Source organism: Pristiophorus japonicus, chromosome X, assembly GCF_044704955.1.
Source record: "Pristiophorus japonicus isolate sPriJap1 chromosome X, sPriJap1.hap1, whole genome shotgun sequence".
In the NCBI taxonomy this organism is placed as follows: domain Eukaryota; kingdom Metazoa; phylum Chordata; class Chondrichthyes; family Pristiophoridae; genus Pristiophorus; species Pristiophorus japonicus.
The window spans coordinates 5,094,391-5,166,479 of NC_092010.1; positions in this window are offsets into that span (position 1 = coordinate 5,094,391).

A 72,089-nucleotide genomic window follows, 5' to 3' on the forward strand; every position below is an offset into this window, starting at 1 on the left:
CTAACCCGGGAATGTACATGAGGATTTTAACCGGGGAATGTACATGGGGATGCTAACCCAGGAACGTACATGGGGGTTCGAACCCTGGGAATGTATATGGGGATTGTAACCCTGTGAATGTACATGGGGATACTAACCCGGGAATGTACATGGGGATTCTAACCCAGGAATGTACATCGGGATTCTAACCCTGGGAAAGTACATAGGGATTCTAACACGGGAATGTACCTGGGGATTCTAACCCGGGAATGTACTTGGTGATTCTAACCCGGCATTGTACATGTGGATTCTAACTCAGGAATGTACATGGGGATTCTAAACATGGAATGTAAAAGGGGATTCTAACCCGGGAATGTACATGGGGATTCTAACCCGGGAATGTAAATGGGGATTTTAGCCCGGGAATGTCCATGGGGATTCTAACCCTGGGAATATACATGGGGATTCTAACCCTGGGAATGTATATGGGGATTCCAACACTGGAATGTACATGGGGATTCTAACCCGGGAATGTACATGGGGATTCTAACCCAGGAACGTACATGGGGATTCTAACCCGGGAATGTACATGGGGATTCTAACCCGGGAATGTACATTGGGATTCAAACCCGGGAATGTACATGGGGATACTAACCCTGGGAATGTACATGGGGATTCTAACCCTGGGAATGTACATGGGGATTTTAACCCTGGGAATGTACATGGGGATACTAACCCGGGAAAGTACACGGGGATTCTAACCCGGGAATGTACATGGGGATTCCAATCTGGGAATGTAAATAGGGATTCTATCCCGTGAATGAACATGGGAATTCTAACTTGGGAATGTTCATGTTTATACTAACCCGGGAATAATAATGGGGATTCTAACCCGGGCATGTACATGGGGATTCTAATCCGGCAATGGACATGGGGATTCTAACCCGGTGATGTTCATGGGGATTCTAACCCGGGAATGTTCATGGGTATACTAACCCGGGAATGTACATGGGGATTCTAACCTGGGAATGTTCATGGGCATACTAACCCGGGAATGTACATGGGGATTCTAACCCGGGATTGTACATGGTGATTCTAACTCAGGAATGTACATGGGGATTCTAAACATGAAATGTAAAAGGGGATTCTAACCCGGGAATGTACATGGGGATTCTAACCCGGGAATGTACATGGGGATTCTAACCCGGGAATGTCCATGCGGATTCTAACCCTGGGAATATACATGGGGATTCTAACCCTGGGAATGTATATGCGGATTCTAACACTGGAATGTACATGGGGATTCTAACCCGGGAATGTACATGGGGATGCTAACCCAGGAACGTACATGGGGATTCTAACCCGGGAATGTACATGGGGATTCTAACCCGGGAATGTACATTGGGATTCAAACCCGGGAATGTACATGGGGATGCTAACCCTGGGAAAGTACATGGGGATTCTAACCCTGGGAATGTACATGGGGATTTTAACCCTGGGAATGTACATGGGGATACTAACCCGGGAAAGTACATGGGGATTCTAACCTGGGAATGTTCATGTGTATACTAACACGGGAATGATAATGGGGATTCTAACCCGGGAATGTACATGGGGATTCTAACCCGGGAATGTTCATGGGTGTACTAACCCGGGAATGTACATGGGGATTCTACCCCTGGGAATGTACATGGGGATTCTAAACCGGGAATGTATATGGGGATTCTAACCCGGGCATGTACATGGGGATTCTAACCCGGGAATGTGCATGGGGATTCTAACCCGGGATGTACAGGGGGATTCTAACCCGGGATTGTACATGGGGATTTTAACCGGGGAATGTACATGGGGATTCTAACACAGGAACGGACATGGGGGTTCGAACCCTGGGAATGTGCATATGGATTCTAACACGGGAATGTACATGGGGATTCTAACCCGGGAATGTTCATGGGTATACTAACCCGGGAATGTACATGGGGATTCTAACCCTGGGAATATACATGGTGATTCTAACCCTGGGAATGTATATGGGGATTCTAACACTGGAATGTACATGGGGATTCTGACCCGGGAACGTACATGGGGATTCTAACCCGGGAATGTACATGGGGATTCTAACCCGGGAATGTTCATGGGTATACTAACCCGGGAATGTACATGGGGATTCTACCCCTGGGAATGTACATGGGGATTCTAAACCGGGAATGTATATGGGGATTCTAACCCGGGCATGTACATGGGGATTCTAACCCGGGAATGTGCATGGGGATTCTAACCCGGGATGTAATGGGGGATTCTAACCCGGGAATGTACATGGGGATTCCAATCTGGGAATGTAAATAGGGATTCTATCCCGTGAATGAACATGGGAATTCTAACTTGGGAATGTTCATGTTTATACTAACCCGGGAATAATAATGGGGATTCTAACCCGGGAATGTAAATGGGGATTTTAACCGGGGAATGTACATGGGGATGCTAACCCAGGAACGTACATGGGGGTTCGAACCCTGGGAATGTATATGGGGATTGTAACCCTGTGAATGTACATGGGGATACTAACCCGGGAATGTACATGGGGATTCTAACCCAGGAATGTACATCGGGATTCTAACCCTGGGAAAGTACATAGGGATTCTAACACGGGAATGTACCTGGGGATTCTAACCCGGGAATGTACATGGTGATTCTAACCTGGCATTGTACATGTGGATTCTAACTCAGGAATGTACATGGGGATTCTAAACATGGAATGTAAAAGGGGATTCTAACCCGGGAATGTACATGGGGATTCTAACCCGGGAATGTAAATGGGGATTCTAGCCCGGGAATGTCCATGGGGATTCTAACCCTGGGAATATACATGGGGATTCTAACCCTGGGAATGTATATGGGGATTCTAACACTGGAATGTACATGGGGATTCTAACCCGGGAATGTACATGGGGATTCTAACTCAGGAACGTACATGGGGTTACTAACCCGGGAAAGTACACGGGGATTCTAACCCGGGAATGTACATGGGGATTCCAATCTGGGAATGTAAATAGGGATTCTATCCCGTGAATGAACATGGGAATTCTAACTTGGGAATGTTCATGTTTATACTAACCCGGGAATAATAATGGGGATTCTAACCCGGGCATGTACATGGGGATTCTAATCCGGCAATGGACATGGGGATTCTAACCCGGTAATGTTCATGGGGATTCTAACCCGGGAATGTTCATGGGTATACTAACCCGGGAATGTACATGGGGATTCTAACCTGGGAATGTTCATGGGCATACTAACCCGGGAATGTACATGGGGATTCTAACCCGGGATTGTACATGGTGATTCTAACTCAGGAATGTACATGGGGATTCTAAACATGAAATGTAAAAGGGGATTCTAACCCGGGAATGTGCATGGGGATTCTAACCCGGGAATGTACATGGGGATTCTAACCCGGGAATGTCCATGCGGATTCTAACCCTGGGAATATACATGGGGATTCTAACCCTGGGAATGTATATGCGGATTCTAACACTGGAATGTACATGGGGATTCTAACCCGGGAATGTACATGGGGATGCTAACCCAGGAACGTACATGGGGATTCTAACCCAGGAATGTACATGGGGATTCTAACCCGGGAATGTACATTGGGATTCAAACCCGGGAATGTACATGGGGATGCTAACCCTGGGAAAGTACATGGGGATTCTAACCCTGGGAATGTACATGGGGATTTTAACCCTGGGAATGTACATGGGGATACTAACCCGGGAAAGTACATGGGGATTCTAACCCGGGAATGTACATGGGGATTCCAATCTGGGAATGTACATGGGGATTCTATCCCGGGAATGAACATGGGAATTCTAACCTGGGAATGTTCATGTGTATACTAACACGGGAATGATAATGGGGATTCTAACCCGGGAATGTACATGGGGATTCTAACCCGGGAATGTTCATGGGTATACTAACCCGGGAATGTACATGGGGATTCTACCCCTGGGAATGTACATGGGGATTCTAAACCGGGAATGTATATGGGGATTCTAACCCGGGCATGTACATGGGGATTCTAACCCGGGAATGTGCATGGGGATTCTAACCCGGGATGTACAGGGGGATTCTAACCCGGGATTGTACATGGGGATTTTAACCGGGGAATGTACATGGGGATTCTAACACAGGAACGTACATGGGGGTTCGAACCCTGGGAATGTGCATATGGATTCTAACACGGGAATGTACATGGGGATTCTAACCCGGGAATGTTCATGGGTATACTAACCCGGGAATGTACATGGGGATTCCAACCCTGGGAATATACATGGTGATTCTAACCCTGGGAATGTATATGGGGATTCTAACACTGGAATGTACATGGGGATTCTAACCCGGGAATGTACATGGGGATTCTAACCCAGGAACGTACATGGGGATTCTAACCCGGGAATGTACATGGGGATTCTGACCCGGGAATGTTCATGGGTATACTAACCCGGGAATGTACATGGGGATTCTACCCCTGGTAATGTACAAGGGGATTCTAAACCGGGAATGTATATGGGGATTCTAACCCGGGCATGTACATGGGGATTCTAACCCGGGAATGTGCATGGGGATTCTAACCCGGGATGTACAGGGGGATTCTAACCCGGGAATGTACATGGGGATTTTAACCGGGGAATGTACATGGGGATGCTAACCCAGGAATGCACATGGGGGTTCGAACCCTGGGAATGTATATGGGGATTGTAACCCTGTGAATGTACATGGGGATACTAACCCGCGAATGTACATGGGGATTCTAACCCAGGAATGTACATCGGGATTCTAACCCTGGGAAAGTACATAGGGATTCTAACACGGGAATGTACCTGGGGATTCTAACCCGGGAATGTACATGGGGATTCTATCCGGTGAATGTACATGGGGATTCTAACCCGGGAATGTACATGCGGATTCTAACCCGGGATGTACATGGGGATTCTAACCCGGGAATGTACATGGGGAATCTAACCCTGGGAATGTACATGGGGATTCTAACCCTGGGAATGTACATGGGGATTCTAACCGGGGAATGTATATGGGGATTCTAACCCGGGCATGTACATGGGGATTAAAACCCGGGAATGTACATGGATATACTAACATTGGAATGTACATGGGTATACTAACCATGGAATGTACATGGGGATTCAAACCCGGGAATGTACATGGGGATTCTAACCCGGGAATGTACATGGGGATTCTAACCTGGGAATGTACATGAGGATTCTAACCCGGGAATGTACATGGGGATTCTAACCCAGGAACGTACATGGGGGTTCTAACCCTGGGAATGTATATGGGGATTCTAACCCTGGGTATGTACATGGGGATACTAACCCGAGAATGGACATGGAGATTCTAATCCAGGAATGTGCATGGGGATTCTAACCTAGGATTGTACATGGGGATTCTAAACCTCGGAATGTATATGGGGATTCTAACGCTGGAAATGTGCATGGGGATACTCAACCGGGAATGTACATGGGGATTCTAACGAGGGAATGTACATGGGGATTCTAAACCGGGAATGTACATGGGGATTCTAACCCGGGTATGTACATGGGGATTCTAACCCAGAAATGTGCATGGAGGTTCTAACCCTGTGAATGTACATTGGGATTGTAACCCGGGTATGTACATGGGGATTCTAACCCGGGCATGTACATGGGGATTCTAACCCGGGAATGTGCATGGGGATTCTAACCCGGGATGTACAGGGGGATTCTAACCCGGGAATGTACATGGGGATTTTAACCGGGGAATGTACATGGGGATGCTAACCCAGGAACGTACATGGGGGTTCGAACCCTGGGAATGTATATCGGGATTGTAACCCTGTGAATGTACATGGGGATACTAACCCGGGAATGTACATGGGGATTCTAACCCAGGAATGTACATCGGGATTCTAACCCTGGGAAAGTACATAGGGATTCTAACACGGGAATGTACCTGGGGATTCTAACCCGGGAATGTACATGGGGATTCTATCCGGTGAATGTACATGGGGATTCTAACCCGGGAATGTACATGTGGATTCTAACCCGGGATGTACATGGGGATTCTAACCCGGGAATGTACATGGGGAATCTAACCCTGGGAATGTACATGGGGATTCTAACCCTGGGAATGTACATGGGGATTCTAACCGGGGAATGTATATGGGGATTCTAACCCGGGCATGTACATGGGGATTAAAACCCGGGAATGTACATGGATATACTAACATTGGAATGTACATGGGTATACTAACCATGGAATGTACATGGGGATTCAAACCCGGGAATGTACATGGGGATTCTAACCCGGGAATGTACATGGGGATTCTAACCTGGGAATGTACATGAGGATTCTAACCCGGGAATGTACATGGGGATTCTAACCCAGGAACGTACATGGGGGTTCTAACCCTGGGAATGTATATGGGGATTCTAGCCCTGGGTATGTACATGGGGATACTAACCCAAGAATGGACATGGAGATTCTAATCCAGGAATGTGCATGGGGATTCTAACCTAGGATTGTACATGGGGATTCTAAACCTCGGAATGTATATGGGGATTCTAACGCTGGAAATGTGCATGGGGATACTCAACCGGGAATGTACATGGGGATTCTAACGAGGGAATGTACATGGGGATTCTAAACCGGGAATGTACATGGGGATTCTTACCCAGGAATGTGCATGGAGGTTCTAACCCTGTGAATGTACATTGGGATTTTAACCCGGGTATGTGCATGGGGATTGTAACCCGGGTATGTACATGGGGATTCTAACCTGGGGAATATACATGGGGATTCTAAACCTGGGAATGTACATTGTGATTCTAACCCGGGAATGCACCTGGGGACTCTAACCCGGGAATGTACATGGGGATTCTAACCGGGGAATGTACCTGGGGATTCGAACCCGGGAATGTACATGGGGATTCTAACCCGGGAATGTTCATGGGGATTCTAACCCGGGAATGTTCATGGTTATACTAACCCGGGAATGTACATGGGGATTCTAACCCGGGAATGATCATGGGTATACTAACCCGGGAATGTACATGGGGATTCTAACCCGGGATTGTACATGTGGATTCTAACTCAGGAATGTACATGGGGATTTTAAACATGGAATGTAAAAGGGGATTCTAACCCGGGAATGTACATGGGGATTCTAACCCGGGAATGTACATGGGGATTCTAACCCGGGAATGTCCATGGGGATTCTAACCCTGGGAATATACATGGGGATTCTAACCCTGGGAATGTATATGGGGATTCTAACACTGGAATGTACATGGGGATTCTAACCCGGGAATGTACATGGGGATTCTAACCCAGGAACGTACATGGGGATTCTAACCCGGGAATGTACATGGGGATTCTAACACGGGAATGTACATTGGGATTCAAACCCGGGAATGTACATGGGGATACTAACCCTGGGAATGTACATGGGGATTCTAACCCTGGGAATGTACATGGGGATTTTAACCCTGGGAATGTACATGGGGATACTAACCCGGGAAAGTACATGGGGATTCTAACCCGGGAATGTACATGGGGATTCCAATCTGGGAATGTACATGGGGATTTTATCCCGGGAATGAACATGGGAATTCTAACTTGGGAATGTTCATGGGTATACTAACCCGGGAATGATAATGGGGATTCTAACCCGGGCATGTATATGGGGATTCTAATCCGGCAATGGACATGGGGATTCTAACCCGGGAATGTTCATAGGCATTCTAACCCCGGAATGTTCATGGGTATACTAACCCGGGAATGTACATGGGGATTCTAACCTGGGAATGTTCACGGGTATATTAACCCGGGAATGTACATGGGGATTCTAACCCGGGATTGTACATGGTGATTCTAACTCAGGAATGTACATGGGGATTCTAAACATGAAATGTAAAAGAGGATTCTAACCCGGGAATGTACATGGGGATTCTAACCCGGGAATGTACATGGGGATTCTAACCCGGGAATGTCCATGGGGATTCTAACCCGGGAATGTACATGGGGATTCTAACCCAGGAACGTACATGAGGATTCTAACCCGGGAATGTACATGGGGATTCTAACCCGGGAATGTACATTGGGATTCAAACCCGGGAATGTACATGGGGATACTAACCCTGGGAATGTACATGGGGATTCTAACCCTGGGAATGCACATGGGGATTTTAACCCTGGGAATGTACATGGGGATACTAACCCGGGAAAGTACATGGGGATTCTAACCCGGGAATGTACATGGGGATTCCAATCTGGGAATGTACATGGGGATTCTATCCCGGGAATGAACATGGGGATTCTAACCAGGGAATGTACATGGGGATTCTAACCCAGGAACGTACATGGGGATTCTAACCCGGGAATGTCCATGGGGATTCTAACCCGGGAATGTTCATGGGTATATTAACCTGGGAATGTACATGGGGATTCTACCCCTGGGAATGTACATGGGGATTCTAAACCGGGAATGTATATGGGAATTCTAACCCGGGCATGTACATGGGGATTCTAACCCGGTAATGTGCATGGGGATTCTAACCCGGGATGCACAGGTGGATTCTAACCCGGGAATGTACATGGGGATTTTAACCGGGGAATGTACATGGGGAAACTAACCCGGGAATGTACATGGGGATTCTAACCCGGGAATGTACATCGGGATTCTAACCCGGGAATGTTCATGGGGATTCGAACCCGGAAATGTTCATGGGTATACTAACCCGGGAATGTACATGGGGATTCTAACCTGGGAATGTTCATGGGTATACTAACTCGGGAATGTACATGGGGATTCTAACCCGGGATTGTACATGGTGATTCTAACTCAGGAATGTACATGGGGATTCTAAACATGAAATGTAAAAGGGGATTCTAACCCGGGAATGTACATGGGGATTCTAACCCGGGAATGTCCATGGGGATTCTAACACTGGGAATATACATGGGGATTCTAACCCGGGAACGTACATGGGGATTATAACCCGGGATATACATGGGGATTCTAACCCGGGAATGTACAAGGGGATTATAACCCGGGAATGTACATGGGGATTCTAACCCAGGAACGTACATGGGAGTTCTAATCCTGGGAATGTATATGGGGATTCTAACCCTGGGAATGTACATGGGGATACTAACCCGGGAATGTACATGGGGATTCTAACCCAGGAAAGTACATGGGGATTCTAACCCGGGATTGTACATGGGGATTCTAAAACCTGGGAATGTATATGGGGATTCTAACGCTGGAAATGTACATGGGGATACTAACCCGGGAATGCACATGGGGTTTCTAACCAGGGAATGTACATGGGGATTCTAACCCGGGAATGTGCATGGGGATTCTAACCCGGGAATGTACATGGGGTTTCTAACCCAGGAATGTACATGGGGATTGTAACCCGGGTATGTACATGGGGATTCTAACCCTGGGAATGTACATGGTGATTCTAACCCTGGGAATGTACATGGGGATTCTTACTCTGGGAATGTCTATGGGGATTCTAACCCGGGAATATACATGGGGATTAAAACCCGGGAATGTACATGGGTATACTAACCATGGAATGTACATGGGTAAAGTAACCATGGAATGTACATGGGGATTCAAACCCGGGAATGTACATGGGGATTCTAACCCAGGAATGTACATGGGGATTCTAACCTGGGAATGTACATGGGGATTCTAACCCGGGAATGTACATGTGGATACTAACCCGGGAATGTACATGGGGATTCTAACCCAGGAATGGAAATGGGGATTCTAACCCGGGTTTGTGCATGGGAATTCTAAACCTGGGAATGTTTATGGGGATTCTAACGCTGGAAATGTACATGGGGATATTAACACGGGAATGTACATGGGGATTCTAACCCAGGAATGTACGTGGGGATTCTAACCCGGGAATGTACATGGGGATTCTAACCCGGGAATGTACATGGGGATTTTAACCCAGGAATATAATGGAGATTCTAACCCTGGGAATGTACATGGGATTGTAACCCATGAATGTACCTGGGGATTCGAACCCGGGAATGTCCATGGGGATTCGAATCCGGGCATGTACATGCGGATTCTAACCCGGCAATGGACTTGGGGATTCTAACCCGGGAATGTTCATGCGTATACTAACCCGGGAATGTACATGGGGACTCTAACCCGGGAATGTTCATGGGTATACGAACCCGGGAATGTGCATGGGGATTCTAACCCGGGAAAGTACATGGGGATTCTAACTCAGGAATGTACATGGGGATTCTAAACATGGAATGTAAAAGGGAATTCTAACCCGGGAATGTACATGGGGATTCTAACTCAGGAATGTTCATGGGGATTCTAACCCGGGAATGTTCATGGTTATACTAACCCGGGAATGTACATGGGGATTCTAACCCGGGAATGATCATGGGTATACTAACCCGGGAATGTACATGGGGATTCTAACCCGGGATTGTACATGTGGATTCTAACTCAGGAATGTACATGGGGATTCTAAACATGGAATGTAAAAGGGGATTCTAACCCTGGAATGTACATGGGGATTCCAATCTGGGAATGTAAATAGGGATTCTATCCCGTGAATGAACATGGGAATTCTAACTTGGGAATGTTCATGTTTATACTAACCCGGGAATAATAATGGGGATTCTAACCCGGGCATGTACATGGGGATTCTAATCCGGCAATGGACATGGGGATTCTAACCCGGTAATGTTCATGGGTATACTAACCCGGGAATGTACATGGGGATTCTAACCTGGGAATGTTCATGGGCATACTAACCCGGGAATGTACATGGGGATTCGAACCCAGGATTGTACATGGTGATTCTAACTCAGGAATGTACATGGGGATTCTAAACATGAAATGTAAAAGGGGATTCTAACCCGGGAATGTACATGGGGATTCTAACCCGGGAATGTACATGGGGATTCTAACCCGGGAATGTCCATGCGGATTCTAACCCTGGGAATATACATGGGGATTCTAACCCTGGGAATGTATATGCGGATTCTAACACTGGAATGTACATGGGGATTCTAACCCGGGAATGTACATGAGGATGCTAACCCAGGAACGTACATGGGGATTCTAACCCGGGAATGTACATGGGGATTCTAACCCGGGAATGTCCATTGGGATTTAAACCCGGGAATGTACATGGGGGTGCTAACCCTGGGAAAGTACATGGAGATTCTAACCCTGGGAATGTACATGGGGATTTTAACCCTGGGAATGTACATGGGGATACTAACCCGGGAAAGTACATGGGGATTCTAACCCGGGAATGTACATGGGGATTCCAATCTGGGAATGTACATGGGGATTCTATCCCGGGAATGAACATGGGAATTCTAACCTGGGAATGTTCATGTGTATACTAACACGGGAATGAGAATGGGGATTCTAACCCGGGAATGAACATGGGGATTCTAACCCGGGAATGTTCATGGGTATACTAACCCGGGAATGTACATGGGGATTGTACCCCTGGGAATGTACATGGGGATTCTAAACCGGGAATGTATATGGGGATTCTAACCCGGGCATGTACATGGGGATTCTAACCCGGGAATGTGCATGGGGATTCTAACCCGGGATGTACAGGGGGATTCTAACCCGGGATTGTACATGGGGATTTTAACCGGGGAATGTACATGGGGATTCTAACACAGGAACGTACATGGGGGTTCTAACCCTGGGAATGTGCATAGGGATTCTAACACGGGAATGTACCTGGGGATTCTAACCCGGGAATGTACATGGGGATTCTATCCGGTGAATGTACATGGGGATTCTAACCCGGGAATGTACATGCGGATTCTAACCCGGGATGTACATGGGGATTCTAACCCGGGAATGTACATGGGGAATCTAACCCTGGGAATGTACATGGGGATTCTAACCCTGGGAATATACATGGTGATTCTAACCCTGGGAATGTATATGGGGATTCTAACACTGGAATGTACATGGGGATTCTAACCCGGGAATGTACATGGGGATTCTAACCCAGGAACGTACATGGTGATTCTAACCCGGGAATGTACATGGGGATTCTAACCCGGGAATGTTCATGGGTATACTAACCCGGGAATGTACATGGGGATTCTACCCCTGGGAATGTACATGGGGATTCTAAACCGGGAATGTATATGGCGATTCTAACCCGGGCATGTACATGGGGATTCTAACCCGGGAATGTGCATGGGGATTCTAACCCGGGATGTACAGGGGGATTCTAACCCGGGAATGTACATGGGGATTTTAACCGGGGAATGTACATGGGGATGCTAACCCAGGAACGTACATGGGGGTTCGAACCCTGGGAATGTATATGGGGATTGTAACCCTGTGAATGTACATGGGGATACTAACCCGGGAATGTACATGGGGATTCTAACCCAGGAATGTACATCGGGATTCTAACCCTGGGAAAGTACATAGGGATTCTAACCCGGGAATGTACCTGGGGATTCTAACCCGGGAATGTACATGGTGATTCTAACCAGGCATTGTACATGTGGATTCTAACTCAGGAATGTACATGGGGATTCTAAACATGGAATGTAAAAGGGGATTCTAACCCGGGAATGTACATGGGGATTCTAACCCGGGAATGTAAATGGGGATTCTAGCCCGGGAATGTCCATGGGGATTCTAACCCTGGGAATATACATGGGGATTCTAACCCTGGGAATGTATATGGGGATTCTAACACTGGAATGTACATGGGAATTCTAACCCGGGAATGTACATAGGGATTCTAACCCAGGAACGTACATGGGGATTCTAACCCGGGAATGTACATGGGGATTCTAACCCGGGAATGTACATTGGGATTCAAACCCGGGAATGTACATGGGGATACTAACCCTGGGAATGTACATGGGGATTCTAACCCTGGGAATGTACATGGGGATTTTAGCCCTGGGAATGTACATGGGGATACTAACCCGGGAAAGTACACGGGGATTCTAACCCGGGAATGTACATGGGGATTCCAATCTGGGAATGTAAATAGGGATTCTATCCCGTGAATGAACATGGGAATTCTAACTTGGGAATGTTCATGTTTATAATAACCCGGGAATAATAATGGGGATTCTAACCCGGGCATGTACATGGGGATTCTAATCCGGCAATGGACATGGGGATTCTAACCCGGTAATGTTCATGGGGATTCTAACCCGGGAATGTTCATGGGTATACTAACCCGGGAATGTACATGGGGATTCTAACCTGGGAATGTTCATGGACATACTAACCCGGGAATGTACATGGGGATTCTAACCCGGGATTGTACATGGTGATTCTAACTCAGGAATGTACATGGGGATTCTAAACATGAAATGTAAAAGGGGATTCTAACCCGGGAATGTACATGGGGATTCTAACCCGGGAATGTACATGGGGATTCTAACCCGGGAATGTCCATGCGGATTCTAACCCTGGGAATATACATGGGGATTCTAACCCTGGGAATGTATATGCGGATTCTAACACTGGAATGTACATGGGGATTCTAACCCGGGAATGTACATGGGGATGCTAACCCAGGAACGTACATGGGGATTCTAACCCGGGAATGTACATGGGGATTCTAACCCGGGAATGTACATTGGGATTCAAACCCGGGAATGTACATGGGGATGCTAACCCTGGGAAAGTACATGGGGATTCTAACCCTGGGAATGTACATGGGGATTTTAACCCTGGGAATGTACATGGGGATACTAACCCGGGAAAGTACATGGGGATTCTAACCTGGGAATGTTCATGTGTATACTAACACGGGAATGATAATGGGGATTCTAACCCGGGAATGTACATGGGGATTCTAACCCGGGAATGTTCATGGGTGTACTAACCCGGGAATGTACATGGGGATTCTACCCCTGGGAATGTACATGGGGATTCTAAACCGGGAATGTATATGGGGATTCTAACCCGGGCATGTACATGGGGATTCTAACCCGGGAATGTGCATGGGGATTCTAACCCGGGCATGTACATGGGGATTCTAACCCGGGAATGTGCATGGGGATTCTAACCCGGGATGTACAGGGGGATTCTAACCCGGGATTGTACATGGGGATTTTAACCGGGGAATGTACATGGGGATTCTAACACAGGAACGTACATGGGGAATCTAACCCTGGGAATGTACATGGGGATTCTAACCCTGGGAATATACATGGTGATTCTAACCCTGGGAATGTATATGGGGATTCTAACACTGGAATGTACATGGGGATTCTAACCCGGGAATGTACATGGGGATTCTAACCCAGGAACGTACATGGGGATTCTAACCCGGGAATGTACATGGGGATTCTAACCCGGGAATGTTCATGGGTATACTAACCCGGGAATGTACATGGGGATTCTACCCCTGGGAATGTACATGGGGATTCTAAACCGGGAATGTATATGGGGATTCTAACCCGGGCATGTACATGGGGATTCTAACCCGGGAATGTGCATGGGGATTCTAACCCGGGATGTAATGGGGGATTCTAACCCGGGAATGTACATGGGGATTTTAACCGGGGAATGTACATGGGGATGCTAACCCAGGAATGTACATGGGGGTTCGAACCCTGGGAATGTATATGGGGATTGTAACCCTGTGAATGTACATGGGGATACTAACCCGGGAATGTACATGGGAATTCTAACCCAGGAATGTACATCGGGATTCTAACCCTGGGAAAGTACATAGGGATTCTAACACGGGAATGTACCTGGGGATTCTAACCCGGGAATGTACATGGTGATTCTAACCCGGCATTGTACATGTGGATTCTAACTCAGGAATGTACATGGGGATTCTACCCCTGGGAATGTACATGGGGATTCTAAACCGGGAATGTATATGGGGATTCTAACCCGGGCATGTACATGGGGATTCTAACCCGGGAATGTGCATGGGGATTCTAACCCGGGAATGTACATGGGGATTCTAACCCGGGAATGTTCATGGGTGTACTAACCCGGGAATGTACATGTGGATTCTACCCCTGGGAATGTACATGGGGATTCTAAACCGGGAATCTATATGGGGATTCTAACCCGGGCATGTACATGGGGATTCTAACCCGGGAATGTGCATGGGGATTCTAACCCGGGCATGTACATGGGGATTCTAACCCGGGAATGTGCATGGGGATTCTAACCCGGGATGTACAGGGGGATTCTAACCCGGGATTGTACATGGGGATTTTAACCGGGGAATGTACATGGGGATTCTAACACAGGAACGTACATGGGGAATCTAACCCTGGGAATGTACATGGGGATTCTAACCCTGGGAATATACATGGTGATTCTAACCCTGGGAATGTATATGGGGATTCTAACACTGGAATGTACATGGGGATTCTAACCCGGGAATGTACATGGGGATTCTAACCCAGGAACGTACATGGGGATTCTAACCCGGGAATGTACATGGGGATTCTAACCCGGGAATGTTCATGGGTATACTAACCCGGGAATGTACATGGGGATTCTACCCCTGGGAATGTACATGGGGATTCTAAACCGGGAATGTATATGGGGATTCTAACCCGGGCATGTACATGGGGATTCTAACCCGGGAATGTGCATGGGGATTCTAACCCGGGATGTAATGGGGGATTCTAACCCGGGAATGTACATGGGGATTTTAACCGGGGAATGTACATGGGGATGCTAACCCAGGAACGTACATGGGGGTTCGAACCCTGGGAATGTATATGGGGATTGTAACCCTGTGAATGTACATGGGGATACTAACCCGGGAATGTACATGGGGATTCTAACCCAGGAATGTACATCGGGATTCTAACCCTGGGAAAGTACATAGGGATTCTAACACGGGAATGTACCTGGGGATTCTAACCCGGGAATGTACATGGTGATTCTAACCCGGCATTGTACATGTGGATTCTAACTCAGGAATGTACATGGGGATTCTAAACATGGAATGTAAAAGGGGATTCTAACCCGGGAATGTACATGGGGATTCTAACCCGGGAATGTAAATGGGGATTCTAGCCCGGGAATGTCCATGGGGATTCTAACCCTGGGAATATACATGGGGATTCTAACCCTGGGAATGTATATGGGGATTCTAACACTGGAATGTACATGGGGATTCTAACCCGGGAATGTACATGGGGATTCTAACCCAGGAACGTACATGGGGATACTAACCCGGGAAAGTACACGGGGATTCTAACCCGGGAATGTACATGGGGATTCCAATCTGGGAATGTAAATAGGGATTCTATCCCGTGAATGAACATGGGAATTCTAACTTGGGAATGTTCATGTTTATACTAACCCGGGAATAATAATGGGGATTCTAACCCGGGCATGTACATGGGGATTCTAATCCGGCAATGGACATGGGGATTCTAACCCGGTAATGTTCATGGGGATTCTAACCCGGGAATGTTCATGGGTATACTAACCCGGGAATGTACATGGGGATTCTAACCTGGGAATGTTCATGGGCATACTAACCCGGGAATGTACATGGGGATTCTAACCCGGGATTGTACATGGTGATTCTAACTCAGGAATGTACATGGGGATTCTAAACATGAAATGTAAAAGGGGATTCTAACCCGGGAATGTGCATGGGGATTCTAACCCGGGAATGTACATGGGGATTCTAACCCGGGAATGTCCATGCGGATTCTAACCCTGGGAATATACATGGGGATTCTAACCCTGGGAATGTATATGCGGATTCTAACACTGGAATGTACATGGGGATTCTAACCCGGGAATGTACATGGGGATGCTAACCCAGGAACGTACATGGGGATTCTAACCCGGGAATGTACATGGGGATTCTAACCCGGGAATGTACATTGGGATTCAAACCCGGGAATGTACATGGGGATGCTAACCCTGGGAAAGTACATGGGGATTCTAACCCGGGAATGTACATGGGGATTCCAATCTGGGAATGTACATGGGGATTCTATCCCGGGAATGAACATGGGAATTCTAACCTGGGAATGTTCATGTGTATACTAACACGGGAATGATAATGGGGATTCTAACCCGGGAATGTTCATGGGTATACTAACCCGGGAATGTACATGGGGATTCTACCCCTGGGAATGTACATGGGGATTCTAAACCGGGAATGTATATGGGGATTCTAACCCGGGCATGTACATGGGGATTCTAACCCGGGAATGTGCATGGGGATTCTAACCCGGGATGTACAGGGGGATTCTAACCCGGGATTGTACATGGGGATTTTAACCGGGGAATGTACATGGGGATTCTAACACAGGAACGTACATGGGGGTTCGAACCCTGGGAATGTGCATATGGATTCTAACACGGGAATGTACATGGGGATTCTAACCCGGGAATGTTCATGGGTATACTAACCCGGGAATGTACATGGGGATTCTAACCCGGGAATGTTCATGGGTATACTAACCCGGGAATGTACATGGGGATTCTACCCCTGGTAATGTACAAGGGGATTCTAAACTGGGAATGTATATGGGGATTCTAACCCGGGCATGTACATGGGGATTTTAACCGGGGAATGTACATGGGGATGCTAACCCAGGAATGCACATGGGGGTTCGAACCCTGGGAATGTATATGGGGTTTCTAACCCTGTCAATGTACCTGGGGATTCTAACCCGGGAATGTACATGGGGATTCTATCCGGTGAATGTACATGGGGATTCTAACCCGGGAATGTACATGCGGATTCTAACCCGGGATGTACATGGGGTTTCTAACCCGGGAATGTACATGGGGAATCTAACCCTGGGAATGTACATGGGGATTCTAACCCTGGGAATGTACATGGGGATTCTAACCGGGGAATGTATATGGGGATTCTAACCCGGGCATGTACATGGGGATTAAAACCCGGGAATGTACATGGATATACTAACATTGGAATGTACATGGGTATACTAACCATGGAATGTACATGGGGATTCAAACCCGGGAATGTACATGGGGATTCTAACCCGGGAATGTACATGGGGATTCTAACCTGGGAATGTACATGAGGATTCTAACCCGGGAATGTACATGGTGATTCTAACCCAGGAACGTACATGGGGGTTCTAACCCTGGGAATGTATATGGGGATTCTAACCCTGGGTATGTACATGGGGATACGAACCCGAGAATGGACATGGAGATTCTAATCCAGGAATGTGCATGGGGATTCTAACCTAGGATTGTACATGGGGATTCTAAACCTCGGAATGTATATGGGGATTCTAACGCTGGAAATGTGCATGGGGATACTCAACCGGGAATGTACATGGGGATTCTAACGAGGGAATGTACATGGGGATTCTAAACCGGGAATGTACATGGGGATTCTAACCCGGGTATGTACATGGGGATTCTAACCCAGAAATGTGCATGGAGGTTCTAACCCTGTGAATGTACATTGGGATTGTAACCCGGGTATGTACATGGGGATTCTAACCCGGGCATGTACATGGGGATTCTAACCCGGGAATGTGCATGGGGATTCTAACCCGGGATGTACAGGGGGATTCTAACCCGGGAATGTACATGGGGATTTTAACCGGGGAATGTACATGGGGATGCTAACCCAGGAACGTACATGGGGGTTCGAACCCTGGGAATGTATATGGGGATTGTAACCCTGTGAATGTACATGGGGATACTAACCCGGGAATGTACATGGGGATTCTAACCCAGGAATGTACATCGGGATTCTAACCCTGGGAAAGTACATCGGGATTCTAACACGGGAATGTACCTGGGGATTCTAACCCGGGAATGTACATGGGGATTCTATCCGGTGAATGTACATGGGGATTCTAACTCGGGAATGTACATGCGGATTCTAACCCGGGATGTACATGGGGATTCTAACCCGGGAATGTACATGGGGAATCTAACCCTGGGAATGTGGATATCTGAACGGAATATATGGAATTAAAGACAGTAAAGTAAACGGGATATATGAAAATGTATAAGCCATGGAAGAATAGCTGGGAGAATGTCAGATTGCAAATAGTGCAACATCAGCATAGCTAACAGTCTGTCTCAAGGTTTCAAGTCACTAATCCTGCCAATAATATATAATTGTAACATGAAATACATCTGCAGAATTGCAAGGTCTCAGTAAATAGTCACACCATTAGATTGAAACATTTGGAGGCAATACTTGAGCTTTCAAGAAGAACATCTCATATAGATTGACTAATGAGTGGCTGAGTTAGACTGTCAATCCATTTGTATTTTGTTATCTGATTTCAAAACTGTATAACTGTTAACGCTTTACGATGTAACTTCACCTATCCGTAGGGAGTGTGTACGCTCTATCCAGAGAGTATATCTTCTGTCTGATAGGTCTTACTGGCCGGTAATAAAGACTGCTTTGTTCAAAGCACAAGAGGTATTCGACTCAGTAATTTTACTGAACCAGATTGAGGTAAAAGAATCCAGGAATTAACATTTGGTGTCAGAAGTGGGATCTCAACGGACGACTGCCGAAAACTTGCGAATTAAGAGCCAGACTAGCCTTGGACGAGACGAGGGGAAAATGGCCACTGGAGTGAGTATGATTTCAATACTGCTCCAGTTTCCCCCGGTTTCAAAAGTCTGAGGAAAGTTTAGCCACTCGCTGGTTCTCAGGTAGTGTCTGAACGAGATCCAGGACAATCTGGTGAATACCTTTCAAACTTAGAATAGGGATAGAGATAGGGAAATTGTGCGATGACGCAAACCAAGCGGCGACTTGGAAAGATAGTTAGAGCTAGATAGGGATAGATGATCAATCATGGATCCAAAAAAAAAAATTAATAGGAAAGAAAAGAGACTCTTATGAATTTCTGTTTAAATGAGAAATGCTTCTGTGACTTTTACTGTAAAAAAAAAAGCCGGGGAGTTGTGGTTTGTTTTATCTCAAACAGAATGAAAGTTTGTTTTAACCCTTCGTAGTGTTGTCCTGTATGTGGGAAGTTTAAGAGTGTGAACCTTATTGAATTACGTATATTCGGATGATAAGTTGCGGAGCCAGGAAATGCCCAAAGGATAGATTTGTTAAAAAGAGAAAAAATTACATGGTCCCGGTGGTTTAAAAAAAAAAGAAAAACTTGTTGAAAACAAACATTCAGAGAAGGCACAGCAAAACAACTGAGATGGATTCAAAAGGATTTAAAAAAAAAATTATATTAAATAACACGACCTTGAGGCTGGAACAATTGAGATAACGAAAAGCAGTCCACAGCCTACGTGCCAGACTTCTCTCTAGTTATAAAAAAAAAGTAACGTACTAAATAGGTGCTGAAAGAAAAAAATGTTCTGAGATTTTAAATTATGAAAAATATAAAATCACTCCTGTCCAATTGGCAGAAAAAAAAACTCCATTAAATTAGGGCTTTCATTGACTGATTGAATTTAAACTGCGCAGTAACGTCAAAGGATAGGGAAATTTGGAGACTAAAAGAAATTAATTGAGGCTCATAAGAAATCAAAATTAGAAAATTAGGCTCACAGGGAATAAAATGGGGATTTAAATAGAGGATAGGTGTTCAACTCAGGTACGACGAAGGGACCTTGAATATCACTTGGCCCGTCTAGGCTCTGATTGAATTTAAAAAAAAAACCCCGCAGCAACTCGGAAGGTAGGGCCGACGCGAACGCGCGGCCGAGAGAAGGGCCGAAGCGAACGCGCAGCGACGTAAACGCGCAGTGAAGCGAACGCGCAGTGACGTCAACGCGCAGTGACGTAACGCGCAGTGACGCCGACGCGTAGTGACGCAGAGGCGCAGCAACGCGAATCGCGAAAGTCAGTGCTAATGGCAGTAAGTCTGTAAGTCTTAAGGTGTTTAGAGTTTTAAGTTTAGTATTAAGATCGCACGGCTATGCGGACCGTGCGGTGATGCGGGTAATTTTGTAGATCGTGCGGCTATGCGGACCGTGCGGTGATGCGGGTACGTGTTAGAAGTCTTTGTCTATTTTGTAGATCGCGCGGCTATGCGGACCGTGCGGCGATGCGGGTAAAGTAAAGTTAAAGTATCTTAACTCGCGCGGCGACGCGAGCCACGGGTCGACGCGGATTGCGCGGCGGCGTGAACTGCGAGGCAACGCGGATTGCGAGGCGACGTGAGCTGCGGGGCAACGCGGATTGCAAGGCGACGTGAACTGCGAGGCGACGTGGTAGTTTAGTATTAAGATCGTGCGGCGACGCGGACCGTGCGGTGATGCGGGTAAGTGTTAGATTTGGAGTTAGTTAAAGTCCGTGTTAGTTCTGTAAAGTCTGTGTCTATTTGTAAGTTTGTTTAAATTGCACGACGACACGAACGCGTAGCGACACAGTAATACGAGGGGCAGTGTGAAAATGGGAAATCAGTTAGATAAAACCACGGATGCGGATAGTCCGCTACAAAAGTTATGTGAGGAATTCCCTGAAAGAGCTGAAGACTTTAGAAAATTATCAGGAGCCCTGAACAAATTATTAGGGGATGACCAGTGGCCTCTAAGTGACACTAGAAGCGTAGAGGTAAAAAAAAAAGCACAGGGATTAATTTGGAGAAGGGGACGAGGAAAAGGGGATAAAAAAAAATGTAATTGCAACCTGGCGACATTATTGTCAGAAATTAAAAGATGCATCACTTCTATCGAGTTGGCAAACAAATGCTATTAAATTAGGACTTGCATTGACAGAGGGAACACATGTTAAAACTGTAGACGTCTTTAAAAAAAAAAAAAAAAAGAATGAAGGTGCGCACGAGAAACTTGCTAAGAGATCCTCTGGGACCTCTGAGAAAGGTATTGATCAACTACAAGTTAAAATGGCTGGCTTTGTGTTAACCGAGGCTGATGATGAAATTGATGAGTGGCCACTGACTCAGCGCCCAACGGCGCCTCCCGCACCCCCTGGCCTCTTGCTCCAGTCCTCTTCCCAACACCCTCCACCTAACACTCCAGTAAAAAAGAGTTAGGAACAACCACATATCACCAAAGCAACAAACCCAAACTGACTCCTCATCCTCTGATAGCGATTCGGATCCCCAGTTTACAAGCAATACAGCCGAAAGGACCAGATCTCACACTCGAAAGGGCAGAACTATATCTCAACATCACAAACAGTCCCGTAAATCTTCTAGTCAACCTACCAGTCCAAGTTGTGAAAGACATAGCAAACACCCCCGCCGATCGAGACGCAGAACTGTCAAGCAGTCAGACAGCTCTGAAACATCCTCCGGCCTGGAAATGATTTCCAAGATCTCAAAGTCCCGACACCAATTCCCTGTCAGACCAATGCCAAACCCTGATGCACAACAAGCTGCAGACCACCTCTCTATAGATGTCTGTGATCTTCAAACAACTATTTGATTGCTCACGCTATCCGGACAGATGGAAAGGGCAGTTAAATATTATTGGCAGAAAAAGAAAGGGGAGGGGGGAGGTGCGCCCCCAACCCGGGTCAAAACTGAATACGTGACTAGAAAGGAAGAGCCATCTCGGGAGGAAGGATCAATAGAACCGTAGTGTGGCATACAGGATTGGATGGATAAGCAAGGATACGGTTATACTAAACAACCAAACGGCCCGAGCCCTGCTAATAAACCTCCCTATTGTCCCCGGCATGGTATGGGAAGAGGCCGGGACTGGGTAAGAGGAATTGACTGTTTTAATTGTGGGCAGGAAGGACATTGGAATAAAAATTGCCCCTACCGTCAGCATGGAAAAGGAAGAGGAGGAAGAGGAGGGGGGCAAGGGGGGAGAGGAAGATCTTACACTAACTTCTCCCAGAACAACCCCTTTGGTCAATTGTCCCCCGATTGACTACGCAGCTTGATTGTGCAGGGATCCTCCCCGGACGACGAACCCATTCTGAATGAGTGGCAACCCTTTTTGATAGATACGGGAGCCTTCATGTCTTCTGTACAATCAAAGCTTAAACTCCCTGCTTCTACTGAAACACAGGAACTTTCAGGATTCCTGGGACAAATCTCGACATTCCCAGTGTCAGAACCGGTTAAAATGGGTTACCAGGAAGAATCGGTGGAACATCGAGTTGTTATCACAACCAATCTGGACTGTAACTTGATGGCTAGAGACCTCCTTTGCAAATTCCAGTTGCATTTGGAGTGTGGAGATAACGGGATTATTGTAAAACAGGAAACCCTTAAGCGGCAGTATGATACCACTAGAACCCCTCAGTGGTGGTCTCTGGACCTGCCGCAGGCACCCTGTCACGTGACCCTAGCATACGATCCCAGTGGAAAGAATCAGGTCCTGCAGAACTTTTATCAGGATCACGAAGGGGAAGTGAAGGGAATTCTATTTAGGGCTAGAGTGACTGGACTGGAAAGAGAGGCAGATTTTGTGGAAGTGGATAAGAATCTGTGGAAACAGCCCCTAACAATGGCACCGCATATTGCTCGTGAAGTATTAGCCCCTCACCATGCTAAAGATTTGGGAGTTATGGTACACAAGGCCATAGATGAGGCTGACCCTACCAGCCGGGATGTGCAAATCGTAAAACATGGCCGAACAGTCCAATTTAATGGGGACCCCGAGAAAGTATTAACAACTCTATGGCATCATACTGGCTCGGACATACCCGACTATGTGGATCCTCATGTGTGGGCAGAGGACCCCTCCCAAGTGGGTTATACTCCCATTAATTGAGATCCCAGTGCAGGGCAATGTGGACTGGCCCTCTATCCGACAGAACCCACTGAAATCACAGGCAATCCTAAACTGACTTTTCGGCACTGTACTGCAATTAATCCGGCCTGTTTTCTTACTGAGCCACCCCAAGATGAGGAAGAACCCAGTCATGATTGTTTATCTTTAATTTAAGAGGCCACATCAGTCAGGGAAGATTTAGTTGATGTACCAATGGAAGATCCAGACTGTATTCTTACTGAGCCAACCAAAGATGAGGAAGAACCCAGTCATGATTGTTTATGTATGTTGACGGAAGTACTTCTATTAATCCAGAAGATACACGAATCTCAGGATACGCCATAGTAAACCAGGAGAATCAGGTCTTGGAATCTGCCACTTTGAAACCGCCTATTCTGCTCAACAAGCTGAACTATTCGCCCTCACCCAAGCCTGTATCTTGGCCAAAGATCTCAAAGTCAATATCTATACCGACTCTAGGTATGCCTTTGGGGTGGCGCATGATTTCGGACAATTATGGAAAAATAGGGGATTCCTAACCTCACAGGGGAATGAGATATCTCATAAACAGTTAGTATCTGATTTGTTGCAAGCCCTCATGTTCCCCAAACGCATTGCCATTGTACCAAGAGGCCAAACAGGCCTCTCGTGACCAACAGATGGTAGTGCCCAAAATTATGAGTCAGATTAAAAATCCTGCAAAGGATAAGTTAGCCTCGGAAAAACCAATGCCAACCATCCAAGATGTTATAAAAGCACAGGGGGACGCTCCTGAAAAAGATAAACTGTTGTGGAAATATTATGCATGTACTTATGACAATGTTTCTAAACTCTGGACCACTCCCGCGGAACAGACTTGCATGTCTGACGAGTTGGCCTCATGGGTTATAGAATGTCTGCATTTTGCTACTCATTGTGGAGCAAGGACCACGAGTGACACACTTTTGGCTACTTGGTGGCACCCTAAACTCCAGGCGCTCACCCAGAACATCAGTAGTCGTTGCCTGGTTGGCCAGCAACATAATCCAGGGAAGGGAGTCCCCTGTGATTGGGGTAAAACGCCCCTACCCGAAGGTCCCTTTGAGACATTTTAGTTGGACTACATTGAGTTGCAAAAAGTTCAGTGTTACAGATATGTGTTAGTAATAGTAGATGTGTTTAGCAGATGGATTGAAGCCTACCCTAACCTGGACAATAAGACTCAGACTGTTGTTAAGGTGTTAATGAGGGAAATTGTTCCTAGATATGAGATCTCAGCTAGACTGATGACCACCTATGTTCTTTCTCTGACTCAGGCTCTGCGACTAGTTCACAACCAGGTTCAAGATGCTTACCCGAATAGTCCCTCGTGGCACCAGGGAAGTATGGATTCGGAAGGGATTAGAGCCACAATAGGAGGGGCCTTTTTAGGTGTCACTCACTACCCCCACTGCAGCCAAGGTTGAGGGGAAAAGTGCCTGGGTTCACCTGCACCACTGCAAGCTCATCACCATTTAAACAAATCTTGCTGGTTAGTCTAATTCCTGTTTCTGTTCCAGATCTCCTCCTCCCTATAGCTGAACAATGCAGTTGAAGGAGGATCAGTTTGAACTCTTACCTGTCAGACAGCCAAATACACTGACGGAAACCTGAAGGGAAACGTGAAAACAGAACTCTTTTTATCAGCTAAATAATTGGACTATTTATAAGATGAGACTGTGTCTGTATGCTACTGTCTGCATAATAGTGTTGATATATGACAGTTTTGGTGCACGGGAAGGAAGACAAAGGCGAGAGCTCCATGTAAACACCTTTTTGTTTATGTCTTACGTTTATGCGGAAAAAGGGCACTTCACTAGATGCTGGGTGTGTTCACATATCCCTATACATTCCAAAGGGGGAATTCCTTTGCGCACCGTTCCCCTGACCCTAACTGAGACTGTTAGATGGATTCAAAGAAACGATATTGGAACAGGTAGCTAACCGCACTGCTGAGGCTCTGGAGGGCATCACAGCTGAAATGGTAGCGATAAGGACCGTAGCATTAGAAAATTGAATGGCCCTCGATTACCTGTTAGCTGAGAAAGGGGGAACGTGTGCCCTGATAGGATCTGAATGTTGCACTTACATTCCTGATAGTTCAGAAAACATAACCCACCTTGCCGATCACATAAGGAAGGAGGTGAAAAAGTTATCCACACCAGCAAAAGAACTTAGCAGGTTTGATTGGTTTCTGGGTGGATCTTGGAGATCCTATCTAATACATGGGGCAATTGTTCTCATCATAATAATTACCTGCTGTTTGATTGTTGGTTGCCTTAACCTCTGCTGTAAAGCAATGACAAGGTTAGCAGACCCTCTTGTGGTCAAGGGTTCCCGGGTTATGATCCAACAAACTAGAGAACTACTCAACAATGCAATACTCATAGAATGATCCTAAATGTTATCATAGAATGATAAAAGGGGGGATGTGGATATCTGAACGGAATATATGGAATTAAAGACAGTAAAGTAAACGGGATATATGAAAATGTATAAGCCATGGAAGAATAGCTGGGAGAATGTCAGATTGCAAATAGTGCAACATCAGCATAGCTAACAGTCTGTCTCAAGGTTTCAAGTCACTAATCCTGCCAATAATATATAATTGTAACATGAAATACATCTGCAGAATTGCAAGGTCTCAGTAAATAGTCACACCATTAGATTGAAACATTTGGAGGCAATACTTGAGCTTTCAAGAAGAACATCTCATATAGATTGACTAATGAGTGGCTGAGTTAGACTGTCAATCCATTTGTATTTTGTTATCTGATTTCAAAACTGTATAACTGTTAACGCTTTACGATGTAACTTCACCTATCCGTAGGGAGTGTGTACGCTCTATCCAGAGAGTATATCTTCTGTCTGATAGGTCTTACTGGCCGGTAATAAAGACTGCTTTGTTCAAAGCACAAGAGGTATTCGACTCAGTAATTTTACTGAACCAGATTGAGGTAAAAGAATCCAGGAATTAACAGGAATGTACATGGGGATTCTAACCCTGGGAATGTACATGGGGATTCTAACCGGGGAATGTATATGGGGATTCTAACCCGGGCATGTACATGGGGATTAAAACCCGGGAATGTACATGGATATACTAACATTGGAATGTACATGGGTATACTAACCATGGAATGTACATGGGGATTCAAACCCGGGAATGTACATGGGGATTCTAACCCGGGAATGTACATGGGGATTCTAACCTGGGAATGTACATGAGGATTCTAACCCGGGAATGTACATGGGGATTCTAACCCAGGAACGTACATGGGGGTTCTAACCCTGGGAATGTATATGGGGATTCTAACCCTGGGTATGTACATGGGGATACCAACCCGAGAATGGACATGGAGATTCTAATCCAGGAATGTGCATGGGGATTCTAACCTAGGATTGTACATGGGGATTCTAAACCTCGGAATGTATATGGGGATTCTAACGCTGGAAATGTGCATGGGGATACTCAACCGGGAATGTACATGGGGATTCTAACGAGGGAATGTACATGGGGATTCTAAACCGGGAATGTACATGGGGATTCTAACCCGGGTATGTACATGGGGATTCTTACCCAGGAATGTGCATGGAGGTTCTAACCCTGTGAATGTACATTGGGATTGTAATCCGGGTATGTACATGGGGATTGTAACCCGGGTATGTACATGGGGATTCTAACCTGGGGAATATACATGGGGATTCTAAACCTGGGAATGTACATTGTGATTCTAACCCGGGAATGCACCTGGGGATTCTAACCCGGGAATGTACATGGGGATTCTAACCGGGGAATGTACCTGGGGATTCGAACCCGGGAATGTACATGGAGATTCTAACCCGGGAATGTTCATGGGGATTCTAACCCGGGAATGTTCATGGTTATACTAACCCGGGAATGTACATGGGGATTCTAACCCGGGAATGATCATGGGTATACTAACCCGGGAATGTACATGGGGATTCTAACCCGGGATTGTACATGTGGATTCTAACTCAGGAATGTACTTGGGGATTCTAAACATGCAATGTAAAAGGGGATTCTAACCCGGGAATGTACATGGGGATTCTAACCCGGGAATGTACATGGGGATTCTAACCCGGGAATGTCCATGGGGATTCTAACCCTGGGAATATACATGGGGATTCTAACCCTGGGAATGAACATGGGAATTCTAACTTGGGAATGTTCATGGGTATACTAACCCGGGAATGATAATGGGGATTCTAACCCGGGCATGTATATGGGGATTCTAATCCGGCAATGGACATGGGGATTCTAACCCGGGAATGTTCATAGGGATTCTAACCCGGGAATGTTCATGGGTATACTAACCCGGGAATGTACATGGGGATTCTAACCTGGGAATGTTCACGGGTATACTAACCCGGGAATGTACATGGGGATTCTAACCCGGGATTGTACATGGTGATTCTAACTCAGGAATGTACATGGGGATTCTAAACATGAAATGTAAAAGAGGATTCTAACCCGGGAATGTACATGGGGATTCTAACCCGGGAATATACATGGGGATTCTAACCCGGGAATGTCCATGGGGATTCTAACCCGGGAATGTACATGGGGATTCTAACCCAGGAACGCACATGAGGATTCTAACCCGGGAATGTACATGGGGATTCTAACCCGGGAATGTACATTGGGATTCAAACCCGGGAATGTACATGGGGATACTAACCCTGGCAATGTACATGGGGATTCTAAACCTGGGAATGCACATGGGGATTTTAACCCTGGGAATGTACATGGGGATACTAACCCGGGAAAGTACATGGGGATTCTAACCCGGGAATGTACATGGGGATTCCAATCTGGGAATGTACATGGGGATTCTATCCCGGGAATGAACATGGGGATTCTAACCAGGGAATGTACATGGGGATTCTAACCCAGGAACGTACATGGGGATTCTAACCCGGGAATGTACATGGGGATTCTAACCCGGGAATGTTCATGGGTATATTAACCCGGGAATGTACATGGGGATTCTACCCCTGGGAATGTACATGGGGATTCTAAACCGGGAATGTATATGGCGATTCTAACCCGGGCATGTACATGGGGATTCTAACCCGGGAATGTGCATGGGGATTCTAACCCGGGATGTACAGGGGGATTCTAACCCGGGAATGTACATGGGGATTTTAACCGGGGAATGTACATGGGGATGCTAACCCAGGAACGTACATGGGGGTTCGAACCCTGGGAATGTATATGGGGATTGTAACCCTGTGAATGTACATGGGGATACTAACCCGGGAATGTACATGGGGATTCTAACCCAGGAATGTACATCGGGATTCTAACCCTGGGAAAGTACATAGGGATTCTAACACGGGAATGTACCTGGGGATTCTAACCCGGGAATGTACATGGTGATTCTAACCAGGCATTGTACATGTGGATTCTAACTCAGGAATGTACATGGGGATTCTAAACATGGAATGTAAAAGGGGATTCTAACCCGGGAATGTACATGGGGATTCTAACCCGGGAATGTAAATGGTGATTCTAGCCCGGGAATGTCCATGGGGATTCTAACCCTGGGAATATACATGGGGATTCTAACCCTGGGAATGTATATGGGGATTCTAACACTGGAATGTACATGGGAATTCTAACCCGGGAATGTACATGGGGATTCTAACCCAGGAACGTACATGGGGATTCTAACCCGGGAATGTACATGGGGATTCTAACCCGGGAATGTACATTGGGATTCAAACCCGGGAATGTACATGGGGATACTAACCCTGGGAATGTACATGGGGATTCTAACCCTGGGAATGTACATGGGGATTTTAACCCTGGGAATGTACATGGGGATACTAACCCGGGAAAGTACACGGGGATTCTAACCCGGGAATGTACATGGGGATTCCAATCTGGGAATGTAAATAGGGATTCTATCCCGTGAATGAACATGGGAATTCTAACTTGGGAATGTTCATGTTTATAATAACCCGGGAATAATAATGGGGATTCTAACCCGGGCATGTACATGGGGATTCTAATCCGGCAATGGACATGGGGATTCTAACCCGGTAATGTTCATGGGGATTCTAACCCGGGAATGTTCATGGGTATACTAACCCGGGAATGTACATGGGGATTCTAACCTGGGAATGTTCATGGACATACTAACCCGGGAATGTACATGGGGATTCTAACCCGGGATTGTACATGGTGATTCTAACTCAGGAATGTACATGGGGATTCTAAACATGAAATGTAAAAGGGGATTCTAACCCGGGAATGTACATGGGGATTCTAACCCGGGAATGTACATGGGGATTCTAACCTGGGAATGTCCATGCGGATTCTAACCCTGGGAATATACATGGGGATTCTAACCCTGGGAATGTATATGCGGATTCTAACACTGGAATTTACATGGGGATTCTAACCCGGGAATGTACATGGGGATGCTAACCCAGGAACGTACATGGGGATTCTAACCCGGGAATGTACATGGGGATTCTAAACCGGGAATGTACATTGGGATTCAAACCCGGGAATGTACATGGGGATGCTAACCCTGGGAAAGTACATGGGGATTCTAACCCTGGGAATGTACATGGGGATTTTAACCCTGGGAATGTACATGGGGATACTAACCCGGGAAAGTACATGGGGATTCTAACCTGGGAATGTTCATGTGTATACTAACACGGGAATGATAATGGGGATTCTAACCCGGGAATGTACATGGGGATTCTAACCCGGGAATGTTCATGGGTGTACTAACCCGGGAATGTACATGGGGATTCTACCCCTGGGAATGTACATGGGGATTCTAAACCGGGAATGTATATGGGGATTCTAACCCGGGCATGTACATGGGGATTCTAACCCGGGAATGTACATGGGGATTCTAACCCAGGAACGTACATGGGGATTCTAACCCGGGAATGTACATGGGGATTCTAACCCGGGAATGTTCATGGGTATACTAACCCGGGAATGTACATGGGGATTCTACCCCTGGGAATGTACATGGGGATTCTAAACCGGGAATGTATATGGGGATTCTAACCCGGGCATGTACATGGGGATTCTAACCCGGGAATGTGCATGGGGATTCTAACCCGGGATGTAATGGGGGATTCTAACCCGGGAATGTACATGGGGATTTTAACCAGGGAATGTACATGGGGATGCTAACCCAGGAACGTACATGGGGGTTCGAACCCTGGGAATGTATATGGGGATTGTAACCCTGTGAATGTACATGGGGATACTAACCCGGGAATGTACATGGGGATTCTAACCCAGGAATGTACATCGGGATTCTAACCCTGGGAAAGTACATAGGGATTCTAACTCAGGAATGTACATGGGGATTCTACCCCTGGGAATGTACATGGGGATTCTAAACCGGGAATGTACATGGGGATTCTAACCCGGGCATGTACATGGGGATTCTAACCCGGGAATGTGCATGGGGATTCTAACCCGGGAATGTACATGGGGATTCTAACCCGGGAATGTTCATGGGTGTACTAACCCGGGAATGTACATGGGGATTCTACCCCTGGGAATGTACATGGGGATTCTAAACCGGGAATGTATATGGGGATTCTAACCCGGGCATGTACATGGGGATTCTAACCCGGGAATGTGCATGGGGATTCTAACCCGGGCATGTACATGGGGATTCTAACCCGGGAATGTGCATGGGGATTCTAACCCGGGATGTACAGGGGGATTCTAACCCGGGATTGTACATGGGGATTTTAACCGGGGAATGTACATGGGGATTCTAACACAGGAACGTACATGGGGAATCTAACCCTGGGAATGTACATGGGGATTCTAACCCTGGGAATATACATGGTGATTCTAACCCTGGGAATGTATATGGGGATTCTAACACGGGAATGTACATGGGGATTCTAACCCGGGAATGTACATGGGGATTCTAACCCAGGAACGTACATGGGGATTCTAACCCGGGAATGTACATGGGGATTCTAACCCGGGAATGTTCATGGGTATACTAACCCGGGAATGTACATGGGGATTCTACCCCTGGGAATGTACATGGGGATTCTAAACCGGGAATGTATATGGGGATTCTAACCCGGGCATGTACATGGGGATTCTAACCCGGGAATGTGCATGGGGATTCTAACCCGGGATGTAATGGGGGATTCTAACCCGGGAATGTACATGGGGATTTTAACCGGGGAATGTACATGGGGATGCTAACCCAGGAACGTACATGGGGGTTCGAACCCTGGGAATGTATATGGGGATTGTAACCCTGTGAATGTACATGGGGATACTAACCCGGGAATGTACATGGGGATTCTAACCCAGGAATGTACATCGGGATTCTAACCCTGGGAAAGTACATAGGGATTCTAACACGGGAATGTACCTGGGGATTCTAACCCGGGAATGTACATGGTGATTCTAACCCGGCATTGTACATGTGGATTCTAACTCAGGAATGTACATGGGGATTCTAAACATGGAATGTAAAAGGGGATTCTAACCCGGGAATGTAAATGGGGATTCTAACCGGGGAATGTAAATGGGGATTCTAGCCCGGGAATGTCCATGGGGATTCTAACCCTGGGAATATACATGGGGATTCTAACCCTGGGAATGTATATGGGGATTCTAACACTGGAATGTACATGGGGATTCTAACCCGGGAATGTACATGGGGATTCTAACCCAGGAACGTACATGGGGATACTAACCCGGGAAAGTACACGGGGATTCTAACCCGGGAATGTACATGGGGATTCCAATCTGGGAATGTAAATAGGGATTCTATCCCGTGAATGAACATGGGAATTCTAACTTGGGAATGTTCATGTTTATACTAACCCGGGAATAATAATGGGGATTCTAACCCGGGCATGTACATGGGGATTCTAATCCGGCAATGGACATGGGGATTCTAACCCGGTAATGTTCATGGGGATTCTAACCCGGGAATGTTCATGGGTATACTAACCCGGGAATGTACATGGGGATTCTAACCTGGGAATGTTCATGGGCATACTAACCCGGGAATGTACATGGGGATTCTAACCCGGGATTGTACATGGTGATTCTAACTCAGGAATGTACATGGGGATTCTAAACATGAAATGTAAAAGGGGATTCTAACCCGGGAATGTGCATGGGGATTCTAACCCGGGAATGTACATGGGGATTCTAACCCGGGAATGTCCATGCGGATTCTAACCCTGGGAATATACATGGGGATTCTAACCCTGGGAATGTATATGCGGATTCTAACACTGGAATGTACATGGGGATTCTAACCCGGGAATGTACATGGGGATGCTAACCCAGGAACGTACATGGGGATTCTAACCCGGGAATGTACATGGGGATTCTAACCCGGGAATGTACATTGGGATTCAAACCCGGGAATGTACATGGGGATGCTAACCCTGGGAAAGTACATGGGGATTCTAACCCTGGGAATGTACATGGGGATTTTAACCCTGGGAATGTACATGGGGATACTAACCCGGGAAAGTACATGGGGATTCTAACCCGGGAATGTACATGGGGATTCCAATCTGGGAATGTACATGGGGATTCTATCCCGGGAATGAACATGGGAATTCTAACCTGGGAATGTTCATGTGTATACTAACACGGGAATGATAATGGGGATTCTAACCCGGGAATGTTCATGGGTATACTAACCCGGGAATGTACATGGGGATTCTACCCCTGGGAATGTACATGGGGATTCTAAACCGGGAATGTATATGGGGATTCTAACCCGGGCATGTACATGGGGATTCTAACCCGGGAATGTGCATGGGGATTCTAACCCGGGATGTACAGGGGGATTCTAACCCGGGATTGTACATGGGGATTTTAACCGGGGAATGTACATGGGGATTCTAACACAGGAACGTACATGGGGGTTCGAACCCTGGGAATGTGCATATGGATTCTAACACGGGAATGTACATGGGGATTCTAACCCGGGAATGTTCATGGGTACACTAACCCGGGAATGTACATGGGGATTCTAACCCTGGGAATATACATGGTGATTCTAACCCTGGGAATGTATGTGGGGATTCTAACACTGGAATGTACATGGGGATTCTAACCCGGGAATGTACATGGGGATTCTAACCCAGGAACGTACATGGGGATTCTACCCCTGGTAATGTACAAGGGGATTCTAAACTGGGAATGTATATGGGGATTCTAACCCGGGCATGTACATGGGGATTTTAACCGGGGAATGTACATGGGGATGCTAACCCAGGAATGCACATGGGGGTTCGAACCCTGGGAATGTATATGGGGATTCTAACCCTGTGAATGTACATGGGGATACTAACCCGGGAATGTACATGGGGATTCTAACCCAGGAATGTACATCGGGATTCTAACCCTGGGAAAGTACATAGGGATTCTAACACGGGAATGTACCTGGGGATTCTAACCCGGGAATGTACATGGGGATTCTATCCGGTGAATGTACATGGGGATTCTAACCCGGGAATGTACATGCGGATTCTAACCCGGGATGTACATGGGGTTTCTAACCCGGGAATGTACATGGGGAATCTAACCCTGGGAATGTACATGGGGATTCTAACCCTGGGAATGTACATGGGGATTCTAACCGGGGAATGTATATGGGGATTCTAACCCGGGCATGTACATGGGGATTAAAACCCGGGAATGTACATGGATATACTAACATTGGAATGTACATGGGTATACTAACCATGGAATGTACATGGGGATTCAAACCCGGGAATGTACATGGGGATTCTAACCCGGGAATGTACATGGGGATTCTAACCTGGGAATGTACATGAGGATTCTAACCCGGGAATGTACATGGTGATTCTAACCCAGGAACGTACATGGGGGTTCTAACCCTGGGAATGTATATGGGGATTCTAACCCTGGGTATGTACATGGGGATACGAACCCGAGAATGGACATGGAGATTCTAATCCAGGAATGTGCATGGGGATTCTAACCTAGGATTGTACATGGGGATTCTAAACCTCGGAATGTATATGGGGATTCTAACGCTGGAAATGTGCATGGGGATACTCAACCGGGAATGTACATGGGGATTCTAACGAGGGAATGTACATGGGGATTCTAAACCGGGAATGTACATGGGGATTCTAACCCGGGTATGTACATGGGGATTCTAACCCAGAAATGTGCATGGAGGTTCTAACCCTGTGAATGTACATTGGGATTGTAACCCGGGTATGTACATGGGGATTCTAACCCGGGCATGTACATGGGGATTCTAACCCGGGAATGTGCATGGGGATTCTAACCCGGGATGTACAGGGGGATTCTAACCCGGGAATGTACATGGGGATTTTAACCGGGGAATGTACATGGGGATGCTAACCCAGGAACGTACATGGGGGTTCGAACCCTGGGAATGTATATGGGGATTGTAACCCTGTGAATGTACATGGGGATACTAACCCGGGAATGTACATGGGGATTCTAACCCAGGAATGTACATCGGGATTCTAACCCTGGGAAAGTACATAGGGATTCTAACACGGGAATGTACCTGGGGATTCTAACCCGGGAATGTACATGGGGATTCTATCCGGTGAATGTACATGGGGATTCTAACCCGGGAATGTACATGCGGATTCTAACCCGGGATGTACATGGGGATTCTAACCCGGGAATGTACATGGGGAATCTAACCCTGGGAATGTACATGGGGATTCTAACCCTGGGAATGTACATGGGGATTCTAACCGGGGAATGTATATGGGGATTCTAACCCGGGCATGTACATGGGGATTAAAACCCGGGAATGTACATGGATATACTAACATTGGAATGTACATGGGTATACTAACCATGGAATGTACATGGGGATTCAAACCCGGGAATGTACATGGGGATTCTAACCCGGGAATGTACATGGGGATTCTAACCTGGGAATGTACATGAGGATTCTAACCCGGGAATGTACATGGGGATTCTAACCCAGGAACGTACATGGGGGTTCTAACCCTGGGAATGTATATGGGGATTCTAACCCTGGGTATGTACATGGGGATACTAACCCGAGAATGGACATGGAGATTCTAATCCAGGAATGTGCATGGGGATTCTAACCTAGGATTGTACATGGGGATTCTAAACCTCGGAATGTATATGGGGATTCTAACGCTGGAAATGTGCATGGGGATACTCAACCGGGAATGTACATGGGGATTCTAACGAGGGAATGTACATGGGGATTCTAAACCGGGAATGTACATGGGGATTCTAACCCGGGTATGTACATGGGGATTCTTACCCAGGAATGTGCATGGAGGTTCTAACCCTGTGAATGTACATTGGGATTGTAATCCGGGTATGTACATGGGGATTGTAACCCGGGTATGTACATGGGGATTCTAACCTGGGGAATATACATGGGGATTCTAAACCTGGGAATGTACATTGTGATTCTAACCCGGGAATGCACCTGGGGATTCTAACCCGGGAATGTACATGGGGATTCTAACCGGGGAATGTACCTGGGGATTCGAACCCGGGAATGTACATGGAGATTCTAACCCGGGAATGTTCATGGGGATTCTAACCCGGGAATGTTCATGGTTATACTAACCCGGGAATGTACATGGGGATTCTAACCCAGGAATGATCATGGGTATACTAACCCGGGAATGTACATGGGGATTCTAACCCGGGATTGTACATGTGGATTCTTACTCAGGAATGTACATGGGGATTCTAAACATGGAATGTAAAAGGGGATTCTAACCCGGGAATGTACATGGGGATTCTAACCCGGGAATGTACATGGGGATTCTAACCCGGGAATGTCCATGGGGATTCTAACCCTGGGAATATACATGGGGATTCTAACCCTGGGAATGTATATGGGGATTCTAACACTGGAATGTACATGGGGATTCTAACCCGGGAATGTACATGTGGATTCTAACCCAGGAACGTACATGGGGATTCTAACCCGGGAATGTACATGGGGATTCTAACACGGGAATGTACATTGGGATTCAAACCCGGGAATGTACATGGGGATACTAACCCTGGGAATGTACATGGGGATTCTAACCCTGGGAATGTACATGGGGATTTTAACCCTGGGAATGTACATGGGGATACTAACCCGGGAAAGTACATGGGGATTCTAACCCGGGAATGTACATGGGGATTCCAATCTGGGAATGTACATGGGGATTTTATCCCGGGAATGAACATGGGAATTCTAACTTGGGAATGTTCATGGGTATACTAACCCGGGAATGATAATGGGGATTCTAACCCGGGCATGTATATGGGGATTCTAATCCGGCAATGGACATGGGGATTCTAACCCGGGAATGTTCATAGGGATTCTAACCCCGGAATGTTCATGGGTATACTAACCCGGGAATGTACATGGGGATTCTAACCTGGGAATGTTCACGGGTATACTAACCCGGGAATGTACATGGGGATTCTAACCCGGGATTGTACATGGTGATTCTAACTCAGGAATGTACATGGGGATTCTAAACATGAAATGTAAAAGAGGATTCTAACCCGGGAATGTACATGGGGATTCTAACCCGGGAATGTACATGGGGATTCTAACCCGGGAATGTCCATGGGGATTCTAACCCGGGAATGTACATGGGGATTCTAACCCAGGAACGTACATGAGGATTCTAACCCGGGAATGTACATGGGGATTCTAACCCGGGAATGTACATTGGGATTCAAACCCGGGAATGTACATGGGGATACTAACCCTGGCAATGTACATGGGGATTCTAACCCTGGGAATGCACATGGGGATTTTAACCCTGGGAATGTACATGGGGATTCCAATCTGGGAATGTACATGGGGATTCTAACCCGGGAATGTTCATGGGTATATTAACCCGGGAATGTACATGGGGATTCTACCCCTGGGAATGTACATGGGGATTCTAAACCGGGAATGTATATGGGAATTCTAACCCGGGCATGTACATGGGGATTCTAACCCGGTAATGTGCATGGGGATTCTAACCCGGGATGCACAGGTGGATTCTAACCCGGGAATGTACATGGGGATTTTAACCGGGGAATGTACATGGGGGATACTAACCCGGGAATGTACATGGGGATTCTAACCCAGGAATGTACATCGGGATTCTAACCCGGGAATGTTCATGGGGATTCGAACCCGGAAATGTTCATGGGTATACTAACCCGGGAATGTACATGGGGATTCTAACCTGGGAATGTTCATGGGTATACTAACTCGGGAATGTACATGGGGATTCTAACCCGGGATTGTACATGGTGATTCTAACTCAGGAATGTACATGGGGATTCTAAACATGAAATGTAAAAGGGGATTCTAACCCGGGAATGTACATGGGGATTCTAACCCGGGAATGTCCATGGGGATTCTAACACTGGGAATATACATGGGGATTCTAACCCGGGAATGTACATGGGGATTATAACCCGGGATATACATGGGGATTCTAACCCGGGAATGTACAAGGGGATTATAACCCGGGAATGTACATGGGGATTCTAACCCAGGAACGTACATGGGAGTTCTAATCCTGGGAATGTATATGGGGATTCTAACCCTGGGAATGTACATGGGGATACTAACCCGGGAATGTACATGGGGATTCTAACCCAGGAAAGTACATGGGGATTCTAACCCGGGATTGTACATGGGGATTCTAAAACCTGTGAATGTATATGGGGATTCTAACGCTGGAAATGTACATGGGGATACTAACCCGGGAATGTACATGGGGTTTCTAACCAGGGAATGTACATGGGGATTCTAACCCGGGAATGTGCATGGGGATTCTAACCCGGGAATGTACATGGGGTTTCTAACCCAGGAATGTACATGGGGATTGTAACCCGGGTATGTACATGGGGATTCTAACCCTGGGAATGTACATGGTGATTCTAACCCTGGGAATGTACATGGGGATTCTTACTCTGGGAATGTCTATGGGGATTCTAACCCGGGAATATACATGGGGATTAAAACCCGGGAATGTACATGGGTATACTAACCATGGAATGTACATGGGTAAAGTAACCATGGAATGTACATGGGGATTCAAACCCGGGAATGTACATGGGGATTCTAACCCAGGAATGTACATGGGGATTCTAACCTGGGAATGTACATGGGGATTCTAACCTGGGAATGTACATGGGGATTCTAACCCGGGAATGTACATGTGGATACTAACCCGGGAATGTACATGGGGATTCTAACCCAGGAATGGAAATGAGGATTCTAACCCGGGTTTGTGCATGGGAATTCTAAACCTGGGAATGTTTATGGGGATTCTAACGCTGGAAATGTACATGGGGATATTAACACGGGAATGTACATGGGGATTCTAACCCAGGAATGTACGTGGGGATTGTAACCCGTGAATGTACCTGGGGATTCGAACCCGGTAATGTCCATGGGGATTCGAATCCGGGCATGTGCATGCGGATTCTAACCCGGCAATGGACATGGGGATTCTAACCCGGGAATGTTCATGCGTATACTAACCCGGGAATGTACATGGGGACTCTAACCCGGGAATGTTCATGGGTATACGAACCCGGGAATGTGCATGGGGATTCTAACCCGGGAAAGTACATGGGGATTCTAACTCAGGAATGTACATGGGGATTCTAAACATGGAATGTAAAAGGGAATTCTAACCCGGGAATGTACATGGGGATTCTAACTCAGGAATGTTCATGGGGATTCTAACCCGGGAATGTTCATGGTTATACTAACCCGGGAATGTACATGGGGATTCTAACCCGGGAATGATCATGGGTATACTAACCCGGGAATGTACATGGGGATTCTAACCCGGGATTGAACATGTGGATTCTAACTCAGGAATGTACATGGGGATTCTAAACATGGAATGTAAAAGGGGATTCTAACCCGGGAATGTACATGGGGATTCTAAGCCGGGAATGTAAATGGGGATTCTAACCCGGGAATGTCCATGGGGATTCTAACCCTGGGAATATACATGGGGATTCTAACCCTGGGAATGTATATGGGGATTCTAACACTGGAATGTACATGGGGATTCTAACCCGGGAATGTACATGGGGATTCTAACCCAGGAACGTACATGGGGATTCTAACCCGGGAATGTACATGGGAATTCTAACCCGGGAATGTACATTGGGATTCAAACCCGGGAATGTACATGGGGATACTAACCCTGGGAATGTACATCGGATTCTAACCCTGGGAATGTACATGGGGATACCAACCCGGGAAAGTACATGGGGATTCTAACCCGGGAATGTACATGGGGATTCCAATCTGGGAATGTAAATGGGGATTCTATCCCGTGAATGAACATGGGAATTCTAACTTGGGAATGTTCATGTTTATACTAACCCGGGAATGATAATGGGGATTCTAACCTGGGAATGTACATGGGGATTCTAACCCGGGAATGTCCATGCAGATTCTAACCTTGGGAATATACATGGGGATTCTAACCCTGGGAATGTATATGCGGATTCTAACACTGGAATGTACATGGGGCTTCTAACCCGGGAATGTACATGGGGATTCTAACCCAGGAACGTACATGGGGATTCTAACCCGGGAATGTACATGGGGATTCTGACCCGGGAATGTACATTGGGATTCAAACCCGGGAATGTACATGGTGGTGCTAACCCTGGGAATGTACATGGGGATTCTAACCCTGGGAATGTACATGGGGATTTTAACCCTGGGAATGTACATGCGGATACTAACCCGGGAAAGTACATGGGGATTCTAACCCGGGAATGTACATGGGGATTCCAATCTGGGAATGTACATGGGGATTCTATCCCGGGAATGAACATGGGAATTCTAACCTGGGAATGTTCATGTGTATACTAACACGGGAATGATAATGGGGATTCTAACCCGGGAATGTACATGGGGATTCTAGCCCGGGAATGTTCATGGGTATACTAACCCGGGAATGTACATGGGGATTCTACCCCTGGGAATGTACATGGGGATTCTAACCCTGGAATGTATATGGGGATTCTAACCCGGGCATGTACATGGGGATTCTAACCCGGGAATGTGCATGGGGATTCTAACCCGGGATGTACAGGGGGATTCTAACCCGGGAATGTACATGGGGATTTTAACCGGGGAATGTACATGGGGATTCTAACCCAGGAACGTACATGGGGGTTCTAACCCTGGGAATGTATATGGGGATTCTAACCCTGTGAATGTACATGGGGATACTAACCCGGGAATGTACATGGGGATTCTAACCCAGGAATGTACATCGGGATTCTAACCCTGGGAATGTACATAGGGATTCTAACACGGGAATGTACCTGGGGATTCTAACCCGGGAATGTACATGGGGATTCTAACCCAGGAATGTGCATGGAGGTTCTAACCCTGTGAATGTACATTGGTATTATAACTCGGGTATGTACATGGGGATTCTAACCTGGGGAATATACATGAGGATTCTAAACCTGGGATTGTACATGGTTATTCTAACCCGGGAATGTACCTGGGGATTCTAACCCGGGAATGTACATGGGGATTCTAACCGGGGAATGTACCTGGGGATTCGAACCCGGGAATGTACATGGGGATTCTAACCCGGGAATGTTCATGGGGATTCTAACCCGGGAATGTTCATTGTTATACTAACCCGGGAATGTGCATGGGGATTCTAACCCTGGAATGATCATGAGTATACTAACCCGGGCATGTAAATGGGGATTCTAACCCGGGATTGTACATGTGGATTCTAACTCAGGAATGTACATGGGGATTCTAAACATGGAATGTAAAAGGGGATTCTAACCCGGGAATGTACATGGGGATTCTAACCCGGGAATGTACATGGGGATTCGAACCCGGGAATGTCCATGGGGATTCTAACCCTGGGAATATACGTGGGGATTCTAACCCTGGGAATGTATATGGGGATTCTAACACTGGAATGTACATGGGGATTCTAACCCGGGAATGTACATGGGGATTCTAACCCAGGAACGTACATGGGGATTCTAACCCGGGAATGTACATGGGGATTCTAACCCGGGAATGTTCATGGGTATACTAACCCGGGAATGTACATGGGGATTCTACCCCTGGGAATGTACATGCGGATTCTAAACCGGGAATGTATGTGGGGATTCTAACCCGGGCATGTACATGGGGATTCTAACCCGGGAATGTGCATGGGGATTCTAACCCGGGATGTACAGGGGGATTCTAACCCGGGAATGTACATGGGGATTTTAACCGGGGAATGTACATGGGGATTTTAACCGGGGAATGTACATGGGGATTCTAACCCAGGAACGTACATGGGGGTTCTAACCCTGGAAATGTATATGGGGATTCTAACCCTGTGAATGTACATGGGGATACTAACCCGGGAATGTACATGGGGATTCTAAACGAGGAATGTACATCGGGATTCTAACCCTGCGAATGTACATAGGGATTCTAACACGGGAATGTACCTGGGGATTCTAACCCGGGAATGTACATGGGGATTCTATCCGGTGAATGTACATGGGGATTCTAACCCGGGAATGTACATGCGGATTCAAACCGGGATGTACATGGGGATTCTAACCCGGGAATGTACATGGGGAATCAAACCCTGGGAATGTACATGGGGATTCTAACCCTGGGAATGTACATGGGGATTCTAACCCGGGAATGTACATGGGGATTCTAACCCGGGAATGTTCATGGGGATTCTAAACCGGGAATGTATATGGGGATTCTAACCCGGGCATGTACATGGGGATTTTAACCGGGGAATGTACATGGGGATTCTAACCCAGGAACATACATGGGGGTTCTAACCCTGGGAATGTATATGGGGATTCTAACCCTGTGAATGTACATGGGGATACTAACCCGGGAATGTACATGGGGATTCTAACCCAGGAATGTACATCGGGATTCTCACCCTGGGAATATACATAGGGATTCTAACACGGGAATGTACCTGGGGATTCTAACCCGGGAATGTACATGGGGATTCTATCCGGTGAATGTACATGGGGATTCTAACCCGGGAATGTACATGCGGATTCAAACCGGGATGTACATGGGGATTCTAACCCGGGAATGTACATGGGGAATCAAACCCTGGGAATGTACATGGGGATTCTAACCCTGGGAATGTACATGGGGATTCTAACCCGGGAATGTACATGGGGATTCTAACCTGGGAATGTTCATGGGTATACTAACCCGGGAATGTACATGGGGATTCTACCCCTGGGAATGTACATGGGGATTCTAAACCGGGAATGTATATGGGGATTCTAACCCGGGCATGTACATGGGGATTTTAACCGGGGAATGTACATGGGGATTCTAACCCAGGAACATACATGGGGGTTCTAACCCTGGGAATGTATATGGGGATTCTAACCCTGTGAATGTACATGGGGATACTAACCCGGGAATGTACATGGGGATTCTAACCCAGGAATGTACATCGGGATTCTCACCCTGGGAATGTACATAGGGATTCTAACACGGGAATGTACCTGGGGATTCTAACCCGGGTATGTACATCGGGATTCTATCCGGTGAATAAACATGGGGATTCTAACCCGGGAATGTACATTCGGATTCTAACCCGGGATGTACATGGGGATTCTAACCCGGGAATGTACATGGGGAATCTAACCCTGGGAATGTACATGGGGATTCTAACCTTGGGAATGTACATGGGGATTCAAACCCGGGAATGTACATGGGGATTCTAACCCGGGAATGTACATGGGGATTCTAACCTGGGAATGTACATGGGGATTCTAACCCTGGAATTTACATGGGGATTCTAACCCAGGAACGTACATGGGGGTTCTAACCCTGGGAATGTATATGGGGATTCTAACCCTGGGTATGTACATGGGGATACTAACCCGAGAATGGACATGGAGATTCTAATCCAGGAATGTACATGGGGATTCTAACCCAGGATTGTACATGGGGATTCTAAACCTCAGAATGTACTTGGGGATTCTAACGCTGGAAATGTACATGGGGATACTCACCCGGGAATGTACATCGGGATTCTAACGAGGGAATGTACATGGGGATTCTAAACCGGGAATGTACATGGGGATTCTAACCCGGGTATGTACATGGGGATTCTAACCCAGGAATGTGCATGGAGGTTCTAACCCTGTGAATGTACATTGGGATTATAACTCGGGTATGTACATGGGGATTCAAACCTGGGGAATATACATGGGGATTCTAAACCTGTGAATGTACATGGTTATTCTAACCCGGGAATGTACATGGGGATTCTAACCCGGGAATGTACATGGGGATTCTATCCGGTGAATGTACATGGGGATTCTAACCCGGGAATGTACATGCGGATTCAAACCGGGATGTACATGGGGATTCTAACCCGGGAATGTTCATGGGGAATCTAACCCTGGGAATGTACATGGGGATTCTAACCCTGGGAATGTACATGGGGATTCTAACCCGGGAATGTACATGGGGATTCTAACCCGGGAATGTTCATGGGTATACTAACCCGGGAATGTACATGGGGATTCTAACCCAGGAATGTGCATGGGGATTCTAACCCGGGATGTACAGTGGGATTCTAACCCGGGAATGTACATGGGGATTTTAACCGGGGAATGTACATGGGGATTCTAACCCAGGAACATACATGGGGATTCTACCCCTGGGAATGTACATGGGGATTCTAAACCGGGAATGTATATGGGGATTCTAACCCGGGCATGTACATGGGGATTCTAACCCGGGAATGTACATGGGGATACTAACCCGGGAAAGTACATGGGGATTCTAACCCGGGAATGTACATGGGGATTCCAATCTGGGAATGTAAATGGGGATTCTATCCCGTGAATGAACATGGGAATTCTAACTTGGGAATGTTCATGTTTATACTAACCCGGGAATGATGATGATGATGGGGATTCTAACCCGGGCATGTCCATGGGGATTCTAATCCGGCAATGGACATGGGGATTCTAACCCGGTAATGTTCATGGGGATTCTAACCCGGGAATGTTCATGGGTATACTAACCCGGGAATGTACATGGGGATTCTAACCTGGGAATGTTCATGGGTATACTAACCCGGGAATGTACATGGGGATTCTAACCCGGGATTGTACATGGTGATTCTAACTCAGGAATGTACATGGGGATTCTAAACATGAAATGTAAAAGGGGATTCTAACCCGGGAATGTACATGGGGATTCTAACCCGGGAATGTACATGGGGATTCTAACCTGGGAATGTCCATGCGGATTCTAACCCTGGGAATATACATGGGGATTCTAACCCTGGGATTGTATCTGCGGATTCTAACACTGGAATGTACATGGGGCTTCTAACCCGGGAATGTACATGAGGATTCTAACCCAGGAACGTACATGGGGATTCTAACCCGGGAATGTACATGGGGATTCTAACCCGGGAATGTACATTGGGATTCAAACCCCGGAATGTACATGGGGATGCTAACCCTGGGAATGTACATGGGGATTCTAACCCTGGGAATGTACATGGGGATTTGAACCCTGGGAATGTAGATGCGGAGACTAACCCGGGAAAGTACATGGGGATTCTAACCCGGTAATGTACATGGGGATTCCAATCTGGGAATGTACATGGGGATTCTATCCCGGGAATGAACATGGGAATTCTAACCTGGGAATGTTCATGTGTATACTAACACGGGAATGATAATGGGGATTCTAACCCGGGAATGTACATGGGGATTCTAGCCCGGGAATGTTCATGGGTATACTAACCTGGGAATGTACATGGGGATTCTACCCCTGGGAATGTACATGGGGATTCTAACCCGGGAATGTACATTGGGATTCAAACCCCGGAATGTACATGGGGATGCTAACCCTGGGAATGTACATGGGGATTCTAACCCTGGGAATGTACATGGGGATTTGAACCCTGGGAATGTAGATGCGGAGACTAACCCGGGAAAGTACATGGGGATTCTAACCCGGTAATGTACATGGGGATTCCAATCTGGGAATGTACATGGGGATTCTATCCCGGGAATGAACATGGGAATTCTAACCTGGGAATGTTCATGTGTATACTAACACGGGAATGATAATGGGGATTCTAACCCGGGAATGTGCATGGGGATTCTAGCCCGGGAATGTTCATGGGTATACTAACCTGGGAATGTACATGGGGATTCTACCCCTGGGAATGTACATGGGGATTCTAAACCGGGAATGTATATGGGGATTCTAACCCGGGAACGTACATGGGGATTCTAACCCGGGAATGTGCATGGGGATTCTAACCCGGGATGTACAGGGGGATTCTAACCCGGGAATGTACATGGGGATTTTAACCGGGGAATGAACATGGGGATTCTAACCCAGGAACGTACATGGGGGTTCTAACCCTGGGAATGTATATGGGGATTCTAACCCTGTGAATGTACATGGGGATACTAACCCGGGAATGTACATGGGGATTCTAACCCAGGAATGTACATCGGGATTCTAACCCTGGGAATGTACAGAGGGATTCGAACACGGGAATGTACCTGGGGATTCTAACCCGGGAATGTACATGGGGATTCTATCCGGTGAATGTACATGGGGATTCTAACCCGGGAATGTACTTCGGGATTCCAACCTGGGAATGTACATGGGGATTCTAACCTTGGGAATGTACATGGGGATTCTAACCGGGGAATGTATATGGGGATTCTAACCCGGGCATGTACATGGGGTTTAAAACCCGGGAATGTACATGGATATACTAACATTGGAATGTACATGGGTATACTAACCATGGAATGTACATGGGGATTCAAACCCGGGAATGTACATGGGGATTCTAACCCGGGAATGTACATGGGGATTCTAACCTGGGAATGTACATGGGGATACTAACCCGAGAATGGACATGGAGATTCTAATCCAGGAATGTACATGGGGATTCTAACCCAGGATTGCACATGGGGATTCTAAACCTCGGAATGTACATGGGGATTCTAACGCTGGAAATGTACATGGGGATACTCACCCGGGAATGTGCATTGGGATTCTAACGAGGGAATGTACATGGGGATTCTAAACCGGGAATGTACATGGGGATTCTAACCCGGGTATGTACATGGGGATTCTAACCCAGGAATGTGCATGGAGGTTCTAACCATGTGAATGTACATTGGAATTATAACTCGGGTATGTACATTGGGATTATAACTCGGGTATGTGCATGGGGATTCAAACCTGGGGAATATACATGGGGATTCTAAACCTGGGAATGTACATGGTTATAATAACCCGGGAATGTACCTGGGGATTCTAAACATGGAATGTAAAAGGGGATTCTAACCCGGGAATGTACATGGGGATTCTAACCTGGGAATGTACATGGGGATTCTAACCCGGGAATGTCCATGGGGATTCTAACCCTGGGAATATACATGTGGATTCTAACACTGGAACGTACATGGGGATTCTAAACCGGGAATGTATATGGGGATTCTAACCCGGGCATGTACATGGGGATTCTAACCCGGGAATGTGCATGGGGATTCTAACCCGGGATGTACAGGGGGATTCTAACCCGGGAATGTACATGGGGATTTTAACCGGGGAATGTACATGGGGATTCTAACCCAGGAACGTACATGGGGGTTCTAACCCTGGAAATGTATATGGGGATTCTAACCCTGTGAATGTACATGGGGATACTAACCCGGGAATGTACATGGGGATTCTAAACGAGGAATGTACATCGGGATTCTAACCCTGCGAATGTACATAGGGATTCTAACACGGGAATGTACCTGGGGATTCTAACCCGGGAATGTACATGGGGATTCTAACCCGGGAATGTACATGGGGATTCTAACCCGGGAATGTACATGGGGATTCTAAACCTGGGAATGTACATGGGGATTCTAACCCTGGGAATGGACATGGGGATTCTAACCCTGGGAATGTACATGGGGATTCTAACCCGGGAATGTACATGGGGATTCTAACCCGGGAATGTACATGGGGATTCTAACCCAGGAATGTACATTGAGATTCTAACCCTGAGAATGTACATGGGGATTGTAACCCGGGTATGTCCATGAGGATTCTAACCTGGGGAATGTACATGGGGATTCTAACCCTGGGAATGTACATGGGGACAGTAACCAGGGAATGTACATGGGATTCTAACCCGGGAATATGCATGTGGATTCTAACTCAAAAATGTACATGGGGATTCTAAACATAGAATGTACAAGGGGATTCTAACCCGGGAATGTACATGGGGATTCTAACCGGGGAATGTACATGGGGATTCGAACCCGGGAATGTACATGGGGATTCGAACCCGGGCATGTACATGGGGATTCTAACACTGGAATGTACATGGGGATTCTAACCAGGGAATGAACATGGGGATCCTAACTCGGAATGTTCATGGGTATAATAACCCGGGAACGTGCATGGGAATTCTAACTCAGGAATGTACATGTGGATTCTAAACATGGAATGTACAAGGGAATTCTAACCCGGGAATGTACATGGGGATTCTAACCCGGGAATGTACATGGGAATTCTAACCAGGGAATGTACATGGGAATTCTAAACCTTGGAATGTACATGGGGATTCTAACCCGGGAATGTACATGAGGATCCTATCCCAGGAACGTACATGTGGATTCTAACCCGGGAATGCACATGGGGATTCTTACTCGGGAATGTACATTATGATTCAAACCATGGAATGTACATGGGTATACGAACCCGGGAATGTACATGGGGATTCTAAACCGGGAATGTACATGGGAATTCTAACCCAGGAATGTACATGGGGATACTAACCCTGAGAATGTACCTGGGGATTCTAACCCTGGGAATGTACATGGGGATTTTAACCCTGGGAATGTACATGCGGATACTAACCCGGGAAAGTACATGGGGATTCTAACCCGGGAATGTACATGGGGATTCCAATCTGGGAATGTACATGGGGATTCTATCCCGGGAATGAACATGGGAATTCTAACCTGGGAATGTTCATGTGTATACTAACACGGGAATGATAATGGGGATTCTAACCCGGGAATGTACATGGGGATTCTAGCCCGGGAATGTTCATGGGTATACTAACCCGGGAATGTACATGGGGATTCTACCCCTGGGAATGTACATGGGGATTCTAAACCGGGAATGTATATGGGGATTCTAACCCGGGCATGTACATGGGGATTCTAACCCGGGAATGTGCATGGGGATTCTAACCCGGGATGTACAGGGGGATTCTAACCCGGGAATGTACATGGGGATTTTAACCGGGGAATGTACATGGGGATTCTAACCCAGGAACGTACATGGGGGTTCTAACCCTGGGAATGTATATGGGGATTCTAACCCTGTGAATGTACATGGGGATACTAACCCGGGAATGTACATGGGGATTCTAACCCAGGAATGTACATCGGGATTCTAACCCTGGGAATGTACATAGGGATTCTAACACGGGAATGTACCTGGGGATTCTAACCCGGGAATGTACATGGGGATTCTAACCCAGGAATGTGCATGGAGGTTCTAACCCTGTGAATGTACATTGGTATTATAACTCGGGTATGTACATGGGGATTCTAACCTGGGGAATATACATGAGGATTCTAAACCTGGGATTGTACATGGTTATTCTAACCCGGGAATGTACCTGGGGATTCTAACCCGGGAATGTACATGGGGATTCTAACCGGGGAATGTACCTGGGGATTCGAACCCGGGAATGTACATGGGGATTCTAACCCGGGAATGTTCATGGGGATTCTAACCCGGGAATGTTCATTGTTATACTAACCCGGGAATGTGCATGGGGATTCTAACCCTGGAATGATCATGAGTATACTAACCCGGGCATGTAAATGGGGATTCTAACCCGGGATTGTACATGTGGATTCTAACTCAGGAATGTACATGGGGATTCTAAACATGGAATGTAAAAGGGGATTCTAACCCGGGAATGTACATGGGGATTCTAACCCGGGAATGTACATGGGGATTCGAACCCGGGAATGTCCATGGGGATTCTAACCCTGGGAATATACGTGGGGATTCTAACCCTGGGAATGTATATGGGGATTCTAACACTGGAATGTACATGGGGATTCTAACCCGGGAATGTACATGGGGATTCTAACCCAGGAACGTACATGGGGATTCTAACCCGGGAATGTACATGGGGATTCTAACCCGGGAATGTTCATGGGTATACTAACCCGGGAATGTACATGGGGATTCTACCCCTGGGAATGTACATGCGGATTCTAAACCGGGAATGTATGTGGGGATTCTAACCCGGGCATGTACATGGGGATTCTAACCCGGGAATGTGCATGGGGATTCTAACCCGGGATGTACAGGGGGATTCTAACCCGGGAATGTACATGGGGATTTTAACCGGGGAATGTACATGGGGATTTTAACCGGGGAATGTACATGGGGATTCTAACCCAGGAACGTACATGGGGGTTCTAACCCTGGAAATGTATATGGGGATTCTAACCCTGTGAATGTACATGGGGATACTAACCCGGGAATGTACATGGGGATTCTAAACGAGGAATGTACATCGGGATTCTAACCCTGCGAATGTACATAGGGATTCTAACACGGGAATGTACCTGGGGATTCTAACCCGGGAATGTACATGGGGATTCTATCCGGTGAATGTACATGGGGATTCTAACCCGGGAATGTACATGGGGAATCAAACCCTGGGAATGTACATGGGGATTCTAACCCTGGGAATGTACATGGGGATTCTAACCCGGGAATGTACATGGGGACTCTAACCCGGGAATGTTCATGGGTATACTAACCCGGGAATGTACATGGGGATTCTACCCCTGGGAATGTACATGGGGATTCTAAACCGGGAATGTATATGGGGATTCTAACCCAGGAACATACATGGGGGTTCTAACCCTGGGAATGTATATGGGGATTCTAACCCTGTGAATGTACATGGGGATACTAACCCGGGAATGTACATGGGGATTCTAACCCAGGAATGTACATCGGGATTCTCACCCTGGGAATGTACATAGGGATTCTAACACGGGAATGTACCTGGGGATTCTAACCCGGGTATGTACATCGGGATTCTATCCGGTGAATATACATGGGGATTCTAACCCGGGAATGTACATTCGGATTCTAACCCGGGATGTACATGGGGATTCTAACCCGGGAATGTACATGGGGAATCTAACCCTGGGAATGTACATGGGGATTCTAACCTTGGGAATGTACATGGGGATTCTAACCGGGGAATGTATATGGGGATTCTAACCCGGGCATGTACATGGGGATTAAAACCCGGGAATGTACATGGATATACTAACATTGGAATGTACGTGGGTATACTAACCATGGAATGTACATGGGGATTCAAACCCGGGAATGTACATGGAGATTCTAACCCGGGAATGTACATGGGGATTCTAACCTGGGAATGTACATGGGGATTCTAACCCTGGAATTTACATGGGGATTCTAACCCAGGAACGTACATGGGGGTTCTAACCCTGGGAATGTATATGGGGATTCTAACCCTGGGTATGTACATGGGGATACTAACCCGAGAATGGACATGGAGATTCTAATCCAGGAATGTACATGGGGATTCTAACCCAGGATTGTACATGGGGATTCTAAACCTCAGAATGTACTTGGGGATTCTAACGCTGGAAATGTACATGGGGATACTCACCCGGGAATGTACATCGGGATTCTAACGAGGGAATGTACATGGGGATTCTAAACCGGGAATGTACATGGGGATTCTAACCCGGGTATGTACATGGGGATTCTAACCCAGGAATGTGCATGGAGGTTCTAACCCTGTGAATGTACATTGGGATTATAACTCGGGTATGTACATGGGGATTCAAACCTGGGGAATATACATGGGGATTCTAAACCTGTGAATGTACATGGTTATTCTAACCCGGGAATGTACATGGGGATTCTAACCCGGGAATGTACATGGGGATTCTATCCGGTGAATGTACATGGGGATTCTAACCCGGGAATGTACATGCGGATTCAAACCGGGATGTACATGGGGATTCTAACCCGGGAATGTTCATGGGGAATCTAACCCTGGGAATGTACATGGGGATTCTAACCCTGGGAATGTACATGGGGATTCTAACCCGGGAATGTACATGGGGATTCTAACCCGGGAATGTTCATGGGTATACTAACCCGGGAATGTACATGGGGATTCTAACCCAGGAATGTGCATGGGGATTCTAACCCGGGATGTACAGTGGGATTCTAACCCGGGAATGTACATGGGGATTTTAACCGGGGAATGTACATGGGGATTCTAACCCAGGAACATACATGGGGATTCTACCCCTGGGAATGTACATGGGGATTCTAAACCGGGAATGTATATGGGGATTCTAACCCGGGCATGTACATGGGGATTCTAACCCGGGAATGTACATGGGGATACTAACCCGGGAAAGTACATGGGGATTCTAACCCGGGAATGTACATGGGGATTCCAATCTGGGAATGTAAATGGGGATTCTATCCCGTGAATGAACATGGGAATTCTAACTTGGGAATGTTCATGTTTATACTAACCCGGGAATGATGATGATGATGGGGATTCTAACCCGGGCATGTCCATAGGGATTCTAATCCGGCAATGGACATGGGGGATTCTAACCCGGTAATGTTCATGGGGATTCTAACCCGGGAATGTTCATGGGTATACTAACCCGGGAATGTACATGGGGATTCTAACCTGGGAATGTTCATGGGTATACTAACCCGGGAATGTACATGGGGATTCTAACCCGGGATTGTACATGGTGATTCTAACTCAGGAATGTACATGGGGATTCTAAACATGAAATGTAAAAGGGGATTCTAACCCGGGAATGTACATGGGGATTCTAACCCGGGAATGTACATGGGGATTCTAACCTGGGAATGTCCATGCGGATTCTAACCCTGGGAATATACATGGGGATTCTAACCCTGGGATTGTATCTGCGGATTCTAACACTGGAATGTACATGGGGCTTCTAACCCGGGAATGTACATGAGGATTCTAACCCAGGAACGTACATGGGGATTCTAACCCGGGAATGTACATGGGGATTCTAACCCGGGAATGTACATTGGGATTCAAACCCCGGAATGTACATGGGGATGCTAACCCTGGGAATGTACATGGGGATTCTAACCCTGGGAATGTACATGGGGATTTGAACCCTGGGAATGTAGATGCGGAGACTAACCCGGGAAAGTACATGGGGATTCTAACCCGGTAATGTACATGGGGATTCCAATCTGGAAATGTACATGGGGATTCTATCCCGGGAATGAACATGGGAATTCTAACCTGGGAATGTTCATGTGTATACTAACACGGGAATGATAATGGGGATTCTAACCCGGGAATGTACATGGGGATTCTAGCCCGGGAATGTTCATGGGTATACTAACCCGGGAATGTACATGGGGATTCTACCCCTGGGAATGTACATGGGGATTCTAAACCGGGAATGTATATGGGGATTCTAACCCGGGAACGTACATGGGGATTCTAACCCGGGAATGTGCATGGGGATTCTAACCCGGGATGTACAGGGGGATTCTAACCCGGGAATGTACATGGGGATTTTAACCGGGGAATGAACATGGGGATTCTAACCCAGGAACGTACATGGGGGTTCTAACCCTGGGAATGTATATGGGGATTCTAACCCTGTGAATGTACATGGGGATACTAACCCGGGAATGTACATGGGGATTCTAACCCAGGAATGTACATCGGGATTCTAACCCTGGGAATGTACAGAGGGATTCGAACACGGGAATGTACCTGGGGATTCTAACCCGGGAATGTACATGGGGATTCTATCCGGTGAATGTACATGGGGATTCTAACCCGGGAATGTACTTCGGGATTCCAACCTGGGAATGTACATGGGGATTCTAACCTTGGGAATGTACATGGGGATTCTAACCGGGGAATGTATATGGGGATTCTAACCCGGGCATGTACATGGGGTTTAAAACCCGGGAATGTACATGGATATACTAACATTGGAATGTACATGGGTATACTAACCATGGAATGTACATGGGGATTCAAACCCGGGAATGTACATGGGGATTCTAACCCGGGAATGTACATGGGGATTCTAACCTGGGAATGTACATGGGGATTCTAACCCGGGAATTTACATGGGAATTCTAACCCAGGAACGTACATGGGGGTTCTAACCCTGGGAATGTATATGGGGATTCTAACCCTGGGTATGTACATGGGGATACTAACCCGAGAATGGACATGGAGATTCTAATCCAGGAATGTACATGGGGATTCTAACCCAGGATTGCACATGGGGATTCTAAACCTCGGAATGTACATGGGGATTCTAACGCTGGAAATGTACATGGGGATACTCACCCGGGAATGTGCATTGGGATTCTAACGAGGGAATGTACATGGGGATTCTAAACCGGGAATGTACATGGGGATTCTAACCCGGGTATGTACATGGGGATTCTAACCCAGGAATGTGCATGGAGGTTCTAACCATGTGAATGTACATTGGAATTATAACTCGGGTATGTACATTGGGATTATAACTCGGGTATGTGCATGGGGATTCAAACCTGGGGAATATACATGGGGATTCTAAACCTGGGAATGTACATGGTTATAATAACCCGGGAATGTACCTGGGGATTCTAAACATGGAATGTAAAAGGGGATTCTAACCCGGGAATGTACATGGGGATTCTAACCTGGGAATGTACATGGGGATTCTAACCCGGGAATGTCCATGGGGATTCTAACCCTGGGAGTGTATATGGGGATTCTAACACTGGAATGTACATGGGGATTCTAACCCGGGAATGTACATGGGGATTCTAACCCAGGAACGTACATGGGGATTCTAACCCGGGATTGTACATGGGGATTCTAACCCGGGAATGTTCATGGGTATACTAACCCGGGAATGTACATGGGGATTCTACCCCTGGGAATGTACATGGGGATTCTAAACCGGGAATGTATATGGGGATTCTAACCCGGGCATGTACATGGGGATTCTAACCCGGGAATGTGCATGGGGATTCTAACCCGGGATGTACAGGGGGATTCTAACCCGGGAATGTACATGGGGATTTTAACCGGGGAATGTACATGGGGATTCTAACCCAGGAACGTACATGGGGGTTCTAACCCTGGAAATGTATATGGGGATTCTAACCCTGTGAATGTACAATGGGATACTAACCCGGGAATGTACATGGGGATTCTAAACGAGGAATGTACATCGGGATTCTAACCCTGCGAATGTACATAGGGATTCTAACACGGGAATGTACCTGGGGATTCTAACCCGGGAATGTACATGGGGATTCTAACCCGGGAATGTACATGGGGATTCTAACCCGGGAATGTACATGGGGATTCTAAACCTGGGAATGTACATGGGGATTCTAACCCTGGGAATGGACATGGGGATTCTAACCCTGGGAATGTACATGGGGATACTAACCCGGGAATGTACATGGGGATTCTAACGAGGGAATGTACATGGGGATTCTAACCCGGGAATGTACATGGGGATTCTAACCCGGGAATGTACATGGGGATTCTAACCCAGGAATGTACATTGAGATTCTAAACCTGAGAATGTACATGGGGATTGTAACCCGGGTATGTCCATGAGGATTCTAACCTGGGGAATGTACATGGGGATTCTAACCCTGGGAATGTACATGGGGACAGTAACCAGGGAATGTACATGGGATTCTAACCCGGGAATATGCATGTGGATTCTAACTCAAAAATGTACATGGGGATTCTAAACATAGAATGTACAAGGGGATTCTAACCCGGGAATGTACATGAGGATCCTATCCCAGGAACGTACATGTGGATTCTAACCCGGGAATGCACATGGGGATTCTTACTCGGGAATGTACATTATGATTCAAACCAGGGAATGTACATGGGTATACGAACCCGGGAATGTACATGGGGATTCTAACCCGGGAATGTACATGGGAATTCTAACCCGGGAATGTACATGGGGATACTAACCCTGAGAATGTACCTGGGGATTCTAACCCTGGGAATGTACATGGGGATTCTAACCCTGGAATGTATATGGGGATACTAACCCTGGAAAGTACATGGGGATTCTAACCCGGGAATGTACATCGGGATTCCAACCTGGGAATGTACATGGGGATTCTATCCCGGGAATGAACATGGGAATTCTAACCTGGGAATGTTCATGGGTATACTAACCCGGGAATGATCATGGGGATTCTAACCCGGGAATGTACATGGGGATTCTAACCCGGGAATATTCATGGGTATACTAACCCGGGAATGTACATGGGGATTCTTCCCCTGGGAATTAACATGGGGATTCTAACCCGGGAATGGAAATGGGGTTTCTAACGCGGGCATGTACATGGGGATTCTAACCCTGGAATGTACATGGGGATTCTAATCCGGGAATGTTCTTGGGTATACTAACCCGGGAATGTACATGGGGATTCTAACCCGGGAATGTACATGGGGATTCTAACCCGGGATATACATGGGGATTCTAACCCGGGAATGTACATTGGGATTCTATCCGGGGAATGTCCATGGGGATTCCAACCCAGGAACGTACATGGGGGTTCTAACCCTTGGAATGTATATGGGGATTCTAACCCTGGGAATGTACATGAGGATACTAACCCGGGAATGTACGTTGGGATTCTAACACAGGAATGTACATGGGGATTCTAACCCGGGATTGTACATGGGGATTCTAACCCTGGGAATGGATATGGGGATTCTAACGCTGGAAATGTACATGGGGATACTAACCATGGAATGTACATGAGGTTTCTAACCAGGGAATGTACATGGGGATTCTAACCCGGGAATGTACATGGGGATTCTAACCGGGGATGTACATGGGATTTCTAACCCAGGAATGTACATGGGGATTGTAACCCGGGTATGCACATGGGGATTCGAACCCTGGGAATGTTCATCGGGATTCTAACCCTGGGAATGTACACAGGGATTCTAACACGGGAATGTACCAAGGGATTCTAACCCGGGAATGTACATGGGGATTCTATCCGGGGAATGTTCATTGGGATTCTAACCCGGGAATGTACATGGGGATTCGTACTCGGGAATGTACATGGGGATGCGAACCCGGGAATGTACATGTGGATTCTAACCCGGGAATGTTCATGGGAATTCTAACCCGGGAATTTTCATGGGTATACTAACCCGGGAATGTACATGGGGATTCTAACCCGGGAATGTACATGAGGATTCTAACACGGGAATGTACATGGGGATTCTAACTCAGGAATGTACATGGGGATTCTAACCATGGAATGTACAAGGGGATTCTAACCCGGGAATGTACATGGGGATTCTAACCCGTGAATGTACATGGGGATTCAAACTTGGGAATGCACATGGGGATTCTAACCCTGGGAATATACATGGGGATTCTAACCCTGGGAATGTACATGGTGATTCTAACCCTGGGAATGTACATGGGGATTCTTACTCTGGGAATGTCTATGGGGATTCTAACCCGGGCATGTACGTGGGGATTAAACCCCGGGGATGTCCATGGGTATACTAACCATGGAATGTACATGGGTAAAGTAACCATGGAATGTACATGGGGATTCAAACCCGGGAATGTATATGGGGATTCTAACCCAGGAATGTACATGGGGATTCTAACCTGGGAATGTACATGGGGATTCTAACCCGGGAATGTACATGGGGATTGTAACCCAGGAACGTACATGGGGATTCTAACCATGGGAATGTACATGTGGATACTAACCCGGGAATGTACATGGGGATTCTAACCCAGGAATGGACATGGGGATTCGAACCCGGCAATGTACATGGGGATTCTAACCCGGGAATGTTGATGGGAATTCTAACCCGGGAATGATCATGTGTATACTAACCCGGGAATGTACATGGGGATCCTAAACCTGGGAATGTACATGGGGATTCTAACCCTGGGAATGTACATGGGGATTCTAACCCTGGGAATGTACATGGGGATTCTAACCCGGGAATGTACATGGGGATTCGAATCCGTGAATGTACATGGGGATTCGAACCCGGGCATGTACATGGGGATTCTAACCCTGGAATGTACATGGGGATTCTAACCAGGGAATGTACATGGGGATCCTAACTCGGGAATGTTCATGGGTATAATAACCTGGGAATATACATGGGGATTCTAACCGGGGAATGTTTATGCGTATACTAACCCGGGAATGTTCATGGGATTCTAACCCGGGAATGTGCATGGGGATTCTAACTCAGGAATGTACATGGGAATTCTAAACCTTGGAATGTACATGGGGATTCTAACCCGGGAATGTACATGGGGATTCTAACCTAGGAACGTACATGTGGATTCTAACCCGGGAATGCACATGGGGATTCTTACTCGGGAATGTACATTATGATTCAAACCAGTGAATGTACATGGGTATACGAACCCGGGAATGTACATGGGGATTCTAACCCGGGAATGTACATGGGAATTCTAACCCGGGAATGTACATGGTGATACTAACCCTGGGAATGTACCTGGGGATTCTAACCCTGGGAATGTACATGGGGATTCTTACCTGGGGAATGTACATGGGGATACTAACCCGGGAATGTACTTCGGGATTCCAACCTGGGAATGTACATGGGGATTCTAACCCAGGAATTAACATGGGGATTCTAACCCGGGATATAAATGGGGATTCTAACCCGGGAATGTACATGGGGATTCTATCCGGGGAATGTACATGGGGATTCTAACCCAGGAACGTACATGGGGGTATTAACCCTTGGAATGTATATGGGGATTCTAACCCTGGGAATGTACATGAGGATACTAACCCGTGAATGTACATGGGGATTCTAACCCAGGAATGTACATGGGGATTCTACCCCGGGATTGTACATGGAGATTCTTACCCTGGGAATGTATATGAGGATTCTAACGCTGGAAATGTACATGGGGATACTAACCCGGGAATGTACATGGGTTTTCTAACCAGGGAATGTACATGGGGATTCTAACCGGGAATGTACATGGGGATTGTAACCCGGGTATGTACATGGGGATTCTAACCCTGGGAATGTACATCGGGATTCTAACCCTGGGAATGTACATAGGGATTCTAACACGGGAATGTACCTAGGGATTCTAACCCGGGAATGTACATGGGGATTCTATCCGGGGAATGTTCATTGGGTTTCTAACCCGGGAATGTACATGGGGATTCGAACCCGGGAATGTACATGGGGATGCGAACCCGGGAATGTACATGGGGATTCTAACCCGGGAATGTTCATGGGAATTCTAACCCGGGAATGTTCATGTGTATACTAACCCGGGAATGTACATGGGGAATCTAACCCGGGAATGTACATGGGGATTCTAACACGGGAATGTACATGGGGATTCTAACTCAGGAATGTACATGGGGATTCTAACCATGGAATGTACAAGGGGATTCTAACCCGGGAATGTACATGGGGATGCTAACCCGCGAATGTACAAGGGGATTCAAACCTGGGAATGTACATGGGGATTCTAACCCTGGGAATATACATGGGGATTCTAACCCTGGGAATGTACATGGTGATTCTAACCCTGGGAATGTACATGGGGATTCTTACTCTGGGAATGTCTATGGGGATTCTAACCCGGGCATGAACATGGGTATACTAACCATGCAATGTACATGGGTAAAGTAACCATGGAATGTACATGGGGATTCAAACCCGGGAATGTACATGGGGATTCTAACCTAGGAATGTACATTGGGATTCTAACCTGGGAATGTACATGGGGATTCTAACCCGGGAATGTACATGGGGATTCTAACCCAGGAACGTACATGGGGATTCTAACCCTGGGAATGTACTTGTGGATACTAACCCGGGAATGTACATGGGGATTCTAACCCAGGAATGTACATGGGGATTCTAACCCTGGGAATGTACATGGGGATTCTAACCCTGGGACTGTACATGGTGATTCTAACCCGGGAATGTACCTGGGGATTCTAACTCAGGAATGTACTTGGGGATTCTAAACATGGAATGTAAAAGGGGATTCTAACCCGGGAATGTACATGGGGATTCTAACCCGGGAATGTTCATGGGGATTCTAACCCGGGAATGTTCATAGGTATACTAACCCGGGAATGTACATGGGGATTCTAACCCGGGAATGTACATGGGGATTCTAACCCGGGATTGTACATGTGGATTCTAACTCAGGAATGTACATGGGGATTCTAAACATGGAATGTGAAAGGGGATTCTAACCCGGGAATGTACAAGGGGATTCTAACCCAGGAATGTACATCGGGATTCTAACCCAGGATTGTACATGGGGTTTCTAAACCTGGGCATGTATATGGGGATTCTAACGCTGGAAATGTACATGGTGATTCTAACCCGGGAATGTACATGGGGATTCTAACCCAGGAATGTACATGGGGATTCTAACCCAGAAACGTACATGGGGATTCTAAACATGGAATGTAAAAGGGGATTCTAACCCGGGAATGTACATGGGAATACTAACCCAGGAATGTACATGGGGATTCTAACGAGGGAATGTACATGGGGATACTAACCCGGGAATGTACATGGGGATTCAAACGAGGGAATGTACATGTGGATTCTAACCCGGGACTTTACATGGGGATTCTAACCCGGGAATGTACATGGGGATTCTAATCCAGGAATGGACATGGAGATTCTAACCCTGGGAATGTACATGGGGATTGTAACCCGGGTATGTACATGGGGATTGTAACCCGGGTATGGACATGGGGATTCTAACCTGGGAAATGTACATGGGGATTCTAACCCTGGGAATGTACATTGAGATTCTAACCCTGGGAATGTACATGGGAATGTAACCCAGGTATGTACATGAGGATTCTAACCTGGGGAATGTACATGGGGATTCTAACCCGGGAATGTACATGGTGATTCTAACCCGGGAATGTACCTGGGGATTCTAACCAGGGAATGTGCATGGGGATACTAAACCTGGGAATGTACATGGGGATTCTAACCCTGGGAATGTACATGGGGATTCTAACCTGGGAATGTACATGGGGATACTAACCCGGGAATGTACATGGGAATTCTAACCCGGGAATGTACATGGGGATTCTAACCCGGGAATGTACATGGGGATTCTAACCCAGGAATGTACATTGAGATTCTAACCCTGGGAATGTACATGGGAATGTAACCCGGGTATGTCCATGAGGATTCTAACCTGGGGAATGTACATGGGGATTCTAACCCTGGGAATGTACATGGTGATTCTAACCCGGGAATGTACCTGGGGATTCTAACCCGGGAATGTACATGGGAATTCTAACCGGGAAATGTACATGGGGATTCGAACCCGGGAATGTACATGGGGATTCGAACCCGGGCATGTACATGGGGATTCTAACCCTGGAATGTACATGGGGATTCTAACCAGGGAATGTACATGGGGATTCTAACCTGGGAATGTTTATGGGTATACTAACCCGGGAATGTTCATGGGATTCTAACCCGGGAATGTGCATGGGGATTCTAACTCAGGAATGTACATGGGGATTCTAACCCGGGAATGTACATGGGGATTCTAACCGGGGAATGTACATTGGGATTCGAACCCGGGAATGTACATGGGGATTCGAACCCGGGCATGTACATGGGGATTCTAAACATGGAATGTACAAGGGGATTCTAACCCGGGAATGTACATAGGGATTATAACCCGGGAATGTACATGGGGATTCTAACCAGGGAATGTACATGGGAATTCTAACCCGGGAATGTACATGGGGATTGTAACCCAGGAACGTGCATGGGGATTCGACCATGGGAATGTACATGTGGATACTAACCCGGGAATGTACATGGGGATTCTAACCCAGGAATGGACATGGGGATTCGAACCCGGGAATGTACATGGGGATTCTAACCCGGGAATGTTGATGGGAATTCTAACCCGGGAATGTTCATGTGTATACTAACCCGGGAATGTACATGGGGATCCTAACCCCGGAATGTACATGGGGATTCTAACACGGGAATGTACATGGGGATTCTAACTCAGGAATGTACATGGGGATTCTAACCATGGAATGTACATGGGGATTCTAAACCTGGGAATGTACATGGGGATTCTAACCCTGGGAATGTACATGGGGATTCTAACCCTAGGAATGTACATGGGGATTCTAACCCGGGAATGTACATGGGGATTCTAACCGGGGAATGTACATGGGGATTCGAACCCGTGAATGTACATGGGGATTCGAACCCGGGCATGTACATGGGGATTCTAACCCTGGAATGTACATGGGGATTCTAACCAGGGAATGTACATGGGGATCCTAACTCGGGAATGTTCATGGGTATAATAACCTGGGAATATACATGGGGATTCTAACCGGGGAATGTTTATGCGTATACTAACCCGGGAATGTTCATGGGATTCTAACCCGGGAATGTGCATGGGGATTCTAACTCAGGAATGTACATGGGGATTCTAAACATGGAATGTACAAGGGGATTCTAACCCGGGAATGTACATGGGGATTCTAACCCGGGAATGTACATGGGGATTCTAACCAGGGAATGTACATGGGAATTCTAAACCTTGGAATGTACATGGGGATTCTAACCCGGGAATGTACATGGAGATTCTAACCTAGGAACGTACATGTGGATTCTAACCCGGGAATGCACATGGGGATTCTTACTCGGGAATGTACATTATGATTCAAACCAGGGAATGTACATGGGTATACGAACCCGGGAATGTACATGGGGATTCTAACCCGGGAATGTACATGGGAATTCCAACCCGGGAATGTACATGGGGATACTAACCCTGGGAATGTACCTGGGGATTCAAACCCTGGGAATGTACATGGGGATTCTAACCTGGGGAATGTACATGGGGATACTAACCCGGGAAAGTACATGGGGATTCTAACCCGGGAATGTACTTCGGGATTCCAACCTGGGAATGTACATGGGGATTCTAACCGGGAAATGTACATGGGGATTCGAACCCAGGAACGTACATGGGGGTTCTAACCCTTGGAATGTATATGGGGATTCTAACCCTGGGAATGTACATGAGGATACTAACCCGGGAATGTACATGGGGATTCTAACCCAGGAATATACATGGGGATTCTAACCCGGGAATGTACATGGGGATTCTAACCCGGGAATGTACATGGGGATTCTAACCCGGGAATGTACATGGGAATTCTAACCGGGAAATGTACATGGGGATTCGAACCCGGGAATGTACATGGGGATTCGAACCCGGGCATGTACATGGGGATTCTAACCCTGGAATGTACATGGGGATTCTAACCAGGGAATGTACATGGGGATCCTAACTCGGGAATGTTCATGGGTATACTAACCTGGGAATGTACATTGGGATTCGAACCCGGGAATTTACATGGGGATTCGAACCCGGGCATGTACATGGGGATTCTAAACATGGAATGTACAAGGGGATTATAACCCGGGAATGTACATGGGGATTCTAACCAGGGAATGTACATGGGAATTCTAACCCGGGAATGTACATGGGGATTGTAACCCAGGAACGTGCATGGGGATTCTAACCATGGCAATGTACATGTGGATACTAACCCGGGAATGTACATGGGGATTCTAACCCAGGAATGGACATGGGGATTCGAACCCGGGAATGTACATGGGGATTCTAACCCGGGAATGTTGATGGGAATTCTAACCCGGGAATGTACATGGGAATTCTAACCGGGAAATGTACATGGGGATTCGAACCCGGGAATGTACATGGGGATTCGAACCCGGGCATGTACATGGGGATTCTAACCCTGGAATGTACATGGGGATTCTAACCAGGGAATGTACATGGGGATCCTAACTCGGGAATGTTCATGGGTATACTAACCTGGGAATGTACATGGGGATTCTAACCTGGGAATGTTTATGTGTATACTAACCCGGGAATGTTCATGGGATTCTAACCCGGGAATGTGCATGGGGATTCTAACTCAGGAATGTACATGGGGATTCTAACCCGGGAATGTACATGGGGATTCTAACCGGGGAATGTACATTGGGATTCGAACCCGGGAATGTACATGGGGATTCGAACGCGGGCATGTACATGGGGATTCTAAACATGGAATGTACAAGGGGATTCTAACCCGGGAATGTACATAGGGATTATAACCCGGGAATGTACATGGGGATTCTAACCAGGGAATGTACATGGGAATTCTAACCCGGGAATGTACATGGGGATTGTAACCCAGGAACGTGCATGGGGATTCTAACCATGGGAATGTACATGTGGGTACTAACCCGGGAATGTACATGGGGATTCTAACCCAGGAATGGACATGGGGATTCTAACCCGGGAATGTTGATGGGAATTCTAACCCGGGAATGTTCATGTGTATACTAACCCGGGAATGGACATGGGGATCCTAACCCCGGAATGTACATGGGGATTCTAACTCAGGAATGTACATGGGGATTCTAACCATGGAATGTACATGGGGATTCTAAACCTGGGAATGTACATGGGGATTCTAACCCTGGGAATGTACATGGGGATTCTAACCCTGGGAATGTACATGGGGATTCTAACCCGGGAATGTACATGGGGATTCTAACCGGGGAATGTACATGGGGATTCGAACCCGTGAATGTACATGGGGATTCGAACCCGGGCATGTACATGGGGATTCTAACCCTGGAATGTACATGGGGATTCTAACCAGGGAATGTACATGGGGATCCTAACTCGGGAATGTTCATGGGTATAATAACCTGGGAATATACATGGGGATTCTAACCGGGGAATGTTTATGCGTATACTAACCCGGGAATGTTCATGGGATTCTAACCCGGGAATGTGCATGGGGATTCTAACTCAGGAATGTACATGGGGATTCTAAACATGGAATGTACAAGGGGATTCTAACCCGGGAATGTACATGGGGATTCTAACCCGGGAATGTACATGGGGATTCTAACCAGGGTATGTACATGGGAATTCTAAACCTTGGAATGTACATGGGGATTCTAACCCGGGAATGTACATGGAGATTCTAACCTAGGAACGTACATGTGGATTCGAACCCGGGAATGCACATGGGGATTCTTACTCGGGAATGTACATTATGATTCAAACCAGGGAATGTACATGGGTATACGAACCCGGGAATGTACATGGGGATTCTAACCCGGGAATGTACATGGGAATTCTAACCCGGGAATGTACATGGGGATACTAACCCTGGGAATGTACCTGGGGATTCTAACCCTGGGAATGTACATGGGGATACTAACCCGGGAAAGTACATGGGGATTCTAACCCGGGAATGTACTTCGGGATTCCAACCTGGGAATGTACATGGGGATTCTATCCCGGGAATGAACATGGGAATTCTAACCTGGGAATGTTCATGGGTATACTAACCCGGGAATGATCATGGGGATTCTAACCCGGGAATGTACATGAGGATTCTAACCCGGGAATATTCATGGGTATACTAACCCGGGAATGTACATGGGGATTCTTCCCCTGGGAATTAACATGTGGATTCTAACCCGGGAATGTATATGGGGATTCTAACGCGGGCATGTACATGGGGATTCTAACCCGGGAATTAACATGGTGATTCTAACCCGGGATATACATGGGGATTCTAACCCGGGAATGTACATGGGGATTCTATCCGGGGAATGTACATGGGGATTCTAACCCAGGAACGTACATGGGGGTTCTAACCCTTGGAATGTATATGGGGATTCTAACCCTGGGAATGTACATGAGGATACTAACCCGGGAATGTACATGGGGATTCTAACCCAGGAATATACATGGGGATTCTAACCCGGGATTGTACATGGGGATTCTTACCCTGGGAATGTATATGAGGATTCTAACGCTGGAAATGTACATGGGGATACTAACCCGGGAATGTACATGGGGTTTCTAACCAGGGAATGTACATGGGGATTCTAACCCGGGAATGTACATGGGGATTCTAACCCGGGAATGTACATGGGGTTTCTAACCCAGGAATGTACATGGGGATTGTAACCCGGGTATGTACATGGGGATTCTAACCCTGGGAATGTACATCGGGATTCTAACCCTGGGAATGTACATAGGGATTCTAACACGGGAATGTACCTAGGGATTCTAACCCGGGAATGTTCATGGGAATTCTAACCCGGGAATGTTCATGTGTATACTAACCCGGGAATGTACATGGGGATTCTAACCCGGGAATGTACATGGGGATTCTAACACGGGAATGTACATGGGGATTCTAACTCAGGAATGTACATGGGGATTCTAACCATGGAATGTACAAGGGGATTCTAACCCGGGAATGTACATGGGGATTCTAACCCGCGAATGTACATGGGGATTCAAACCTGGGTATGTAAATGGGGATTCTAACCCTGGGAATATACATGGGGATTCTAACCCTGGGAATGTACATGGTGATTCTAACCCTGGGAATGTACATGGGGATTCTTACTCTGGGAATGTCTATGTGGATTCGAACCCGGGTATGAACATGGGTATACTAACCATGGAATGTACATGGGTAAAGTAACCATGGAATGTACATGGGGATTCAAACCCGGGAATGTGCATGGGGATTCTAACCTAGGAATGTACATGGGGATTCTAAACCTGGGAATGTATATTGGGATTCTAACGCTGGAAATGTACATGGGGATATTAACACGGGAATGTACATGGGGATTCTAACCCAGGAATGTACATGGGGATTCTAACCCGGGAATGTACATGGGGATTCTAACCCGGGAATGTACATGGGGATTCTAACTCGGGAATGTACATGGGGTTTCTAACCCAGGAATGTACATGGGGATTGTAACCCGGGTATGTACATGGGGATTCTAACCCGGGTATGTACATGGGGATTCTAACCCTGGGAATGTACATGGGGATTCTAACCCTAGGACTGTACATGGTGATTCTAACCCGGGAATGTACCTGGGGATTCGAACCCGGGAATGTACATGGGGATTCTAACCCGGCAATGGACATGGGGATTCTAACCCTGGAATGTTTATGTGTATACTAACCCGGGAATGTTCATGGGTATACTAACCCGGGAATGTACATGGGGATTCTAACCCGGGAATGCACATGGGGATTCTAACTCAGGAATGTACTTGGGGATTCTAAACATGGAATGTAAATGGGGATTCTAACCCGGGAATGTTCATGGGGATTCTAACCCGGGAATGTTCATAGGTATACTAACCCGGGAATGTACATGGGGATTCTAACCCGAGAATGTTCATGGGGATTCTAACCCGGGAATGTACATGGGGATTCTAACCCGGGATTGTACATGTGGATTCTAACTCAGGAATGTACATGGGGATTCTAAACATGGAATGTAAAAGGGGATTCTAACCCGGGAATGTACATGGGGATTCTAACCCAGGAATGTACATGGGGATTCTAACCCAGGATTGTACATGGGGTTTCTAAACCTGGGCATGTATATGGGGATTCTAACGCTGGAAATGTACATGTGGATTCTAACCCGGTAATGTACATGGGATTCTAACCCAGGAATGTACATGGGGATTCTAACCCAGGATCGTACATGGGGATTCTAAACATGGAATGTAAAAGGGGATTCGAACCCGGGAATGTACATGGGGATACTAACCCAGGAATGTACATGGGGATTCTAACCCCGGATTGTACATGGGTTTTCTAAACCTGGGCATGTATATGGGGATTCTAACGCTGGAAATGTACATGGGGATACTAACCCGGGAATGTACATGGGGATTCTAACGAGGGAATGTACATGTGGATTCTAACCCGGGACTGTACATGGGGATTCTAACCCGGGAATGTACATGGGGATTCTAATCCAGGAATGGACATGGAGATTCTAACCCTGGAAATGTACATGGGGATTGTAACCCTGGTATGTACATGGGGATTGTAACCCGGGTATGTACATGGGGATTCTAACCTGGGGAATGTACATGGGGATTCTAACCCTGGGAATGTACATGGTGATTCTAACCCGGGAATGTATCTGGGGATTCTAACCCTGGAATGTACATGTGGATTCTAACCGGGGAATGTACATTGGGATTCGAACCCGGCAATGTACATGGGGATTCGAACCCGGGCATGTACATGGGGATTCTAACCCGGGCATGTACATGGGGATTCTAACCCGGGAATGTACATGGGGATTCTAACACGGGATTGTGCATGGGGATTCTAACCTGGGAATGTACATGGGGATTCTAACCCGGGAATGTTCATGGGTATACTATCCCAGAATGTTCGTGGGATTCTAACCCGGGAATGTACATGGGGATTCTAACTCAGGAATGTACATGGGGATTCTAAACATGGAATGTACAAGGGGATTCTAACCAGGGAATGTACATGGGGATTCTAACCCAGGATTGTACATGGGGTTTCTAAACCTGGGCATGTATATGGGGATTCTAACGCTGGAAATGTACATGTGGATTCTAACCCGGTAATGTACATGGGGATTCTAACCCAGGAATGTACATGGGGATTCTAACCCAGGATCGTAAATGGGGATTCTAAACATGGAATGTAAAAGGGGATTCGAACCCGGGAATGTACATGGGGATACTAACCCAGGAATGTACATGGGGATTCTAACCCAGGATTGTACATGGGTTTTCTAAACCTGGGCATGTATATGGGGATTCTAACGCTGGAAATGTACATGGGGATACTAACCCGGGAATGTACATGGGGATTCTAACCCAGGATCGTACATGGGGATTCTAAACATGGAATGTAAAAGGGGATTCGAACCCGGGAATGTACATGGGGATACTAACCCAGGAATGTACATGGGGATTCTAACCCAGGATTGTACATTGGTTTTCTAAACCTGGGCATGTATATGGGGATTCTCACGCTGGAAATGTACATGGGGATACTAACCCGGGAATGTACATGGGGATTCTAACGAGGGAATGTACATGTGGATTCTAACCCGGGACTGTACATGGGGATTCTAACCCGGGAATGTACATGGGGATTCTAATCCAGGAATGGACATGGAGATTCTAACCCTGGAAATGTACATGGGGATTGTAACCCTGGTATGTACATGGGGATTGTAACCCGGGTATGTACATGGGGATTCTAACCTGGGGAATGTACATGGGGATTCTAACCCTGGGAATGTACATGGTGATTCTAACCCGGGAATGTATCTGGGGATTCTAACCCGGGAATGTACATGTGGATTCTAACCGGGGAATGTACATTGGGATTCGAACCCGGCAATGTACATGGGGATTCGAACCCGGGCATGTACATGGGGATTCTAACCAGGGAATGTACATGGGGATTCTAACACGGGATTGTGCATGGGGATTCTAACCTGGGAATGTACATGGGGATTCTAACCCGGGAATGTTCATGGGTATACTATCCCAGAATGTTCGTGGGATTCTAACCCGGGAATGTACATGGGGATTCTAACTCAGGAATGTACATGGGGATTCTAAACATGGAATGTACAAGGGGATTCTAACCAGGGAATGTACATGGGGATTCTAACCCGGGAATGTACATGGGGATTCTAACCAGGGAATGTACATGGGGATACTAAACCTGGGAATGTACATGGGGATTCTAACCCTGGGAATGTACATGGGGATTCGAACCCGGGCATGTACATGGGGATTCTAACCCGGGAATGTACATGGGGATTCTAACACGGGATTGTACATGGGGATTCTAACCTGGGAATGTACATGGGGATTCTAACCCGGGAATGTTCATGGGTATACTATCCCAGAATGTTCGTGGGATTCTAACCCGGGAATGTACATGGGGATTCTATCTCAGGAATGTACATGGGGATTCTAAACATGGAATGTACAAGGGGATTCTAACCCGGGAATGCACATGGGGATTCTTACTCGGGAATGTACATTATGATTCAAACCAGGGAATGTACATGGGTATACGAACCCGGGAATGTACATGGGGATTCTAACCCGGGAATGTACATGGGAATTCTAACCCGGGAATGTACATGGGGATACTAACCCTGGGAATGTACCTGGGGATTCTAACCCTGGGAATGTACATGGGGATACTAACCCGGGAAAGTACATGGGGATTCTAACCCGGGAATGTACTTCGGGATTCCAACCTGGGAATGTACATGGGGATTCTATCCCGGGAATGAACATGGGAATTCTAACCTGGGAATGTTCATGGGTATACTAACCCGGGAATGATCATGGGGATTCTAACCCGGGAATGTACATGAGGATTCTAACCCGGGAATATTCATGGGTATACTAACCCGGGAATGTACATGGGGATTCTTCCCCTGGGAATTAACATGTGGATTCTAACCCGGGAATGTATATGGGGATTCTAACGCGGGCATGGACATGGGGATTCTAACCCGGGAATTAACATGGGGATTCTAACCCGGGATATACATGGGGATTCTAACCCGGGAATGTACATGGGGATTCTATCCGGGGAATGTACATGGGGATTCTAACCCAGGAACGTACATGGGGGTTCTAACCCTTGGAATGTATATGGGGATTCTAACCCTGGGAATGTACATGAGGATACTAACCCGGGAATGTACATGGGGATTCTAACCCAGGAATATACATGGGGATTCTAACCCGGGATTGTACATGGGGATTCTTACCCTGGGAATGTATATGAGGATTCTAACGCTGGAAATGTACATGGGGATACTAACCCGGGAATGTACATGGGGTTTCTCACCAGGGAATGTACATGGGGATTCTAACCCGGGAATGTACATGGGGATTCTAACCCGGGAATGTTCATGGGAATTCTAACCCGGGAATGTTCATGTGTATACTAACCCGGGAATGTACATGGGGATTCTAACCCTGGGAATGTACATCGGGATTCTAACACGGGAATGTACATGGGGATTCTAACTCAGGAATGTACATGGGGATTCTAACCATGGAATGTACAAGGGGATTCTAACCCGGGAATGTACATGGGGATTCTAACCCGCGAATGTACATGGGGATTCAAACCTGGGTATGTACATGGGGATTCTAACCCTGGGAATATACATGGGGATTCTAACCCTGGGAATGTACATGGTGATTCTAACCCTGGGAATGTACATGGGGATTCTTACTCTGGGAATGTCTATGTGGATTCGAACCCGGGTATGAACATGGGTATACTAACCATGGAATGTACATGGGTAAAGTAACCATGGAATGTACATGGGGATTCAAACCCGGGAATGTGCATGGGGATTCTAACCTAGGAATGTACATTGGGATTCTAACCTGGGAATGTACATGGGGATTCTAACCCGGGAATGTACATGGGGATTCTAACCCAGGAACGTACATGGGGATTCTAACCCTGGGAATGTACATGTGGATATTAACCCGGGAATGTACATGGGGATTCTAACCCAGGAATGGACATGGGGATTCTAACCCGGGATTGTGCATGGGGATTCTAAACCTGGGAATGTATATGGGGATTCTAACGCTGGAAATGTACATGGGGATATTAACACGGGAATGTACATGGGGATTCTAACCCAGGAATGTACATGGGGATTCTAACCCGGGAATGTACATGGGGATTCTAACCCGGGACTGTACATGGGGATTCTAACCCGGGAATGTACATGGGGTTTCTAACCCAGGAATGTACATGGGGATTGTAACCCGGGTATGTACATGGGGATTCTAACCCGGGTATGTACATGGGGATTCTAACCTGGGGAATGTACATGGGGATTCTAACCCTGGGAATGTACATGGTGATTCTAACCCGGGAAAGTATCTGGGGATTCTAACCCTGGAATGTACATGTGGATTCTAACCGGGGAATGTACATTGGGATTCGAACCCGGCAATGTACATGGGGATTCGAACCCGGGCATGTACATGGGGATTCTAACCCGGGCATGTACATGGGGATTCTAACCCGGGAATGTACATGGGGATTCTAACACGGGATTGTGCATGGGGATTCTAACCTGGGAATGTACATGGGGATTCTAACCCGGGAATGTTCATG